The sequence below is a fragment of the Puntigrus tetrazona genome, chromosome 22 (genome assembly GCF_018831695.1).
Source record: "Puntigrus tetrazona isolate hp1 chromosome 22, ASM1883169v1, whole genome shotgun sequence".
Classification (NCBI taxonomy): domain Eukaryota; kingdom Metazoa; phylum Chordata; class Actinopteri; order Cypriniformes; family Cyprinidae; genus Puntigrus; species Puntigrus tetrazona.
This window is the reverse complement of record NC_056720.1, coordinates 143392-212796: the sequence shown is the minus strand read 5'-3', so window position 1 is coordinate 212796 and position 69405 is coordinate 143392. Positions and strand designations below refer to the sequence as shown.

Sequence of the window (69405 nt, the reverse complement as noted above, 5' to 3'; positions counted from 1 at the left end):
ACTGAGCATAGAACATTTAGCCCATTACACTTCTGTTAAAGAAATGTATTGCTGTGAAACTGTGCGCCGTACCCATTTCCTCTGGTGGGCTCTTGCAAGCTTTAATGGTACAAGCCAGGTTTGTTTATATTTCTTGATCTCGCGATACTTTCTTCATAAAATCACCAAAGGACTCATAGGATCCTGCGAAATCGGGTAATGTGACTACTCCCATCTTTTGATTAAAGTCAATATACCATGCCTCTACTCCATCCGAACCCAGTCATAGACTCTTTCTCCGTTTCAGGTATCCAATGTCAATCGTTATACTCTACTGAAATGGAAGAATCATCAAAATATAATTGAAATCCCAGACAAATAAACGTATAAAAGCTTATAATAAGCGAAGACTCGCTCAGTCAGAAAATAGCTTTAATAAATCAGCTTTTTTCTTCCCTTTAGAGTGGCGCATACATTTGTAAACCGAATCATTTCTTTTGCTTGATATTGCGGTTTTACCGTTTACTGGGCGTTGTTATTGTTCTCGTTACTTCCTCTATAGTGGCTACTGAACATGGAAGCACTTCTGCATCAAGGAGATAATAATGATTTTTGAAGATAATGCGACACTAAAATCTGGAGTAATGATGATGAAAATTCAGTATGCAATCTATTAGGAAATTTACAATATATTAAAATAGATTTTTATTAATCAAATAAATGCAAACTTTGATGAGTATAATGAGCTTGTTTAAAAAAAAATACAAAAATGTACTTATGCCAAATGTAGTGGTAATGCATATTGCCTGAAATTAGTTTACTTCATGAATCATACATCCATTAATGTGTAAATATTTGGACGTATGCAAATTATGAACTTACACTGAGCAAGAGCTGTAAAAAACAGTCAGAGGAAGCAATGGCCAGATACAATCATGTTTGATGGCAGCGGAAGAACTTGTGTCTGGGGCGAATGAGCAGGCAGACACTTAGTTTCAGTTCGATCGCGCCTCCTCCACTCAGAATTTAAGCATCCTGTGACACGGCTGTTATCCAGGGGAAGAGAAACAAAACAACTAGGAATACCGTATTGTTGGTACCGTTTTGTATATTAGGTGTCCTTAATAACTATGTGCTTACACTTGACACATCAAGGACTTGATGCACTTGCTCATAAATGTACTGATTCTTTAATTGTACTTACATTTAAACAGAAGATGAAGTAACTGATAATGACTGAAGATATAAAGAATATAACCATTCAGTGCTTAAAGATCCATAGCATGTTACCCAAACACATGCATTTACCTTTTGAGTTTAGAGAGCATTCACAGTTCAAACTATCAAAAAGACATCTCAAGGAAAACTTGTAACCTGTGCTGTTTCATTCATTCATTCATTCATTCATTCACATTTAAAGAAAATTGGGAAGTTTAGTTTTTATTCTACGTGGCGCATTAATTAAAGATTAACTATAGCGTGTGTAATTCTCAATACCAGTTATACTTTAATTGTTTATCATGAATAAATATTTCAATGAGTAAACCTGGCTGTATCCTGTCCCGGATCAGTAGGATACTCCTGTAATGAAGTTATGGTGGCTGGGACAGATCAATTCTGCTTGTGATCTAATCCTGTTTACATGAAATAAACCTGCTCCCAAGCGGTTTCAGCTAGACCTGTTGCTATGACAGCAAGTCAGGATGATCTTGAAAGAGACAAACAATAATACAAGATTAGGCGAAATCGTCAACGATTAAATCCTGCAGACAGAGTTAGAGGCGTAAGAAAGAAGGACCCCAACTTTCTGGTCCTGTCAATGTTTGAGAGATACATTTGTATCTCTGCTCCATGGGTGGTGCTGGGGAGCTCCACCAACCAGTAACCATCACTGCAGAACAACGATCCAGGGTTGTGGTTGGTTCCATCGAGGTGGAGGTGGGAGGTTTTAGGGAGGTGGAGGTGGGTGGGTTGGGTAATCCAGGGAGTGGGAGCAGGGGAGGGTTTAGGTATTTGATGGAAGGGTATCTCATACAAAAATCTTTAAAGGAGAAAGTAAAAGTCTTTCAATCCCACTGCATGTGACACATGAACTTTGGACTTTGATCTTAATTACTGCTTTTATGGTACCTTTCCTCAAAGCTTTTCTTATCTGGTTGTACTTTTAGACAGCAAATTACTTTTCGGAAGATATGTTTCTTCCATATAACACGTCTAAAGAAAAGGATTGAGTACCTGGAAAATAATTTTCAAAAGAGGAAAAATTGTCCTGTACATGTAGAGTGAATATGTGCCTTTTATAGCCATAATGTGAGTTTGATTTATGCTTACACTATTGTTTGTTGGAAGATAATGGTTAAGCAGCACTATAATGCAGTGACATAATACGGACTAAACAGCGTGCTGCTGCTTGTATTTGTTTTTTTTCCTATGTGACAGAAATGCTTTGGTAAGTGTGCACTATTATCAGACTAGATTAGTAATCCTGGCAGATGTGAATATGATGCGCGCAAACAATTACGAACCGTAGAGTTAAGCTGGAACCGAACGAGACCGCTTGTTCAGCTGGATTCCATTTAGGTTCAAACAAACTCTGGTACCAGTGTGAATATAATCCAACCTCGATCCATTGCAGAAAGCACCGCAACTTTTCAGTTAACGAGCTCCCCATAGTTAAAGTTGCCTTAAGGGAGCGTTTCGTGTTAGCTGCATTTGCTAGCCACAATGAGGCGCATGTAAAGCCTGCAATCGCGCCGTGCCTGCGCCCGTTTTGATAAGTTTAATTTGGCTTTCTTTTATGCTAGTCCATCTTCCATGCAGTGCCATTGTCAGTATACCATGTATGAGAGCATGTATAAGAATTTTTTGTAGTGCAATTATATAAATATCAATGTCAGTGTGGAAAGCAAAACCAAACCAAAAAAATAAAGATTATGTTGGTCGGACCAAAGCAAGTGGACAAACGTACTTTCTTGGTGTGAATACAAACTAAGATTTGTTTTTGTCAAGTAGTTGCATGAAAAGTATAATAAATGATAGTATATTCACTTGTGCTTAACCACAGCAACAATGGCATAGTCAATCCTCGCTGACGGCGGCAACTTGAATATACGCCCAATGTGTAAGAGAATTGGCCAGTATGGCCCAGATTAATTGGTTGTTTAAAGACAAATTGGATTATTCTATTATTGTAGTATAAATGTTAAAAACAACAGTACCATTCGCAAATCATTTTATATTTCAAATTGTGTGATATATAATAATCGATTCTTCATTTTTACATTCTCTTTAGATCTGATAGTGTTGTCTCTTAGTGAACTCTACGACAGACATTACCCTGAACTCCAGGAATCATACTGGCATTGCATAGTTTTGTTAAAATGTTTGAATATTTCAAAGGTCTACAGTCTCTGAAGAGGAGGAATTTTGGCAATAACCGGGGGACCATCGTCATCGCGGGATTAGTTTAGCTCACTTACTATGGTGGCTTCTGCTGCGCGCGGTAGGAGCAGGCATGGCGCCAGGTGGAATTGGCAGTGGTCGTAAGCTTATTCAAAATGTACCAGCAAGATAAACTGTTAAAAAACATTGCAAATGGACTTAAAGGATTTCAGAACAAAATCGACCTATGGCTGACGTTCTTAATGTCATCTCAAAAAAAACCTGAAATACTGAGAAAAGACCTTAATACGCCAGATGGTGATATCTGTTATATTATGAAATGTGGTGAAATATTGCATCATTGGATAGGTGACTTGCCGGTGAAGTGGCTGGACAGATGTCTAAAGCAGTGCGTTTGACTGCAGCGCCACGGGAGTTTTGCTGCGGTGTACCGTGCTTGACATTCTCGGTTCTTGAAGACACCAAGGCACTCGATGGCTGTATGGATAACTAACAGAAATCGCAAATAAGTGAAAGGGAGATGAAGTGAAGCTGGGACATTCATGCGTCAAATGAGAAAAGTAATTAATCAGTTACAGAACATCATGGATGAACTTAAGAAAAACAAAAAGGCAGCATCGCCGAGGACTGGATCAGCCATGAATGATGAAAACAATGAAGAACCGAGCGTTGGCCAATTACAATCCATTGTCACGGAACCACAGATTATTGCGGTGTATGTAAACATGCTATTGCTTTGGGTCATTCCATGAAAATGGTGACTGAGACATAATCATAGATTTACTATAACAATGAATATTTTTTTCATTGCTACTACTTGAGAACATAAATTAAAGATTTTAAAGCATTTGTACTGATAATGGTATGGTTTTTTTTTAGCCTTCCCTAACCACGATTTGGCAATTATATAAAAATCACTTAATAGACCAAGCATTACTATATCATGCGTCTTGTGAACTTGTTGTTTCTCCATTTCATGTTTGGTATCATTTATCATTTCACAGCAGTTACTTGTATTATGAGAAAAGATTAAAACTTTTGTAGAACTGTGCTCCATTGTGAAGAGGTTGTGAGAAATGCTCCTTTAGGAACTTTGAGGTGATCCATCTAGCCAAGTATGACCCTGGAGCACCTTAAGATACGCCAAGATTTCTTTGTCTGGTCTGAATATATGAAAGTGACAAAGAGCAGGGCTGATCGGTCACTGAAGTATTTTCAGAGGTTCTGAGGTATATGGCAGCTGCGACAGTCACGTCGCTGGGCCTGCTTCATATGAGACCGCTTCAGCAGCTGGCTCCTGCGTGAGTCCTGAGATGGACATGGCAATGCAGGACTCACTGGGTTCCCAAGGTGATTTTGGTGATGTCTTTTCTGTTATTATTTGCTGTTGTGTTTTCATTAGGTTTTCTTGATTGGTTGGCTGACCGTCTGTCAAGATCTGGACGTCCAATCAGAAGCAGCGGTGCAGCATTTAAGCAGGCAGTGGTCATGCTTCGGGGCGTTGGAGTTGTTGCTAGCTTCCCAGACCTCATTTGTGTTGTGGTCCTTCTGTCACAGTAATACTAGCCGAGTGGTTCGTTTTGTTAAAGCGTTAAAATTGTTAAGCGTGATCGCTAGGACTTAAGAGTATTATCTGAAAAGAATCAATTTTATACTTGTGTAGGTTGCTTTCATTTGAAAGTGTGTTCTGACTTTTGAGATTTTGGCCATGTGTGAATAACCTTTAACTTATAGCCTTAATGCCCATTTAAATAATGCGATTGAGCTCTAAATCGCAGAAAGCATATTCAAATTAACGATTTTAATTGAAATATATAGGCATGTAAATGCCTGTAAGTTCATTTAATTTACCACCCAAGTTAAAAATTGAGCATTTTTGCTCATTAAATAGAAGTTTTGTCATTTTGAACTGGGTCTACACATTTAATTGTGTGCCATTCTACAGTATTGGTTTATTTTTAGTTTATCATAATGTATCATCAATTTAGCATTTTTAGGAGTCGCCTGAAATATAGCGTGTAGATACAGTATACTAAAACACTTTAAGCATAACAATGTTTAAGCGTTAAACCCTGTAGCTATAATATATACATACATATCATTACATATTGAAGTAAATTACATGAATAAAACCCACTCATTTTGCACAATTCAAAGGAATCTGGTATTCAAAAAGTCAGGATAAATGTACTTTGGCTTTAAAAAGGGTGGAGGCCATGTCGGTCTTCATTCTGTTGAGGTATTTTTAAACACATAATTTATCTTAATGCATTAAGGCGTGCGTTTTCAAATACTATGCTCAAAACACGCCACCTTCCCCCGAGGTTCCCACTCCCAGCTTCAGCGACGTTCTCGCCTGGAGACGAGATGGAGCCCTTAAGAAAAAGGAGGTGACCTACTACACAAGCCTGTCGAAATATTGATGCAGAAGCAGTTACCAAATCGATCAGGATTGGTTTGCAGCTGATGGAAACCTGAAGAAATAAGTACTTATTCTCCTCGAAGCGCAGCATTGAGGGCCGAGCATGGCAATGCGAAAACTCACATACTCACGAGTCCACCTGCGGGCGCCAAGGTCTGTAATTTCCTGTAGGAGACGTTGAGAAAGTTACGACCTTTGTATGGCATTTATCTGACCTCTCGGTTGCTTGTCAACATTTGCGATGCCATTTGGTTTGCGGCGTTTCCATTGGACCCCAGTCTGCTGTCCGCAGCGTAACTGCGTAGTAGCGGACACTGAGAAGCATCTAAACACTAAGCTTTGTTCGAAGATGTCCTCTGCCGTTGTAAACATTTTGAAAGGTGCTATACCGATCACTGCTGTTTGTGAGTGATCTGAGAGTCAAATGTATTATATTTGTGCTATATAATGTCGTTTTCTTTAAATTAGTACTAGTTTCAGTATATATTACAATAAGGTTCATAAGCGCCAGACTAGAACCTGAGCACCAGCTAAACGAGCAGCACTGCCATGTATATGATGTGATGACCGCGTTTTACTGTTTTGTAAATGATTATCTTCTCAGTGTCTTCTCGGGTGAATCACTCCATTAATAATGAGAAAGTATACACCTTGTGTCTTAGAAAAGGTTATATGTTTATAAGCAGCAGAAAAAAGCATCCCAAAACCCCCTCCAGAGCCCAGAACCGTCTCAAGATGTAATAGTTGCCAGTTGTAAGGTATTGAAGACACATCCTCATGACTATGATGAAGTAATGATATTCAGAAGAGAGGATCTATGACCTTCAGGAGCTTTCACAGAACAGGGTCTTCAACGTGTGTTGTTGGTTTTGATGAATTATGAAGTAATTGTTTCTCTTCTAGTAGAGAATGAGTGGGATTGTTCCTCAAAGGAGTCTATAACGCACATCTGATGGCGGCTTTTATCTCTAATAGCATGAACCCTGACATCTACCCTCTTTTTCTCCATTACGTATCAGATCGAATCACTTTATTTCCATTTTTAAAAAACATTTCCTTCTTATAAAGAAATAAAGACAATGAAGAGCCTTGTATATTTAATAAATAATATTTATTGGGTGTCATAATCGACATCTACTATTAAACTTTTGCAAAAGAAATTGCAGCTATTTTACGTAGTATAAAAATAACCTATAGTTAATTTGTTATTGGAATGTACAGTTTTTATGTATTATTTTATTCCTTTATTTATTTATTTATTTACTACTTTACGTTTGCCTTATTTACTTTGTATTATTTTAACGTAATTACTTTTATTTATAACATTGTACTTTTTCTGTTTATTTTTTATACATTATTAATATAATTGTTTAATAGTGGTTTCATCTGTTAGTTATTTTTGTTTTCTATTGTTAATTTAATTTTCACTTTTGTTATATGATATCTTATTAATATTATTGTTATTATTAATGTAATATTTAATCCATCAGTCTTTCATGTGATACTGTTTGTATTTATGATTTATTGCATTTTTATGTATTACTTATATCTCTTCCTTCATTTATTTTTACTACTTTATATACCTTATATACTAATTACTTTCATTTATTACTTGTTTTTAATTTATGTATTACTTTTTAATTCATACCTTATTATTATTAATGTAATGTTTTGTTTAATACAGCTTCATCTATTAGTTATTTTGTTTTTTTTTATTGTTTATTTAATATTCATGTATTACCGATTTTATTACTTTAACGTTTTGATTTTTAATGTAATACTTTTTCCATTTCTTTTTAAAAAAATTATTATTGCGTATTTATTATTCATGTACTTCTTATTATTATTTTTCACTTTTATTCACCATTATATTGTATTATTAAATATTTCATTTATTATTACATTTAATACATATTTTAGTTTTTATTACATTTTTATGTATTACTTGTTTTTATTTCTTTATTTTGTTAGTACTTCTTTATTTATACCTAATTATATTATTATTAATGTAATATTGAATCCATCAGTCTTTCATGTATTATTTTCTTTATTTATTATTTATGATTTGTGCATTTTATGTATTATATCTATTCCTTTATTTATTTTTTTACCATATGTATTCATATACTAATTACTTTTATGTATTACTTTATTCTTATTATTATTAATGTAATGTTTAATTAATACTGTTTAATCTATTAGTTATTTTGTTTTTATTGTTTATTTAATTTTCATGTATTACCGATTTTTATTACTTTAACTTTTTAATCTTTAATGTAATACTTTTTCATTTATTTTCCATTTATTATTGTATTTATTAAATGTATGTACTTATTCTTATCACATTTATTTATACGCTATTTTATTATTATTATTAAATATTTTATTTATTTTGTTTATTCTGTTTCATTACTTATTTTTATTTTTTACTTATTTTATTTGTTAGATTTTTATTACATTTTTATGTAGTACTTATTTTTATTCCTTTATTTTGTTGTTCTTTATATTTTATTATTAATATTAATGTAATATTTCATTTCATTTATTACTTATGATTTTTGCATTTTATGTATTACTTATTTTTATTCCTTTATATGCCTTATTTACTGTTGGCCACTGTACTAGTAATGTGCACTATGTTATTTTAATGTAATCATTTTTATTCTTCTTTTTTTAATTATTAGTTTTATGTTGCTTACCTTATTATTATTAATGTAATGTTTTTTCTAATACAGTTTCATTATTTAGTTATTTTAGTTTTCATTATTTAATTTTCATGCACTGCTGATTTTTATTACTTTTAACTTTTTGATTTTTAATGTAATACATTTTCATTTATTATTTTGATTGCCTTTTCTATTTATTATTGTTTATTTGTACATATGTACTTATTTTTTTACTTTTATTTATACTTTATCTTATTATTAATATAAATATTTTATTTATTCCGTTTATTCTGTATCATTTATTACTTGTTTTTGTTTTTATTTTATTAGTTTTATTACTTTTATGTATTGCTTATTTTATTCCTTTATTTATTTTTTTCTACTTTAAAGAAATGTGTAGTAAATAAGGCATACACAATGTAATATCTACTTATTACTTGTTTTATCTATTATTTTTACTATTTATTTGTTTATTAGTTTATGTTTATACCTTATCATTATTATTATTAGTGTTTTTGTTTAATACTATTTCATCTATTACTTATTTTAGTTTTTAATAGTTTATTTAATTTTCATGCATTAAAGACTCCATAGTCATTATTTTTAATGCACAATATTCATTATAAAAATGTATTAACCTTTTTATTGTTTATTAATATAACATATTCTTATTTTACTATCTTATTATTAATATTAATGTAATATTTTATTGTTTCATTACTTATTTTATGATTACATTTTTATGTATTACATATTTTTATTCCTTCTTTTGTTTACTGTTATTTAGACTTAATTTTATTATTAATATTAATGTACTATTTCGTCCATCTTTTATTTATCAATTTTATGTATTTTTACTTATTACTTATATTTATTATTTTATATATTATATTTTGTTTATTTATATAAAAGCGTAAAAAAGATAGAACAGTGAAAAACACTGCTCCTCTTATTTGTGTTCCTTGTATGTTGAAAATGTGCCATCTGATTCGCTCAGAATGACAAGAACCATGCTAAAGTATCTGACGAAGAATCTGTCAAGATCTCCGCCCGAACCCACAGATGCGGACTGGCTCCAGAGCTGGAGGACCCTCGAGACCCTCTCTGGGGTGGGACCTTCCTCGCGAGATCCGCGGTCCTCATCTGTTGCTCTCTCTGCGTCTTCCAGATCGGTGTCGAGCATGGCAGCTGCTCAGCTGCGAGGTGAGTGAGTTCAAGCTTTTATCAGCAGCTGGCCGATCGCTGAGAGTGAACACTGGAAGTACCTCTGGGCGTGAAACAGCAGGTATCCGTTATCCCTGGCGTCCTCGGACACCTCGCTCCAGCTGCTCCTTCTGACGGCGTCATCTGCACCGCCAGCCATCCGTCCTCGCCGCACCGGCGGATCTGACTGATGTAGTGTCCTGATCACATGGTCAGTGGCGAAACAGTAAATATACCTCGTGCTGCGATTGTCATGGGCGCGATATGTAAGCCATTTTGTTTTTTCATTTCGACTTGGCGTCGTGCAATAGATCACTGAATGTTTAAGATGCTACAAGAACGACAAGTTCACGTTCCAAAAGATAGCGGCGGCGTCTCGTGCCTGGAAACGGCCTAATGGGCGATCTTTATACATCTATGGATGAAAGAAACGAGGCGAGTGAAGACTTACCAAAAGACATATGGCTTCCCGGATGAGACAGTAGCTGAGAGTGTGTACTGTGAACTCATGAAGACAGACTTCTTCCTGTTTAGAAGACACAGATTATATGATAATTCTGTCGTCTATAAATGTCCATCCATTCATCTAAACATCTAATATCCATATATATCCGTTTCATCCATTTATCTATCCATGCCTGCATCTGTCTATCTACCCCCTCTACCTATCTGTGTATTTGTCTGTCTATATCCATTCATCCATCTCTTTCTTTCCTCTCATCTGATTGCCTGTGGAGCAACTCTGTTCTTTCCTGAATATTCTCTGGAGAAGTGAACGTCTGCCTGCTCTGCTGTTTTCAGCTGGCTGCTCTGTTCTCTCTGTTGAAGATCACAGATCAAATCAGCAAAGAGAGACTGACATCAAGTTATATGAGTTCTGTAAGTGGCCACCAGAGAGGGGCAGATGTTTGATAAACAGCAGCGTGCAGCTGCGCCAGGACATGGCGTCAACTCCTCTGGGATCTCCAGTGAAGTCTTAGTCTTCATCGTGGAGGACACACAAAAAGTCAAAGCGCTTCACCAGAAGGACCAGGACCCTGCAGAGAGTGACCAGACGTTACAGATCAGCTCACGATTGGTTCTTCTCCCAGATCTCTACCTGATCAGAAGGCGTGCCATTACCCGAGGAAGAGTGAGGAACTTCCAGGGTCTTGGAGGCCTGGACTTCTCCGCACAGACTGCACATGCTGTCAATGAAGCGACGCCTGAAGACAACAAAGCGCCAGACATGGGCGGATCAGAGACAAGAGAGGCTCCCCGTTAGGTGCCAAGGATATCACTCGGCGCTGATACTCACGCTCATGTACAGCTGCAGACTGTCTGCGGGTCGAGTGAGGCTTGATGGTCAGCGAGAGGCAGTTTGATTCTCTGTGAAACTCTTCTTGAGGCCACAGTAATGGCTACAATTGAAGGATTAAGCTTCTTCTGAGCGAGAAGAATGCATTCATGTTTAAATTGGCATTAAGTTACCTTTTGCAGGTGTGCTCGTTTTTTTGAGCTTGAACTCCATATTGGACCACGGGGGCAGGTGTAAGAGGATGAGCGATCTCAAGCTCATGCTTTCCTCTTTCAGAAAGGACAGGCAAGCCATCAAGGCTTTATTAGTGCGTCCTGAGAGGAAGATGGAGAAGGTGAATCCAACTCATACACAAGCAACAATTACCAAGAGTGCATAACAATAGTTCACTGCTAAAGAGATCAGGGCTTTGTTTCCGAAGCATTACAGCCCAATCTGATATTAGCTCAATTGGTTTCTGTCATTGAGTTTTGGTTTAAAAAACAGGTGTGGAGACAAGCAAGTCCTAGTAATCTAGTTAAGGAGCCCCTGGATTTAAAGCGTACTCACATGCTGTCTGTTTCCTTGAAAACAAAATAGTGACTTTCAATGCAGCTTTGACTTTAGTAGTGTGTTTGCTTCGAGTCAGTCACTGCTGTCCATCCGGCTCATGTACAGGTCGAACAGCGCTCTGGCAAGAAAGCGCGATAAAGGGTTAGTTCGCCCAAAAACTCCAAAACATTAAGACCTTCATTCATCTTGGACACAAGTAAGATATTTTTGATGATATCAGAGATCTGACCCTCAATAAGCAGCAACAAAACTGCAGAAACGTACTAAAAACATCGGTAAAAAACAGTCCCATGTGACATCAAGTGGCTCAATTCCAGCTAAAGAGAATACTTTTTGCACAAAGAAGACAAAAATAATCCTTTACTCGACCATTCTTGGTTATCAAAAGGTGTCTACTTCTGAGATATGTTTGTTGCATGTTGTTGATGGGAAAACCTGTGCATAGGAAGCGTTAGCATTGGTTGAGCGTTACCTGATCAGCGTGGAGCTGTCGCGTGGCTCTCCTGCTGCGAGAGCAGATCTTCTCTGAAGGGGCGCTGAGAGCACTGAATAGCGGCGTTCATATAACACGTGTTTCCTAGATTTGGAAGACTGCAGGATGGCGTTAGTGGACAGACTTGATGAAACATTAAACAGGGTTTCTGCATAAATATGTGAGGCTAGTTTTGCAAAGAGTTTGTAATAATAGAGTCATTTTTTACCCGAGTGCAGCTAGTCAGCATCGACGTCCTCCTCCTTAGATGACACTCTTCTCAGACACTTCCTCTGGTTCTGACAAAGACACAGGCAGCAGCTCCATCAGAGGTCCTTGTACAGACCACGCCACTGGACTCTGAAATGTACATGAAGTCTCGAGGAGCTAGGAAAACATCATATGTGTTAACCAATACTGTTTTTCTTTGTTGTGGCACAAAATATACTTAGAATTATAAATCTTTTTAAAATTATATTCCTTATTTTCAATTTCAATATATTTACACATTTACGTGAATATAGTTTGAAATACATATAATTAATTAAAAAATAGTTTTCCAAATGCCCACCACTCAGCATCAATATGTCTATGGTTTCAAGGTCAGAGCAGCGTCTGCATCTGTAAAGAAATTAATAATCAGTCTTCGCTGATGTCTGTAGTCGATGCTGTAAGATGTTTGTTTTAAACTAGAACTTCAGACTGTATTCCGGATATTTCAGAGGAAATACAATCTGGTATCAAAGCAGGTAGAAAGACATATACATCCAGGGATTGGATGAATAAATGCAGATAATTATTTCTCTCACCTCTTGTCTGCCTGAACTCTTCGAGGCAAAGAATCTGTCTGCAGATGTAGAAGAACCATCAACACCGAAAAGAACCTTCAACTGCTGAGGAGAAAAATAACCTGAGGAATGCTCTGTTGTTTTATATACCTGTTTCTTAAACAATCACAGTACAGGAATTACACCTTTATTTTAGAGCCTTCAGAGGTCAGAAAGAAGCAAAGAGGAAGTAGAAAAGCTGGAGAACTTCTTCCTCTTTTCTCTGTGATGGGTCAAGTCTCTCAATCACGGTCTGCAGCTGAGACTGGTTTTGTTCTGAGGATCTGATGGAGGAACTGTCTACAACTACTGCTGTGAAGACAATGTTTTTCAAAGCGTTTTGTCAAAGCAAAAGCCTTTATTAGGGACATAAAGGCTATACTACAACTAGGCAAGCTTCACGAAGTAGATCCTGGACAATCGGACGTTTAACGATTGTTACATAGAGCTAAAAACCCTGATGTTGGAGGTGTAGAAAATCGTAATTGTAAGAGAAATCTCTAACCTTCAACTGCTGCTTTCTCCGAGCTGGCGCGCCAGTGATCTGCTTCTGGAGGCTCTTGTGAAGATCTGCCGACCGGCACTCGAGTGTCGCTGGTCTCCTGAGTCTGGATGGAAGACGCACGAACGACGACTTACGACTCAGAAGACGAGGACGCGCGTGGAAGAACGACATGTGAGCATTCTGCCAAAAAAAGCAGCGCAGACCTTGGAAATTCTGCGTTTTCCTGATGATGAAGTCGGTTCGTCATGGTCTTCGCCGGACGCAGTCCATCACATCCACTGGAGAACATTGCGCAATCTTGACCTCTTTTTCTTCACCTTTTTGGGTTTTTATTAATTTTTTCATAAGACTGGTGGATGCTGCAATACATTTTCTGGAAGGACAAACATAGCATTAACACTTAGCTTTATGATCTGTTCATAAAAAGTTCAGTTAGAGAATATGTTAATGTCTTACACCGGCTTTAAGAATAATCAGCCTATTTATATGTTTAAACGTAATTTAAGAATGAATACAGATTTGGCATAATATGCATAGACAGGTTATGTGATCCAGTTTTAGAAGCACAGGTTGAACATTTGATGGTATTTGTAAAATCAAACAAGTGCCTTTTCTATCGGGCGGTGGAATGGTGGAAAATTAAGTCATTAAAAATATATGTTTAGTAAGTAAACCGCCTCGCCTGCGTTAAAAACCTTTTTAAAAGCAGACTTACCTTTAACGGAGCCATTTGGATGAATGTGTAACGATTGACAGAACCGCAAGCGAGCACTTTCAGTCTAACGCGAATATTATTGTGACGTCACACAGCCCTCACCTTCAACGTTCCATGATCGCGCCTTTTTTTTTTTTTTTTTTTTTTTTTTTTTTTTTTTTTGTTGTCTGTTTAAATTACAGCCGATTTAATATTATTGCCTGTAAATGGTTAAATAACGTAAATAAAATCTGCATCCATTTTTTCATCATCAAAACGTATTTTTCAAGTGCGAAGCTGTTATTAATATTTCATAATATTATTTATTAACAATTTTTTTTTGTTATGATTGCTCAGCTTTTTACTGTAAAACAGAACATCCTATGCTTCCTCCCCTCGTAATCTTGGACATATATAGCATCATATTTTTACAGGAAAAAAATGGATATGTGGATATAATTGGAATTATGCTGGTTTTAACGGAAAGTATAATGGGGTGATATTGTATGTGATGGATTCTATTGGTGGATGTTAAATCCTATTGGAAAAATGCCCAAAACACACTACAAAAGGAATTTTTAGCTAAAGTTAATGGTGCATTGTGGTGTTTTAATGGAAACCATTAGAATAGTATTATTTATATTGCTTTATTTTGTTTGTTGTTGATTCTTTTAGCTAAATTCTATAAAGCAGTTGTGAAAGTGAAAGTTGTGAGGTAGTCTTAAATATTGCATTCTCACATATTTAAAATTGTACACATTTTATTATTGTTCAGTACATATACACATTGCTTGTCATACGCATACACAAAATATTTTCAGATTTTATATAGCATGTCACATATAAACAGTAATAGGACAAGTCTGCTATTAGGTTACTGATAATGTAACAGTCTTGTGAAGTAATTAAAATTAATTGCATTAAATGCATTACTTATTGTTTAGTTTTGGGTGAATTATGAAACTTTCTCACTAGTTCTCTGGGAAGAATAAAAAATTGTAGTTAATAGTAAACTACTAGTGTCATCTTTGTGCTATTACTTACTAATTTGTTAATCAGAGTTTCTTGTTAGTTAACAGTTAGGTTCCTGCATTGTTAATAATGCGTTATTGATTTGTTCCTGTGTAGTTACTGATTAAAAAAGGATCTGTATTCTGAAGCGTTAATTCTTCTTTCTTTTATTTATTAGCAAAACTGCTAAAAAAACAGTAAACTATTTTTCTCATAATATGACAAAACCTAAGACCAACAGAAATTGAAAAGTTGCAAATGTAACTTCACAGAAGAGTCAAGTTTTAAAAGGGAAAATATCAATATCTTTGATCATTTTGAACTGAAATGCTTCTGGTCTAATCAGATTCAATGGTCTATGCTAAGCTATGCTAAAGTGCTATTATCGCCAGATATGGAGAATGGCTGAATAGATTCCAAAAACGTCAAAGCCTTTTAACTCTGTAGGAGCTGGAGAATGGGTCTATTTCCAAAAGAGTGGAGTTTTTTCATTCAAGAATATACTACTGTTTATCTTTTTTATATATATCTGAACAAATAAAAAGAATGTTGAAAAGCACATAACATGACTTTTGTTTTTAACCACTGTTTTTATTGTTATTATTTAGAGTCCTGTTGAAAAACTGCATATGCTGATGGTTATGTTTTCAAGCAGGGATGCTGGTTTGCTGGTTCTTTGCTGGCTCGTGCTGGTCTTCCAGCTGGGCCACTTGCCCATGACCAGCTAAGGACCAGCATTAACCAGCAAAGAACCGCCATAAACCAGCTCAAACCAGCATCCCAGTTTCAAACATAACTTTACTACACAAACTTTACTACACTCTCTGAGAGAAGAGTGTCTTCATAAGTAATGCTCTACATGTTTTCAGATAAGATGGTGATGTAGGCCTCCACTTCACACAGAATATCTATTGTAGGAGCTCGCAGGGCATCTTCAGAACAGATAAGACGCTCTTCCACTAACTGCACAGCTTCATTCAAGCTCTTTCTCCTGATCTGCACAGAAGCTCAGTGATTCTTGCACTGCTCTGCACTAGATCTCCCAGAGCAAGCGACAGAACGGGCCTGAAACTCATGCTGTTCCACTGGAGGCATCACATTCGCAGATCACTGTTTGCCAGTCGAACAGCGACTACAGGACCGAAGACGCGTCAAGAGTCCCATGGTCTTCTGATGCAGATCCTTTATCATTACAGCCTTTTCTTTCAGCGACGCTCCAGAGAAGGTAATCTTCTCATAAAGATCATGTTTCTCCTTTTTTGGACATGTTTTTGTTCTCCTTCTCAGAAACATCTAGGATCAGGCACATAACATCTCTGACCCTGGCACAGTTTTTCAATGCTTTCACCTTCATTTGCTTCCACTGCAGGGCAAGGGCTTTGATTCAGGTGAGTGTTGAGGATCTCCAACAGTCTCTTGGGTGATGGTGAAGTATTTGTGCACATAGTGGTGAAGGCTCTGCGTGACCTTATCAGTTCTCCTTTCTTGAGCTCGCTCTTTCTTCTTCCCAAAGAGCACAGACAGCATTCCGGTGCCTTCTGCAGGTCAAGAGGAAAAGTACTTGCATTTAGTAGCACATAAACACTTCTAGATAAAGATGTTTGAAAGTGAACCTTTCGATTTTGCACTGAACATTTTTTTATTTCACATAAAAACAACAACTTGAGAAAACATTGGTTAATGTTTTAACTGTTTATTTAATTGAATACAGAGAATGTAGCAGACAGATTTAGATACAGCATTTAACAATCATTTAAAAGAAATGCATGTCTCTTATCTGAATACCAAAAATATAACACTCATCCACAATGGTAAAAAAACAATCAGAAAAAACTGTGATGTAATTGCCAACTCTTCGAGTGATCTCAAGTCTTACTTTGACATAGGTTATGTTGTCCTGATATTTTTCAGACGCTGGCCTGAATTCTTTCAGAGCCCTGTCATACTCTGCCAGAGCACTCTCTGAGCTGATCACGCTCAATGCTTCCTAGAATGGCACTTACAATCATATCGATCCTCATGAATAACACCCCCAACTACAACACTGGCCATAAACCCAAGCTGCAAGCAAACCACATGCCAGTGCAACGCTTGTCAGAATGTATCCATTTGTAATTAGCCAACCAACTAAAAATGTGGAGGCAAGGCCTGTAGCACCACAAACTGCACTGATAATGCTTGAGAATTGTTTATATTCATAATCAGGAAGATACATGTTTTTCAGTTTCTCATATAAGCGCCGGTTCCAGCTTCTCCTTCATTCGCTGGTCAATCTTCGCCACTTCTACCTGGATCTCACGGATGCGCCCAATGATTACGCCACAGTTCCCAAGCTTTGACAGTAGCATTCTCTGCTTCAAGATGACTGGCCTGAAGAATGTTTCCCTAGTGCTCCTTAAGAGCCTCGATAAGTTGGTTGGTGGCTCGAAGTTGTTTTTCATCAATAATCGAAGCTCTTGAGTTTTGCGTATAAGCCTTTCCTTCTTTCTGGATTTCCAGGGTAGAAGATATCACTCCAAGACATGTTTCTTTAAATTAGGTCTTGAAATAAAAAACGGAAACAGTTATTTCCAACATCACCAAGGTGTTATTGTGATAAAACACGAATTAATAAGTCTAACTTATTAACTCTGGGGGAGTTGGAGAATGAGTCTATTTCCAAAAGTTATGTTTGACCGCTTTTGAATCCATTCAGTCAATCTCGAGGTCTGGAGATAGATAATTGAATCCTATTAGACCAGTACCATCACGTTTAAAAATGACAGAGTTTTTATATATATATATTTTTTTTCTATTTAAAACTTAACTGTTCTATAGTTATATTGTGACCAGCAAAAATGAAAAAGCTGCAATTTTCAAGCTGTTCAATGTTTTATGCTAAGCTGTGCTAAAAAGTGCTATGGCCAGACCAAGAGATCGACTCAAATAGATTCCAAAACAGTAAAACTCAACTTATTAATTAAGTGGAGTGTTCTTTAATAAGACTCCATACATGGATAGGAGGCAAGTGTGCTAACACAAACAATGGGTCTCTGCTTACTAACCATGTGTATGCTCAAATTTGTATGGAATAATTTAAAAACAACTCACAATTCACCAACAATTTCATTTTAAAACGTATTCTAAATTCATAGGAAAAGTAGAGACAACTGAAACCACACATATTACAAAAAGCTCTTTTGTACAAATGTACAAATGCGGAACAATCCATGCCATTATTAGTGAATGAAACCCATTGTTTTCTACATGTAAGATAAGTGATATAAGTTGAAATAGAACATCTGCACACACTCCTTAAATCACAGGCTATTTATTAACCAACATTTTTGGCTAGTAGCCTTTGTTCAAGGTGTTATGGGGAGGAACAGGGGAAAGGTTTGCTTTCTTCATTGAAAGACGTGGTTGCAGAAAAACCTGATTCCTCACCGCTCTCGTGATCATTAAAACTCCACGAGCTGAGATCTTGAATGGAGCCCCAGGCCAAGAGAGAGAATGATAAAGTTATTTCTGTTTTTTCTGCGAATGAACTGTTGATATCTTCTCACCAAGCTGCTTGAGATGGTCTTATGACCCATTCCAGCCTTGTTTAGGTCTACAATCGTATCCATGACGCCCTTTGGACAGCTTTTTTGACTCTTGAGTCTTGTAGTTTGACTCAAGACTATTGATTTACTCTTATCTTATTGGTTCAATAAACACTTCAGATGTAAAAACACATTTTTATCTTCATTTGACTCATATGCACATACGTATAAAATACAATGCAATAATACAATATAATAAAATGCATGAATGTTTAAAGTCTGTGTAGGCTCCCATTAGCCAAATTTTGCATTTATCATCTGTAATGCTATGTAACTCTAGATGGCTGTATAAAACTATAATTTAAGTACAAACAAAAACAAAACACATAAGCTGTGTAGGTTATCATGTGTTCTACATACTGATTTTCTGATATGTAAGAGCAAAACTTATGCCATAGGACACATTAATACGCCAATTACAGTAAAGTTTACTTTGCTAGCTTATAGAAAATCATCACGCGAACATGTTTCTCGGAGGATTGACTACCAGATAAATTACACTTGTCAAGGTCCAGCAAAGTATGAAATACATTATCAAAATACTCCATCTGCCATAACTGGTTCAACTCTAATGTGATGAATCTATACTTTCCATATGGAAAGAAAACCGATCTCTCGACAGCGATGCTCTGCTTACATGAAAGTGTCATACAACCAAAGTGTTTTTTTACGAGCCATTGATGTTTCTTGTTTGACCAAATTTGTCATGATCAGTTTGACCATTATCGCTCAGACCTATACACTTTGAATTAGTTGTAGGGATTCATTTAATACTGTCTTTTAAAAATTTCCAAATATCTGTCCGTTTCTTCGGACATTCCCATTCCCAGCTTTAAAAATCAAAACACTTCAAATAAGCTTAAGATGAACAACTGTTGTTACTTTTACCCGATTCTGTTTTCAAGACTTAAAGATTGCCTGAGGGGTTCTGATGCCTCCTGGAGGAGTGACACAGATACTGAACACAAAGCATCCGCTCCAGAGCTTTATATCGCCACTTTCAGCTGATGTTTTCACTTTCAAGATGAGTCACAAAACTGATTTTTAGAAGAAAACTGACACAAGACTTTTTATGTAGTATATATATATTTATCCTTTGTTTTGCCAGCAAATCTTATTGAGACATCACAGTCTTTTTTCTTCCCAAGGAGACCTGGTCAAAACAACAGCACATTGTATTATACATAAAATCAGTTTCCAAAACAAAGCGAATCATAAAAGTAAGATCAAACGTGTACAAGTCTTCTTTTTAAAACAGACTGCAAAAAGACATTTAAAAGTAGCCAGGGATGGCAAAGACTCTAATTAAAAGTACATTTTACAAATTGCTCTGTAAGCCAATATAGAGCGCCAAAGGAGAAGGCACATTTTCCTAATTTCTGAGAAGACCATGCCACTGATTCATAAAGTTTACAGTGATGAGCACCTAAATCTGCAGCACAAACTAAACATAGACAAATTTCCTTAATAAGGATGCATATATAATGTCACCCCAATCCAACGGTTTCTCAATCCCAGTCCTCGGCGCCCCACTAGTTCAGCATATTTTTCTATGTCTCTCCTTGTTAACACGCTGATTCAAGTCAAGTCAAGTGGCTTTTTATTGTCATATCAACTACATATAGCTGTGCAGTACATAGTGAAATGAGACAGCGTTTCTCCAGGACCTGGTGCTACATGAAGTCACAATCATAATCAGCTGATAATCAGCTCTTAAAAGAGAACGCGCTCCAATCGACGTGGTCCCTACATTTGTGTTCATTGCCGCCCACTCCTGAGCAGGGGGAAAGTTTACTTCACTTCGAACATCTCATTCACAAATTTACGCTGAATATGATTTAAGTTAAGCCTCGCACACGTCCGCAGCACTTTGAATGAATCAGATAAGTTTGTTCCAAACGGGAATCAAGGCGGAATATCCAGTGATGTCCAATTCACATACATTCGAATAAGCAGTTTCTTAAAACAATACAAGAACTCCAATTTGGTTTTCGTTTCTTCAGCAATTTGTCAATGTGTTTTATTAAAAGCTAATTATTTTTTACCCGTATCCCCTAAACACTTACATGACTCAACTCTTAATTGTTTTACCGCCTAAAGTTGAGAGTACCTTATCCGGCTGTTTTAGAGGAAGTACTGTTTTAAATTTAAAACCAACTGTAACAATCAACGTTGTATGCTATTAAATGCTTTTTGTAAATTTAGTAGATGCTTAGGCTCAGAAGATAAATTTTGTCTCCTGACAGTTTAGACTTAATATTGGCTCGCTGATAAAACCGTATGTCTGGGGACGTGTAAGGTTTAAGATTAGCTAACACCGTTTACAGGAATATACTGTTTTTCTGAGGAAGTGAAAGAACTGCTCTTTCAGGGTGGGGTGGAAATGCGTTGACTTTCTGACCGGGTATGCTGTGTGCAAAGTTCAAGATCCTTGTTTTGTAATCAAAACGTTAATTCGAAAGCATGCTATTATCAGTGTGTATTAAAAGAGTTGCGGCCTCGGACAAGTTTTTTGTTCACGTCATCCATGAGGTGCCAAATCACACCAAGAGCGTAAGCAGTAGATTCACGAGACTATAAGCAAGCTTGATTTGTGACTGTCTGCGCATCAGCTCCAGTGGCCATGAAGTTGATCTGGACTTCAGTGCAGGCGTCTAAGATCCTAAACATCTTAAACACATCTAACTGGTATCTAAAAGGAAACTGTAGGAGCACACAAAGATGAAGAGTACAAATAATAAGTCTTCAGTAATACACAAAGGGGCATATACATGCACTTTCAAAAGCGTTAACGCAGCAAATGTAAATGCATTGAATTTGATCGCCTCAACTCCACATACTCAATTATTTCGGACGATTGGTTGATATTAGCTCAATAAGAGCAGATGTCAGTTCAACATTGAGATGTTGTTCTGTCTCACATGGGGAGTTGGATTTGAGACTGAACGCCAAGAAGAGTGTATTGCGCTCCCGCTCAGAGGACCACATACCTACACGTGGTGTGGGATTCACCACGATGTGGGCACAATTGTCTCCTGCTCGTGTGCAGTCGATCCTCACATCAGTCGAGAGAGCTCAAGGAAGGCCAGTCATTCACTGTCAAGCAGTATCAGAGACTGCTGGGTTGATGGCAGCCAAGCCCAACGTGATACCTTTTGGCCTGCTGTACATGAGACCCCTACAGTGGTGGCTCAGGACCAAGGGGGTCTCGAGAGGAAACCCACCATAGCAAGATCAAAGTGTCACGCCGTGCAGTTTGTGCCTTAGACTTGTGGAGGAAACCTTGGTTCCTGAATCAGGGCCCAATGTTAGGGAGCTCTTTTGTCGCCGCATCTCTCGCTTGCGACGGATGCATCCTCAACCGGTTGGAGCGCAGTGCTGAACGGGCGCCTGCCCACGGTTCTGTGGAGTGATCACCACCAGGGTGGCATATCAATCTGCTAGAGATGTTAGCTGTATTTCGTGCCTGAAGCACTTCCTCCCACACCTGAGAGGTCACCATGTGTTGGTGCACACCGACAACACAGCGGTGGTCTCTTACATCAACCACCAGGGAGGTCTCGCGCGCGCGCTTCTTGAACAAGCTGGCGCACCAGATCCTTGTGTGGTCCCAGGACAAAATCCACTCGCTGAGAGCGACCCACATTCCTGGGCATCTCAATATGGAGCGACACCGTGGAGGAATCATGTAAATTAGTTACACGATTCCTCCACGGTGTGCTGAGGATGAGAGACCTCCAGTGCGGACCAGAGTTCCTCCCTGGGATTTGGTTGTGGTGTTAGAGCAGGGATGTCAAACTCAGTTGTACAAGGGCCAAAATTCAATACACACTTTAGGTCATGGGCGAACAGGATAAACATTTATTTAACACACTAAAACTAAATGTTTTTGGAACATAAGTATGAATAAAAACAGACAGGAATATTATTCTGAAACAAACTTAAACCTTAAATTACTTCTATTTAATTTTTGCTCTTCATAAAAATATCTTGTTAAATATAATATTCAAATTCCTTTGCTCCTATGTCAATGTATATAAAAAAATAAACTTAAATATCCCAAAAGATTTTGCTCTCCTTAAAAATATCTCCTGTCGAAATTATACAAGTTAGAAATATGAACATGCTACAAAACCTGGAAATATACATAAAATGTGTGCTTTTCAGCAATAACAATTAAAATCATTCAGTTTTCTTTGCTCTTATGACTCTGGTGTGATTATTTGCTCTGACCGCAGCCGGATACCTGGCATCTTTTTTGGCAACGAGTTCGCTTACGCTTGTGTAAAGTCCTGTGTTGTGGAGATTCTCAGGATGGACAGCAGGTGCTCATCAGTGAGACGACTTCTGTGTGCTGTTTTGTTAATCTTCATCACTGAGAAGAGCTTCTCACACAGATATGTGCTCACAAACATGCACAAGGTTCGAGCCGCATAAAGACGGAGCTGAGGCATTGATGTAGGGATGGAGTGAATGAACAGTGTCGTACTTTGCCTTCAGTGTCCCATTACACTGCAGCTCAATCAGTTCCATCTGAATCTGCGCAGGTGCAGTTTCAACATCGACGCAAAATGGGTTGCAAAGCAACTCAAAACTCTTTTGTGCTTCTTCAAAGTCACTAAAACGCCGCGTGCGAACCTGCTCAGTAGTGTGCTCAGTTTGTCGGCAAAGTCCGTTTTGGGGGAACACATTTGTGCTGACTTGGTTCAACATTACTTGGCAACAGGAAAGTGAGGCAAGTTGCACTGTTGCATTTGTGTCTCCCATAAAAGCAGCTTCACTTGAAATGCCTTCACTGCGTCATACATGTCAGTAATCATGCGGTCACGTCCCTGGAGCTGCAGATTTAAGGCGTTAAGATGAGCTGTCAGCCAGCAACGACAACTCACACTTCCATTTTTCTCCCTCAAAATGGTGAGTCTTTTCCTTTACTGTCCATGAACTGACAGATTTCGTTGCTGAGCTCAAAAATTCTGTTCAGAACTTTCCCCGACTTAGCCAACGCACCTCTGTATGATAGGAATGTCAGCAAACTCTGAATCTATCTCCCGCATAAAGGACCGAAACTGCCAGTGATTTAACCTTTAGCTTGGATAAAGTTTACGGTTTGCGTTACAGTGCTCATTACATGGTCCATCTTCAGGACTTTGCCACATAGTGCTTCCTGGTGTATGATGCAGTGATATGCTGTTAACTCACCAGTACAGTTCTCCTCCTGCATCTTCACTCGCATCCTTCCCACTAGTTCACTTTTTGCACATAGCCGGCGCTTCATCAGTTGTAAGTCCAATAAGTTTGTCCCAGGGCAGTTTCATGTCGGTTACACTTTGACATACGTTTTCAAAATGTCTTTTCCAGTCGTTGTCCGTGCATCGATTTAATGTCCATTACTTCCTCTGTTACGCAAATTGGAGTCCACTCCACGGATGAAGATAACCAGTTCAGTATCAGTCATATCAGTACTTTCATCCACAGCAAGAGAGTAGACAATAAAGTCTTTGCTTCTTTCACTCAACTGTGCTCTTAGATCAGTGGCCATCTCACAAATTCGATCAGTAACTGTATTTCTACTCAGACTTATATTTGCCAGCATCTGCTTTTTGTCTGGACATAACACGTCGAACACCTTGATCATGCAGCTCTTCAAAATTCTCCCCTCCGTAAATGGCCGAGCTGATTTGGTGATCTCCTCTGCCACGATAAAACTTGCTTTCACAGCAGCTTCACTTTGTGATTTTGCACGGTAAAAACGTCTGCTGGAATGATAGATTCTTCTTTAACTCTTCTGCTTTCGGTTTCTTCTGCTCTGAATCCAGGTCTTTCAGGTTATCCTTGTTTTGTCTCAAAGTGCCGTCTTTATATTGAATTCTTTAATTACAGCCACATTAGCTCCACAAATGAGACATACGGGTTTACCGGCAATGTCACTAAACATATACTCAGCCTCCCATCGATTATTAAAGGCTCTGTTTTCAGAATCAACTTTTCTTTTGGCATCGTGACTGGTATCTTCAGCTAACGGCTATCTTCATTATATCTTGTAATAGCTAGACTTAATTGACGCGAGAAGTACGCGGCAAGGCAGCTGAAGCGTTGCATTATGCCATAATGATTATGGGATCTGTAGTTCTGTGCAGTATTGTGTTATCAGCGCTTTATATCGATGGACCATGAATAACAATAATGTAAAATGATCTTGCGGGCCATGATTACAAGGTGGGCGGATGTGGCCCGCGGGCCGTGGAGTTTGACACATGTGTGTTAGAGGCTCTGTGTAAGGCACCCTTCGAGCCCCTCGAAGAGGTTCCCTTACCTGTCTTATCTTATAAGACAGCATTTCTCCTCGCCATCACCTCTCTTCGGAGGGTGGGAGATCTACAGGCCCTCTCAGTGGCAGGCATGGCCAAGGCTTTTGTATACCCACGAGTGGGTTATACACCTAAAGTGCCCTCTGTTAGACCGCAACCAATCATACTGCAGGCCTTCTGTCCTCCCCTTCCAGGACCTAGATCAGCAAAAGTCCAACTGCATGTGTCCAGTGCGAGCACTGGACACTTATATGCGCAGAGAACTGCGTCCCTCTGCGGAGGTCGGACCACTTACTCATTTGTTTTGGTCCGACAAACAGGGGTGTAGTGCTGCTGCTAAGCGGACTATTAGCAGGTGGATAGTTGAGGCTATCCAACTGGCCTATGAGGCCTCTGCACTCCCATGCCCTCTCGGCTCAGAGCGTACTCAACTAGGGGTGCTGGCGGCCTCCAAGGCCTATCTTAGCGGTGTGCCCCTTGGGGGGACATCTGCAACGCTGCTGGGTGGTCCACGCCCACTTTTGCCCGCTTTTACAATCTAGACATGAGGGCCACCCCCTGCTCCCTCTGTCTTATCCTGATGGGTGGTCTGAGGACCCCTTTTCAGGCAGGCCTTGGAACTATGGCGGCGTGGGCATCTCGTTCCCAAAGCGTTTATGACGCAGCTCGAGTTCCTGAAGAGGAACGTCCCAGGTTACAAATGTAACCATGGTTCCTCTAGGGAACGAGACGCTGTGTCCCGATGCCATACTTCCCGCACTTCCTGCCAGCGCTTACTTCACTACAGAGGCGCGCCGGCCGCAGAGCGTGACTTTATACTTCCTGGTCGGTGATGTCATCTCGTCCATGACATGGCTCCTCCATTGGACAGATTTCACACGTGGTTCAGAGCGGCTCACGCTGGGCGCTCCCAAAGCATTTGTGAAGGGAGCGTCTGTTCCCTAGAGAAACCATGGTTACATTTGTAACCTGAGATGTTATGGAATACACTGGCTCGCAGTGAGTTCACAGTTTTATCAGTCACATTTAATTTACTAAAACATGTTAAATCTGAGCTAAACGGTCCGTTGTTGCTTTCAGTATGTCTAAAAGATCATATAAGATGAACTCAAATTTCACTAACGCACATAATCACCTGAGATGGTCAACCGTCATATACAGTTAATATTGTTTCAGCGAAAATAGATATAAAATATTTGTCTAATTAAAGATTCTGCATGTTGCCGTCACTGCTAGTTAAGATAAACTCAGATTAAGAGTAAGGCCTACAAATAGCTTCCCGATGGAAATTTTTACGAAAATTATTGTTTTAAATAAATTATTGTACATACTTCCTGATTTCAAATGACAAGTGATCAACTTATAACTTATATTAATTATACATACACAAAACTGCTCATTCCCATGGCTATGTACAGCAGTCAAAAAACAAAATGCAGAATAAATATAATGAAAATCATCTCTAATGTTAAAACTGATGACATCACTTTACTTCCTCCTTCCTATTTTCTAAAGATCTGTGATACAACACCCACGCACTTCTTCGACGTTTCAATGTTTGAAAACTAATCTCCTTATTTCCTACATTTTCATTATTTTCATGTATTTCATCATTATTTTTGTAACTCTTACTACATATCCCCTCTCGCATTAATAGTTTGCTCTATATGTATAATTTATAACTTCAATGACACTTTTAGAAGTTAAGTTTTCATATTGCATTTGCAGACACACTGTGATCTTGAATTAGATCAATAGTAAAACCCATGTCTAATTTTGAAGAATTATAAAAACAAAGTTTACAGTGTAGTCTTCATTTACACAAGTGTAAAAACCTTATTTACTGTACTATACACGGTTCAATAAAGGTTGGATTTGCCAGTTCACCTAAAATGTTTATAAAAATGTATAAAAGCACCTGTTGTGTCAAATCTCGACTCACCAAGCAGCTATATTCTATAGCTTTTAATTGACTAGCAGTAAATATTTTTGGTAATGTGATTTTAACAAAATACTATGTATTACCGCTATTAAAGTTATAAAAATTAATACAGAAATATTGCTGTTGCAATAAGATAATTGTTCTGTAAAATAGTTAAAATTTTTACAATAATAATATTTGGTATAATTTCTTAATTTTCACATTTAACTTTGTTGTTGAATTAATTGTGCAGTCCTGTTTAACTAATAACATTTTTATTTGATTAAAAACGTCTGTTTTGAAAAGCCTGGTTGGAAAGACCTAGAGAGGCAGACAGGATTTACACAAAACTCAAAGGTTTGGAGGTAAAAACCTGAGAGGGAACCAGACTCAGCATGGTGGGACCCATCCCCTTCTCAGAGAACAGTGCACACATTAAAATTACATTCATTTTACCTACTTAATATGGAAAATTAATATATTTAGAAAATAAACCAATTATGTAATATGGCCAACATAAGATTAATTGGTCATCCAATTATTAGATGAAGGAAGTTGACCACTGAAACATCTTCCACCATCTAGTCTTGGACTCATCAGACAGACTGGATATCCTGTAGAAGAAGCAAAACAGAGGTGATACTGTTAGTCAAATGAACCATCTTACACTAAGAGATCTTATGTGATGTGAAACTGTAGCTGACGGCTGCATAGTTACAATTTGATCTCTGATGGTATCAATCTTAGAAGTAAAGAAATTCATGAAGTCATTACTGCTATACTCTTTGGGAATGTTAGCACCTGTTGACATTTTATTTTTCGTTAATTTAGTTACTGTTTTGACTAAATACCGGTGGTTGTTTGTTTGTTTTCTAAAAGAGAGAAAATAATCAGATCTTGCAATTTTAATGCTTTTCTGTATGACAGGATACTCTCCCACCAGTCAATACGAAATACTTCTAATTGAGTTTTTAGCTCCATTTTCCGGGCTGCTCTCTTTTGAGGTGCGAGTGTTGTCATTATACCATTGAGTCAGAATGTTTTCTTTCATCTTTTTTAAGTGCAAAGGAGCAACTGTATCTAAAGCTAGAAAAAAGAGAGTGCATAGTTTCTGTTATATCATCAAGTTTTTGCGTCGTATTGGATGTGCTAAGGAATTGGGAAAAGTCAGGAAGATTACTTAGAACAAAACAGAGGGTTTCCATCAGTATTCCACATAACAGTACATTGTCATAATAAAGATAATAAAGTCAGCGCGATACTCTGTGCCATGATGTTTGATCCACCTTACCAGTTTTGATATTCCACTCCAAGTTTGGAAGCTATGTCCATGCCACCTCTAAGTCCACCGAGTTCCACCATTTTCCCTGGACCAAGAATCAATCTGTACTGGCTAAAACACTCCCAATGCATTGCCATAAAACTCTGGTGCTTTTTTGCTAGCATTTTAGTAATGTTCTTAAAGCTCTTTAATTGTTTTAAAGAACTTATGTTTTAGATTCGTATCTCATACACCATATGTGCAGAACTGGTCCAGTTTTTCTTATACACCGTTGGTAATGTATCATTATGTGATGTTTTGGTATTAGGTTTATTTCAGGAAAATTTTTTTTGCAAAGCTGATGTTCAATTATTAAACGTTTAAGATAAATGGTCATGCCTTCTGTAAGGACTGGTGAAAATACAATGTCTGAAGAAGTAAGAGCAAAAGACACCAGTGTCTATCATCTCTTTGCACTAAATCACCAAATAACAGGCATGTTGCGCAACAAGCACCAAGATTATATGACATTCAAACCCAAATTGTTGCTTCTGAACAACAATTTGACCATCGGTGGACGGTTCTTTTTTAAGTTGACTTTTACTGTTTCTAAAATGGGAATATAGGCAAATTTATCTGTTACAACAACTTGATCGAATGTACTAGTAGTTTTATTTCTCCTGCAAGCACTATTTCAGTTGGTTCAACAGTGGCCCATTTCTCTGTAAAAAAATAATTTTTGTTTGGCTTCTGAATTGAACAAAGTAAATGGATTTCCCAAACGCTGAATTGAACTTTCTATTTTCCTTTTAGTAGCAATGTCATTTGGAGACAGACAGAGCAAAGCTGCATCCTGGGCTTGACTGTGAATCTCAAACTATTTCCTCCATAGTTGAAACAAAACCATTTATAGCAGACTGACTTAACCCAGCAACTTTTAATTGTGCAGTTGTACACATTTAAATATGCACAGCAGATGCACACATATCCAAAGTAATCTTATTTGATAAAACTGATGTTGTGGCCACCTCTCCAGCAATAACAATCTGATCAAATGTTTGAGTACTTCTGCCTCAGCAGTCTCAGGGTTGTAAATGGTGTCAATACTGGATCACTTTCCTGGTCTTTTCCGGCCTTGGGCAGAAGGTGGGATCAAATGCAACAGAAGTATTATAGAAGAGAGGTTGCCGTCTCAACCTGTTTAAACGCACGTTATGTTAGCAAAATTTTAACTTACAAAAACTAACACCCTCTTCTGAGATACCAGTAGGAGATTCAGCTGCGAGCAGTAGTTCTTCCAAATCACTGGTGCTTGGAAGCTTTTTGCACTGCTGAATCACTTTTTTCTTGAATACAGTGGTCCACTTTTCCAGTAGCTTGCCTGACACTCCTCCTCCAAACATCAGAACAAAGTTTTGCTCAATCTAAGAAGAGGCAGAAATGTATGACAAAAAATTATGGATATAAAACCATATGGGCATTGAATAAACATATTTAGAAATGAGTATACATTTCACTGCATTGTAAAATTGTTGGAAAGTATGATTATAAACACTTAAAACCATGTGTTTGAATCGTGGAAAGACTGTCAATATATCACTTGACTGCATAGGTCAAGAACCATGTTGCGGCGATAGTCAAATGTCAATTTCATTTTCTTTTTGATGGCATCCTCATCAGAAGAATGGTTCATGAATGCAATTGTTTCTTTGCATTCATCCTCATTCAAGATGGTCTTTGGATAAAACTCTGACTGCCGTCTTACAGTTGGTCCACCAGACCCCGCTTCAGAAGATGCTCCTTGTCCCGATGAACAAAACATTTTAAAAGCCTCAACACTACTTAAAGAATGGTAAGTTAACTTAAAGACAACTAAACATCAGAACTCCTGTGAAAGATGGCAGAATGAGCTAGTGAATAGTGAAAATAGTGAAATTCTGAAATGTCCTAATTATTATTTTGTACCTTCAAATGATGCATGTCGTTCGTTAGCTAAACTTCTCTGTATCGTTATGATTCTCCATGCCAAGTATTAAAAAGTCTTAAATACAACTCTTAGAAACCTGCGAATACCCTGGAGAAGCTGGGGGAGTGGCTTTATTGCATCAGAGATGTGTCACTTCACTTGAACAGTTCAAGCTCTCTAAACCAGAACATAACCTGTCCTGAAGGCTAGCTGTGGAGCGTAAGTTACTATGGCGATGACCCCTGCTAAAAACCAAACCAATTTCATGGTACCTAAAATTAACTGAACTTATCATTAAAAGAACTTTACGATTAGAAATAATAATAAATTAGCAATTCAAAGTGGGTTTCTTTTGCAGAGCATAAAATGTTGAAAACTACTCATTTGTCCAGCCTCATCGATGTACTTGTGTGTTTGTTACCCCTCAGTCTAGAATTGCCCTACTGTGGATTTATTCATTTTTATCTGACATCTTTGTGTGCTCCTTTCCGCACCACGCCATAACACTAATTGGATATCTAAATGTATTCATTTTTTTTTCTCTCTAAGTGTTTTTATAGTTTGTGTGTGTATATATGATATCGATATCAAAGTTTAAATTTCCTATTATCTACAAATCATTTCTCGCTGGTGTGAAAGGCAAAGTTCAATCAAAGTGAGCTACTCTCAGGAGACTCAAGTGCAGAGGTGTAAAAGTCTTCTCAGAGTTTATTTCAAGAACTTAGAATCCACAGAAGATCAAAAAGAATTCAAAAAATAGAAATGATTAAGTCCAATAAACAGCACAGGGCAGAACTGAGAAAATCATGAAAACTTAACTTAAAATCCACAGTGGAAATCCAAAATGCAAGGCAACAAACAAAACTTAAAGGATAATCACAAAAACTTAACTTTCTGGCTAAGGACAGAGATGAAGACTAGAAAACAGGTCACTCTCCAGCATGACTTAAAGCGAAGACTCAGTGACATTTCACCCCCGAGGCCCAATATAAATAGGCAGGTAAATTAGATCAACACGTCTGACAATAATCAGGCAATCAAAATGGCGGAAAATGCAGTGTAGGGCAAGGACAAAAAAAAAAACAGAGACATCACAGAAAAAGCACAATAGCGGCCACTAGGGACCCAAAACAGAATAAACTCCTAACACCCAATTACTACTTTGTTATAATATGCTCTTATCCTCCTGATCGATAATCCATAATGTAGCTTAATAAACAAACTTTCTCAAACCTGGTTTATTTGAATGGATGGAGTCTGTAATGGATCATAAAAATGCATATTTCAGTTGCAATCCTCTAGGTTCTCGTAATTCTTTGTTTTCTGCATATGTGTGCTATGTGAAAGTGTGGATTCGTCAGACATACACAACACTTTGGTAAAGACAAAGACTTAATGAAACCTCAAAGACTTTATGGTAGCTTTAATATATTGAAAGCATAATCCAAATTAGGTGTGAAAATATGTAGAAAATTACATGTACAGCATGTGCAAATTAATATAAAATGCTGTGCTTACTGACTTTTAATCAACCACTTCAACAACTAAAGCAATATTTTTTTTTGTTGTAGTATTTAATTGTATTAACCATTAAAAATTAAAGTGATATTTATTCACTTTATTCACCCTAATCTCTGCTACATTTTAAGCAATGCTTCCACACATCTAAGCTACTACAGGCATTTAACTGAAGCACTTGGTTATCCTCAGAGTAAACCCGGGCTGATATTTCTTATGATTATGCAGGTGGCAGAGGGACTTCAGTTGGAGGGTTAGGCTCATCGTCAATCTTCAAATCACGACAGAACAACACAGGTTCTTGCCCAAAACCCATTTTGTATTGCCACAGATAAAAACTCTGATTTGGCTGCAGCTCGAGTGAGAGTTGTTCTTCCACTTCAGTGAGTTCGGTCCAGGTTTCCTTCTCAGTGCTGACACGTGAACCTCCATATTCTGCAGAGAAAGAGAACTGCCACTTCGCAATTAACCCTTCAAGGGTTCCAGATTCAGTCGAGACTGACGTGGCTATCTTCCAGTTGTGAGTGATCTGGGACATCTTCTCTTTATTGTATCCAACCTTTTTATTAATTTTATTTTGCCACTTCACTGGCGTGTTGCTGTCATTATTTATAGTTTTAATATTCTCCCACCTCCCAAATGCTGGGCCTTTAGTAATTGACAGCCCACCAGGCAGGAAGTTAAGAACATCAGGATGAACAGAGTAGACATTGACACACTGCGTCTTGTTGAAGTTGGTACCTTTGTAGTATTCAACTCCCCACTTTGAACTCTCGGCTTGAGGAAGTAGTAGTGGAATCGCAAGCCCCAGTAATACAGACCGCTCTCTGCAGTTGGGATGCAGCTTGTATTCTACAGCATCCCAGTCATGATTCATGTTAGTTGTTCTTCGGTAAGTGCCCTTTCCTTGGAAGATGATGTAAAATTGCCAAAACCCGAGAGGTAGTGGTCTCCACCTCGGCAGTTGGGATGAAGACTGTAAACTACAGCACTACTGTCTGTCGACAGATCGGTGACTCTGCGGTAAGAATTGCCCTTGATGATGTAGAAGTAGCCATCCTGATGACCAAGGTAATGGTCTCCATTTTGGCATGCAGGGTGCAGACTGAAAATGTTGAGGTCTGACCCTTTATTGAAATTGCTTGACTGCATATATAAGCCGAGATCAGAGCGGATTATATAATAGCAATGGTCCACTCCACAGAAGTCAGTACCTTTGGTTTTGCTCTTGGGAATAATGCTTTGCATCGTGCCTGAACCTGCAACACACAAAAAAACAAAACAAAAACATTTAATCTGTAAAGGTAATGGATTGCTGTTATTTAAATGTTTCTATAGATTGATAAAACTTGATGTGATTTGTGATGATGAATCTTTTAATAGGCATCATCGGACTAACAGTCAAAATGGAAAATCAAAATGGAGGATAGGATCTTCAGCCGCTTATTGTATCAATGTTCTTGCATGACCCAAGGACTCTATCCAATCTCGTGATTTAAACAAAAAAAAAAAAGCGTTCTTACCTTTTTTTTTGAATGTTTCATATAATTTTTGGACACAAGGTGATGCTTCTCTAAAACCTTTTGAGTACGTTCAGGTGCAGCATTTAAGGGGGCCATGTTTGATTAACTCCCAACTCTACGAGGGTTCTCTCCTACTCTACAGTACGGTAGGTCTACATAAGCTAAGACATTTATCGATACAGCTTACAATCTCATGCTTTTTTGCCAAATTGTTCAGATTTTATTAACAAAAAAGTCCAGTAGTCAAAACTACTCATGTGCCCTCGGATCACCCTTGAAATAACGCATAACATGTTTGATCCGCATCAGTGGTGGTTCACAACCCATTTGTGAGTCGCACAAAGTCATTTATTTTTATGAGAAGAAACTTGCTCACTCTATTCACTTTGCTTTATTCTGCATGAGACTGCATGCACCGGAAAATTCTAATGTCATGAAAACTGTTTCAGTTATGTTCACTTATTTCTATTGTCCAGCATTCAAATCGAATTTATCACAAATAGGCTAAATACTAGAAGTACATAAAATGAAACAGACTCACAAGAAAACATTTTTTATCCATCCCACAGTCTTGCTAGGTGTGTGTGTCCATTAACCATTTTTCGTTTTTCATGAATTTCCTAGACATATCAACGCTATATAGGGAAAAGAATGTGCCAAAAATCTTTAAGATATTGCTTAATATTTATTTAACCATAGCAAAAGTAAATTATTGGCTGAAGTAAGTTTTTTCATATCAGCTTTTAGTTTTCATTGAAAGTTATACAAATCTACTACTTAGTTCTGTTTGACTGCTAATGCTTTGCTGTTTAAACTGCTAAGTCAGCTTTGGGTTGTGCTCCGCTCTTCCCTGCGCACAAAAGAGCATGAGAGAGTTTACCAACGCTCACAGTTTATATCCGCTGTTTATGATCTCAAATATCATGGTGGGTCTTGAAATACATTAATCTTGCTTTAGGCGGGTTGTGGAATGAAAACGCTTGGGAATCCCTGAGCTAAAACATCGTGGAGATACTCTGCATGTCAACTTTTGCATTAATTGAATCACATTTTGGAGCAAATCCGACAAACTTTTTTTGGATTATTCAAAACAATTTTCATGTGTCCATAATTTTTATATGCGAGCATGAACCACCAAAGGTAATAATTTTGTTTCTAGTCCTTATGCTTAGAGTATCCTGACTTGAACCACGAGCCTCATAGATTTGAGCAGAAGAAAACTAATCATAATACCAATAATTAATTGAAATATTATTCTCATAATACACACTATGTACTTCATATCAGTATTTTCTTTTCACAGAAATGTTAGGAATCCAACCTCTACCCTAGTTCTCATTTCTATTTAATTTTATTATCGTCTAATTAGCATTATACTTTAGGTAAAGTAATCTTAACTACAGAATACATACTTACTTGGACTGAACTGTAGACTGCATGTGCTAAGTCTGAGAGAAGCTCTTCTTCTGTAAAGCCTGAGAGATGTCTGTCTTACAGCTTGCTCTCTTAAATAAAGCACCAAAGAGGGCTGGCTGTATGATGTTAAACCCACCTTTTGTCAGGACTGGGACTAGAACCCGGGTCTCTGGCAGGAGAGTCTTATGTTCTACCTCTGAGCCACAGAAGACAGTTGAACCCAATAGTGAGACGCGTTCTTGGATTAACTCAGCCAAGTTTAATGAGAAAAGGCAATGGGAACAAAAATCCCTTTTCTTAGAGAAGGTCAAAAATAATAATCATCAGTCCAAAAAAGCAAAAACATCTCCAAAATTCAGGGAGAATAAACAAGCTTAATTTAACATAGAAACAAGAGATTTGTCAAGATACGTTCTAGAGCAGACTTACAACAGGACTGGCTAAGGAACATCAATATCCAAGCAAAGAACCCAAAGAAAGTCCTCTGTTTAAATACATAGGCTAAAACAAGGCACATGTGAAAGCAGTTGCACTGATTAGAAACGAAATGCAGACATGAGGCTCTATAGGGACCTCTAGTGGCCAAAATAAAGCATCTCAAGCAAAAGCTCTGACAGGACCCCTCCTCTAGGAACGACTCCCATGGCGTTCCATCCAGGATGACTGGGCTTATGAGCATGAAATTCTCGAATTAGATTTGGGTCCAAGATGTCTTTTGGCTGAACCCAGGAGCGCCCTCAGGACCATAGCCTTCCCAGTCCACAAGATACTGCCGGACCCACGTGCTCGACGGACGTCCAGTATTCTGTGGACTGTGTAAGCTGGCTGACCACCAATGATACGAGGAGAGGGAGGTTTACCTGTGGCAAGAAAAGGAGATGACAAAACAGGCTTTAACAGAGAGACATGAAAGGTCGGATTAATCTTTAAAGATTTAGGCAGATATAAACGATAAGTCACTGGATTAACTTTCCTGGCAATCTTGAAGGGCCAATGAACCTCTGGGAAAGTTTACGGACTCTAGCCGTAAGGGAATGTTCTTTGTGGAGAGCCAAACTCTTTTGACCCGGCGCAGATTGGGGCAGGTCTGCGCCTGCGATTAGCCTGGTGCTGGTACTGTTGACAAACCTTAAGGAGCTTAGCTCGGGCCTTTTCCATGTCTGGCGGCAGCGTTTAGCAAATTGTTGGGCAGAAGGAACTGCAACCTCCACCTCCTGCTCAGGGAATAGTGAAGGGTGTACCCAAACTGGCACTCAAAAGGGGACATGCCTGTAGCAGAGGAGCGGAGGGTATTGTGTGCATATTCAGCCCACATAATGAAGGAAGACCAGGAGGATGGGTTGTTAGCTGCCATACACCTCAGTGTAGTCTCAAGATCTTGGTTAATTCTCTCAGTTTGCCCATTGACTCTGGATGAAACCCAGAGGAAAGACTCACTGTAGCCCCCAGAGACTGACAAAATGCCCGCCAGAATCTGGAAGAAAATTGGGGTCCCCGGTCAGAGACAATGTCTTGTGGAATGCCAAAGACCAAAGACATGGTTTATAATTAGTTCGGCAGTCTCTTTTGCAGTAGGTAGTTTAGGCAGAGGGACAAATCGGGCCGCTTTGGAGAACCTATCAACTATGACCATAATAGTGGTGTTGCCTTTTGATAGAGGAAGTCCGGTGATGAAGTCTATGGAAAGATGAGACCAAGGTCTATGAGGTATGGTGAGGGGGTGCAATAGCCCCTGAGGAGACTGGTGAGACACCTTACTTTGGTTGCATGTGGGACAGGCATTTACAAATGCAGTCACATCCTCCTTGATAGTTGGCCACCAAAACCGTCTCAGGAGAAATTGAGAGTACGGGGAAGTGCCAGGATGGCACGTGAGACGGGAGGAGTGTCCCCACTGGAGGACCTGGGAGCGGGCAGCTTTGGGGACAAACATACAGCGAGTTGGCCCACCACCTGGGTCAGGTTCTTGGGCTTGGGCTTGTTTTACTTCTTCTTCTTCTTCTTCTTCTTTTTCTTCCGCTTATCCGGGGCCGGTCGCGGGGCAACAGTCTAAGCAGGGATGCCCAGACTTCCTCTCCCAGACACTTCCTCCAGCTCTTCCGGGGGGACACCGAGGCGCTCCCAGGCCAGCCGAGAGACATAGTCTCTCCAGCGTGTCCTAGGTCTTCCCCGGGCCTCTTCCCGTGGGACATGCCCGAACACCTCCCTTGGGAGGCGCCCGGGAGGCATCCGAAACAGATGCCCGAGCCACCTCAGCTGGCCTCTCTCGATGTGGAGGAGCAGCGGGTCTACTCCGAGCTCCTCCCGAGTGACTGAACTCCTCACCCTATCTCTAAGGGAGCGCCCAGCCACCCTACGAAGGAAACTCATTTCGACCGCTTGTATCCGGGATCTCATTCTTTCGGTCATGACCCAAAGCTCATGACCATAGGTGAGAGTAGGAACGTAAGATCGACCGTAAATCGAGAGCTTCGCTTGCGACTTTCAGCTCTTTTTTCACCATGACAGACCAGTACAGCGACTGCATTACTGCAGAAGCTGCACCGATCCGCCTGTCAATCTCTCGCTCCATCCTTCCTCACTCGTGAACGAGACCCCAAGATACTTAAACTCCTCCACCTGGGGCAGGAGCTCCCCACCAACCTGAAGGGGGCAAGCCACCCTTGTCCGACTGAGGACCAAGGCCTCAGACTTGGAGGTGCTGATTTTCATCCCTGCCGCCTTCACACTCAGCTGCAAACCGCCCCAGCACACACTGTAGGTCTTGGCCAGATGCAGCCAACAGAACAACATCATCAGCAAAAAGCAGAGAAGCTATCCTGTGGTCACCAAACCAGACCCCTCCGGCCCCTGACTGCGCCTAGAAATCCTGTCCATAAAAATAATGAACAGGACCGGTGACAAAGGGCAGCCCTGTCGGAGTCCAACATGCACTGGAAACAAGTCTGACTTAATGCCGGCAATGCGAACCAAGCTCCTGCTCTGATCATACAGGGATCGGACAGCCCTTAGCAAAGGGCCCCTTACCCCATATTCCCAGAGCACCCCCCACAGGACACCACGAGGAACCCGGTCGAATGCCTTCTCCAAATCCACAAAACACATGTAGACTGGTTGGGCAAACTCCCAGGAACCTCCAGCATCCTGGAGAGGGTATAGAGCTGGTCCAGTGTTCCACGCCCAGGCGCGAAACCTGCATTGTTCCTCTTGAAGCCGAGGTTCAACTATCGGGCGGATTCTCCTCTCCAGTACCCTGGCATAGACTTTCCCAGGAGGCTGAGAAGTGTGATCCCCTATAGTTGAGCACACCCTCCGGTCCCCTTCTTGAAAAGAGGAACCACCACCCCGTCTGCCAGTCCAGAGGCACTTTCCCCCGCGTCCACGCGATGCTGCAGAGGCGTGTCAGCCAAGACAGCCCCACAACATCCAGAGACCTGAGGTATTCCGGGCGGATCTCGTCCACCCCTGGTGCCTTGCCACAGAGGAGCTTCTCAACCACCTCAGTGACCTCAGCTAGGGTAATGGTCGAGTCCCCCCCCGGATCCCCGGCCTCTGCTCCCTCAGTGGAAGACGTGTTTGTTTTACCGTATTTTCCAAATCCCACCTGATAGGAGCAATTATCCTGGAACTAGGGATTATTGACGCAATAGAATCCTCCTGAGGGGATTTTACATATACTCGGGACAGCGCATCAGGTTTAAGGTTCTTAGAACCTGGACGGTAGGATAAGATGAATTGGAATCTGTTGAAAAATAAGGACCAGCGTGCCTGGCGGGGATTGAGTCGTTTTGCCTGCTGAATATACTCCAGATTTTTGTGGTCGGTGAGTACTTGGAATGGGTGTTTAGCCCCCTCAAGCCAATGCCTCCACTCTTCCAGCGCTAGCTTAACAGCCAGTAACTCCCGATCCCCTACATGATAGTTCCTTTCAGTCGACGTAAGGCGGTGGGAAAGGAATGCACAAGGATGCAGCTTGTTGTCCTCTCCTTTGGGACAACACTGCTCCAACTCCTACATCTGAAGCATCGACTTCCACAATAAAGGGTTTATCTGGGTTAGGGAGAATGAGAATAGGTGCAGAGGTAAAATGGCTCTTTAATTTCCCAAACGCCAACTCGCTTCAGATCCCCAGCGAAAAACCGGTTGTGTTCCTCTGGTTAGGGCAGACAAAGGAGCCGCTTACAGTACTGAAGTTCTGAATGAACTTATATAAAAATTGGCAAAGCCAAGAAACGCTGTACCTCTTTTTTTACTGATGAGGGGGAGGGCCAGTCCACGACAGCTTGAACCTTTTGAGGGTCCATTTGTACCTCTCCAGGCTTGATGATGAACCCCAGGAAGTGCGCTTCGGTCACGTGGAATGCGCACTTCTCCGGTTTAACATAAAGATTGTTATCAAGAAGCCGCCTGAGGACCTTACTCACATGTCTTACATGCTCTTGGGAACTCGAGAAGATGAGGATATCATCTAAATAGACAAACACAAACTGGTTGGAGCATGTCGCGAGAGAACATCATTGATAAGGGCTTGAAACACTGCAGGGGCATTAGTGAGACCAAAGGGCATAACTAAATACTCATAGTGCCCCGTGGGCGTGTTGAATGCGGTCTTCCATTCATCTCCTTGTCTGATGCGCACAAGATGATAGGCATTGCGCAAGTCAAGCTTAGTGAAGATGGAAGCTTCTTGCAGTATTTCGAAGGCAGTAACCATTAGTGGCAAGGGGTAGCGGTTTCGAATAGTTATCTTGTTAAGACCCCTGTAATCAATACATGGCCGAAGTCCACCATCCTTCTTCCCAACGAAGAAAAACCCAGCTCCGGCAGGGGAAGTGGATGGCCGGATGATACCAGCTGCAAGGGCTTCGTTAATATATTGATCCATAGCAGTTCGTTCGGGGGGAGATAAAGAGAATATGCGACCTCTGGGAGCACAGGTTCCTGGGAGTAGCTCAATGGCGCAGTCATAGGGGCGATGAGGTGGTAAGGAGGTGGCCTTCCTCTTGCTGAATACTGCTTTGAGGTGATGGTACTGGGCAGGTACTTGAGACAGATCTAGGGACTCTTGAGACTCGAGAATAGGGTCAAGGGAGTTCTGGGCTAAGCAGGTAGTCTGACAGGTGGGACCCCAACTGAGGACTGCGCCAGTGGACCAGTCAAAGTGTGGATTGTGCTGGAGGAGCCAGGGGTGACCGAGGATAACAGGAAACTCTGGAGACTGTATGAGGTGAAAGCACACTCTCTCTTGGTGCTGGTAAACGATAAGACCAAGCAGTGAGGTGAGGTGAGTTACTTTCCCTGGAGCTAACGGTCTTCCATCCAGGGCTGTGACGGTTAGAGGGGCAGGAAGGGAATAATTAGGGATCTTGAGACTCTTGGCAAGGGAAATATCTATGAAATTCCCAGCAGCTCCTGAATCAATCAAAGCTTGGAGTTGGTGTTTCTGGTCTCCAAATGTGAGAGTGATGGGAAGGAGCAATCCAGAGTTGGAAGGTGAAGTCGTGTGGGTAACTCCCGTTACAGTCCTTCCTTGCCTGTACGGGACGGGGAGTTTCCCGAAAGCTCAGGGCAGGTGGAGCGAAAATGACCTTGTAAACCACAATAGAGGCAACAACGATCTCTCATACGACGATCTCTGTTCTGTTGGGGAAAGCTCTAGTCCTACCCAATTGCATGGGTTCCGAGGAATCTTGGGGTAACATTTGAGGCAAAGACGGACTAGCAGAGAATGTGTAACCAGGTGGGCGGTTCAGGCTCCTTTCCCTCAGACGATTATCCAACCTAACTGCTTGATCCATAAGAGTCTCAAGATCGTGAGCAGGTTCTCTGGTAGCCAGATCATCCTTGATTGCCTCTGACAAACCATTCAGGAAACACACCATTAGGGCCTCATCATTCCAGCCGCCTCCCTGCAGCAACTGTCCAAACTGAATGGCATAATCAGCTGCACTGCCATTACCTTGTCGAAGAGTGAGAAGTTTCTTAGAGGCTTGCCGCCACTGAGGGGTGGTCAAAGACCCGCTTGAACTCCTTTTCAAATGCCGAATAACTAGAACAGAAAGGTGTCTGGGCCTTCCAGACTGCTGTTGCCCACGAAAAGAGCCTTGCCCGAAAGGAGGGTGATAACATATGCGATCTTGGCCCGATCTGAGGGGAAGGAAGATGGTTGCAATTCAAATGAGAGAGAGCACTGAGTCAGGAAACCATCACATGCACTGGGATCACCTGAGAAACGTTGTGGTGGGAGGTAGGCGAGGTTCAGTAAGGGAGTGGGCACTCGGAAATCCAGAGGGGGTACAGGGGCAGCTGGGGCGAGACGCCTGCCGCTGAGGTAGAAGGCAAGCGGTCAAAGATCTGGCGAACAGAGGTCATGAGATCAGATAGCACTTGTGAGTGTTTAACCATCAAGGTCTCCTGCTGCAGCAACACTGATTCATGCCGTTGGACTGAGGCCTCATGCTGAGCCACTGTGGCAAGGAGTTCTTCAGGTTTAGGCGTCTCTGGGTTCATAGTTGGCTTGGATATTCTGTCAGGACTGGGACTAGAACCCGGTCTCTGGCAGGAGAGTCTTATGTTCTACCTCTGAGCCACAGAAGACAGTTGAACCCAATAGTGAGACGCGCTTCTTGGATTAACTCAGCCAAGTTTAATGAGAAAAGGCAATGGGAACAAAAATCCCTTTTCTTAGAGAAGGTCAAAAATAATAATCATCAGTCCAAAAAAGCAAAAACATCTCCAAAATTCAGGGAGAATAAACAAGCTTAATTTAACATAGAAACAAGAGATTTGTCAAGATACGTTCTAGAGCAGACTTACAACAGGACTGGCTAAGGAACATCAATATCCAAGCAAAGAACCCAAAGAAAGTCCTCTGTTTAAATACATAGGCTAAAACAAGGCACATGTGAAAGCAGTTGCACTGATTAGAAACGAAATGCAGACATGAGGCTCTATAGGGACCTCTAGTGGCCAAAATAAAGCATCTCAAGCAAAAGCTCTGACACCTTTACCCTATGTTTATTCAGGCTTGTGGGTGAAGGGTAAGACACACAGAATAAAAACTAGAAATCATGCCAGAATGTTTAATTTAGTTTTCCACTTAAATTGTGAATAAGGCTGAAAAAGGACAGTTTAGCAGCCATTACAAATTTATATGACACTGAGTGAACCTTTGAGTTTGTTTAATTTGTGTTGGAGCTGAACCCTCACACTTCTGTTTCTGTGGATTCCTGCAGGAAATTTTGTCATTGATGTTATTGTACGTTTGGAGAGCTCTACACACCTCTGAAAGAATACAGCCACCACATCGGTGTTACACAAGGACACAAGAAAAAATATCAGATTGCTCCAAAATCTCTAAATTACAGCCCTAGAATAGTTGAAATATTTCAAAATGACTGCATTGTTTTGCTTTTGTGATTTTAAAAGACAAATATAAAAATATAATTAAGATATTATAGCGTTCTAGTTAACCAAAAAGCTTTATTGTGTCTTTTGCCTTACAAAAGTGCCAGACGGGTTGAATGAAAATGCAAATTCAATCTCTTACAGCACGTCACATACTTACTGCTGTTTTTGACTTTTCTGTTCATGATTCAGTTTTCAACATTTTATGTTCTACAAATAGAGATAATAAAATTTGCAATTCAAAGTGAGTTTCTTTTTGCAAAGAAATTCTTTTATGATATTATTCAAGTGTCCACACTGCTTCCTTCTGTTCAAGCAAGGCTCCAAAGCACATATCAGACTATATTTTACATGCTGACACTGATGCTTTCTGTACAGCTGCATATCGCTGAACTGAATCAACACTGAACTGCATTTAGCTGAATGACACTATTGACTTGCGTGGAGCTTCTGAGGTTAGATTAGTCTTATATTTGAAGCTTCGCTTGTAACGCTTTAAGTGCTATGGAAATGAAAACCTTCAGCACTTCAGTCAATTTCAAAGGAAGTTTTTTATAGCTCTATTTCACGATACATATTGCTTCAGATAGCTTCACGTGCATGTATTATTCATTTATTGTATCGGATGAAAGCTAGAGAAGAGCAGAAGCGAGACGTAAAGTGGTGATGATGATAAAAAGGAGAAGAGCTTTCTGAATAATCTTGTTTTCAATGCTTTATTATATATTTATTTATATTGTGGGCTCTTTCTGCCACCCTCACGCTCAAGAAAGTTTCAAGAAAGGCTTAAAATGGAATAAAAAGGCACTTCACAATGTTGTTTTCTCATTTACATCTCTCCAGTTGACCGCTTTAAGTCATTTATGATTGCCTGCCTTGTGAAGACCACAGCGGGTATATTACATCCACTTCACCCAGAAATTTGAATATCTGAAATATATATTTAAGCTATTAATCTAGAACACTAGGATTGATCTCGCACACTACTTACTTATAAGAGTAATTACAACCAGACCAATAATAGTAGAAGACTATGCATAACTGAGACTGTCACCTACCACTTTTTATCTTGTGTCCAGACAGGACTGAAGATTGCTTTCCAGGGAAGTTAACAACCTTTAATCTTTGACTGGAACCCATTTGGTCTTTGGTTGATTTGTGATCCTGCACCGTAATTATAACTATAACTTAAACAATTAAAAATAAAGAACTACAAATAAAGAACCAAAAGCCACATTCAAGCCTCTCCGTTCAGAATTGTTCATTACCTCAACAACCGTCTGCATATCCATGTTAAACATACTGCTTGTGTTTTCTCAGAGCAAATGAAAAACACCTTGCGCCTGAAAGCAGTAATTAAATATTGAGCAACAGTGTGTGTTATATACGCCTATAATTTTAGATGCAACTTTTAGATGCAAATTTTTAATAGAAATGTCAATTCGTATAATTATATAAAAACTTAATGCGTGTTAAATACAATAGATCTAATGTTGAAATATAAATGATCTTAGATGTTAAAATCGTACAGTGTGTTTTGGGGCTTTAGAGACTTGCAGTGAAGAGAAGATTTGTTATACAGGTACATACATTCTCCTAGCTAAAAATAAAAAAAATGCTTTGCTGATCTGATCTTAATGCATGTAAGCTGCATTTTTTTTTTCTTTGCTCCTTTGTTGTCATCTACGTTTGAAAACCTGGTATTGGGGTTCCTTGCAGAATTATATTTCATGCGTGGGTTGTACTGCAGTGAATTTCCCGGGAAAACCGTAGCACTCAAATTAGAAAACCATTATTATAAGATAATTGTATAAGATCTCTACAATGTGAGGACAATCTCACATCACATTTTGTTGCTATATTTCTTGTTAGAACATCAAATCTATTTATAATACATAATGCATTAAGAATACCCTAATTATAATGAACACAATGCATTACAAAAAAAAAATGTGTGTGTGTGTGTGTGTGTGTATATGTGTGTCCAGTGATGTCCAATTCGTGTGGCACATACCTTCAAATAAGCAGTTTCTTAAACAATACAAGAACTCCAATTTTGGTTTTCGTTTCTTCAGCAATTTGTCAATGTGTTTAGTAAAAGCTAATTCTTTTTTTACCCGTACCCCTAAACACTTACATGACTCAACCTTACAATTGTTTTACTGTCTAAAGTTGAGAGTACCTTATCCGGCTGTTTTAGAGGAAGTACTGTTTTTAGATTTAAAACCAACTGTAACAATGAACGTTGAATGCTATTAAATGCTTTTTGTAAATTTAGTAGATGCTTAGGCTCAGAAGATAAATTTTGATTTTGCCCATTCCTCTCCTGACAGTTTAGACGAATATTGGCTCGCTGATAAAACCGTATGTCTAGGGACGTGTGAAGGTTTAAGATTAGCTAACACCGTTTACAGGAATATACTGTTTTTCTGAGGAAGTGCAAGAACTGCTCTTTCAGGGTGGGGTGGAAATGCGTTGACTTTCTGACCGGGTATGCTGTGTGCAAAGTTCAAGATCCTTGTTTTGTAATTAAAACGTTAATTCAAAAGCATGCTATTATCAGTGTATTAAAAGAGTTGCGGCTCCGACAAGTTTTTGTTCCGTCATCCATGAGGTGCCAAATCACACCAAGAGCGATGTTTTAGTAGATTCACTTAGACTATAAGCAAGCTTGATTTGTGACTGTCTGCGATCAGCTCCAGTGGCCATGAAGTTGATCTGGACTTCAGTGCAGGCAATCTAAGATCCTAAACATCTTAAACACATCTAATTGGTATCTAAAAGGAAACTGTAGGAGCACACAAAGATGAAGAGTACAAATAATAAGTCTTCAGTAATACACAAAGGGCATATACATGCACCTTCAAAAGCGTTAACGCAGCAAATGTAAATGCATTGAATTTGATCGCCTCAACTCCACATACTCAATTATTTCGACGATTGGTTGATATTAGCTCAATAAGAGCAGATGTCAGTTCAACATCGAGATGTTGTTCTGTCTCACATGGGGAGTTGGATTTGAGACTGAACGCCAAGAAGAGTGTATTGCGCCCCGCTCAGAGGACCACATACCTACACGTGGTGTGGGATTCACCACGATGTGGGCACAATTGTCTCCTGCTCGTGTGCAGTCGATCCTCACATCAGTCGAGAGAGAGTCAAGGGCGAAGGCCAGTCATTCACTGTCAAGCAGTATCAGAGACTGCTGGGGTTGATGGCAGCTGCGCCCAACGTGATACCTTTTGGCCTGCTGTACATGAGAGACCCTACAGTGGTGGCTCAGGACCAAGGGGTTCTCCCGAGGGGGAAACCCACCGCAAGATCAAAGTGTCACGCCGGTGCAGTTCGTGGCCTTAGACTTGTGGAGGAAACCTTGGTTCCTGAATCAGCCCAATGTTAGGGAGCTTTTGTCGCCGCATCTCGCTTATACACAGATGCATCCCTAACTGCGGTTGGAGCGCAGTGCTGAATGGGCGCCCGGCCCACGGTCTGTGGAGTGATCACCACCAGGGGTGGCATATCAATCTGCTAGAGATGTTAGCTGTATTTCGTGCTCTGAAGCACTTCCTCCCACACCTGAGAGGTCACCATGTGTTGGTGCACACCGACAACACAGCGGTGGTCTCTTACATCAACCACCAGGGAGGTCTGCGTGCTGCGCCTCTTGAACAAGCTGGCGCACCAGATCCTTGTGTGGTCCCAGGACAAAAAATCCACTCGCTGAGAGCGACCTACATTCCTGGGCATCTCAATATGGGAGCTGACACCGTGGAGGAATCATGTAAATTAGTTACACGATTCTCCACGGTGTGCTGAGGATGAGACCTCCAGTGCGGACCAGAGTTCCCCTGGGATTTGGTTGTGGTGTTAGAGCAGGGATGTCAAACTCAGTTGTACAAGGCCCAAAATCAATACACACTTTAGGTCGCGTGGTTTAACAGGATAAACATTTATTTAACACACTAAAACTAAATGTTTTTGGAACATAAGTATGAATAAAAACAGACAGGAATATTATTCTGAAACAAACTTAAACCTTAAATTACTTCTATTTAATTTTTTGCTCTTCATAAAAATATCTTGTTAAATATAATATTCAAATTCCTTTGCTCCTATGTCAATGTATATAAAAAAAATAAACTTAAATATCCCAAAAGATAAATATCTCCTGTCAAAATTATACAAGTTAGAAATATGAACATGCTACAAAACCTGGAAATATACATAAAATGTGTGCTTTTCAGCAATAACAATTAAAATCATTCAGTTTTCTTTGCTCTTATGACTCTGATCTGATTATATGCTCTGACCGCAGCCGGATACCTGGCATCTTTTTTTGGCAACGAGTTTGTTTACGTTTAGTGTAAAGTCCTGTGTTGTAGAGACTCTCAGGATGGACAGCAGGTGCTCATCAGTGAGACGACTTCTGTGTGCTGTTTTGTTAATCTTCATCACTGAGAAGAGCTTCTCACACAGATATGTGCTCACAAACATGCACAAGGTTCGAGCCGCATGAAGACGGAGCTGAGGCATTGATGTAGGGATGGAGTGAATGAACTGTGCGGGTCCTGCAGTGTCGTACTTTGCCTTCAGTGTCCCATTACACTGCAGCTCAATCAGTTCCATCTGAATCTGCGCAGGTGCAGTTTCAACATCGACGGCAAATGGGTTGCGTAAGCAACTCAAAACTCTTTTTTTGTGCTTCAAAGTCACTAAAACGCCATGCGAACTCAGTGCGTAGTGTGCTCAGTTTGTCGGCAAAGTGCGTTTTGGGGAACACATTTGTGCTGACTTGAAAGTGAGGCAAGTTGCACTGTTGCATTTGTGTTTCCCATAAAAGCAGCTTCACTTGAAATGCCTTCACTGCGTCATACATGTCAGTAATCATGCGGTCACGCCCCTGGAGCTGCAGATTTAAGGCGCAATATGAGCTGTTATGTCAGCCAGAAACGCTAACTCACACTTCCATTTTTCCTCCTCAAAATGGTGGAGTCTTTTCCTTTACTGTCCATGAACTGACAGATTTCGTTGCTGAGCTCAAAAATTCTGTTGAGAACTTTCCCCCGACTTAGCCAACGCACCTCTGTATGATAGGGAATGTCAGCAAACTCTGAATCTATCTCCCGCATAAAGGACCTAAAACTGCCGTGATTTAACCCTTTAGCTCAGATAAAGTTTACGGTTTATGCGTTACAGTGCTCATTACATGGTCCATCTTCAGGACTTTGCCACATAGTGCTTCCTGGTGTATGATGCAGTGTGATATGCTGTTAACTCTCCAGTACAGTTCTCTCCCTGCATCTTCACTCGCATCCTTCCCACTAGTTCACTTTTTGCACATAGCCGGCGCGCCATCAGTTGTAAGTCCAATAAGTTTGTCCCAGGGCAGTTTCATGTCGGTTACACTTTGACATACGCTTTTCAAAACTGTCTTTTCCAGTCGTTGTCCCGCATCGATTTAATGTCCATTACTTCCTCTGTTACGCACAAATTGGAGTCCACGCCACGGATGAAGATAACCAGTTGTGCAGTATCAGTCATATCAGTACTTTCATCCACAGCAAGAGAGTAGGCACAAAGTCTTTGCTTCTTTCACTCAACTGTGTTCTTAGATCAGTGGCCATCTCACAAATTCGATCAGCAACTGTATTTCTACTCAGACTTATATTTGCCAGCATCTGCTTTTGTCTGACATAACACGCCGAACACCTTGATCATGCAGCTCTTCAAAAATTAAAAATGGCCGAAATGGCCGAGCTGATTTGGCGATCTCCTCTGCCACGATAAAACTTGCTTTCACAGCAGCTTCACTTTGTGATTTTGCACGGTTAAAAAACGTCTGCTGGAATGCTAGATTCTTCTTTAACTCTTCTGCTTTCTGGTTTCTTCTGCTCTGAATCCAGGTCTTTCAGGTTATCCTTGTTTTGTCTCAAAGTGCCGCCTTATATTGAATTCTTTAATTACAGCCACATTAGCTCCACAAATGAGACATACGGGTTTACCGCAATGTCACTAAACATATACTCAGCCTCCCATCGGTTATTAAAGGCTCTGTTTTCAGAATCAACTTTTCTTTTTGGCATCGTGACTGGAATCTTCGGCTAACGGCTATCTTCATAATATCTTGTAATAGCTAGACTTAATTGACGCGAGAAGTATGCGGCAAGGCAGCTGAAGCGTTGCATTATGCCATATTGATTATGGGATCTGTAGTTCTGTGCAGTATTGTGTTATCAGCGCTTTATATCGATGGACCATGAATAACAATAATGTAAAATGATCTTATGGGCCAGATATGATTACAAGGCAGGTCGGATGTGGCCCGCGGGGGCGTGAGTTTGACACATGTGTGTTAGAGGCTCTGTGTAAGGCACCCTCGAGCCCCTCGAAGACGTTCCCTTACCTGTCTTATCTTATAAGACAGCATTTCTCCTCGCCATCACCTCTCTTCGGAGGGTGGGAGATCTACAGGCCCTCTCAGTGGCCCCTACTTACTTGGACTTTGCCCCAGGCAAGGCCAAGGCTTTTGTATACCCAGGAGTGGCTTATACACCTAAAGTGCCCTCTGTTACACCGCAACCGATCATACTGCAGGCCTTCTGTCCTCCCCCTTCCAGGACCTAGACCAGCAAAAGTCCAACTGCATGTGTCCAGTGCGAGCACTGACACTTATGTGCACAGAACTGCGCCTCATGGAGGTCGGACCACTTACTCATTTGTTTTGGTCCGACAAACAGGGGTGCTGCTGCTGCTAAGCGGACTATTAGCAGGTGGATAGTTGAGGCTATCCACCTGGCCTATGAGGCCTCTGCACTCCCATGCCCTCTCGGGGTCAGAGCGCACTCAACTAGGGGCAATGGCGGCCTCCAAGGCCTATCTTAGCGGTGTGCTGGGGGTGCTGGGTGGTCCACGCCCTCCACTTTTGCCCGTTTTTACAATCTAGACATGAGGGCCGCCCCTGGCTCCTCTGTCTTATCCTGATGGGTGGTCTGAGGACCCCTTTTCAGGCAGGGCCTTGGAACTATGGCGGCGTGGGCATCTCGTTCCCAAAGCGTTTATGACGCAGCTCGAGTTCCTGAAGAGGAACGTCTCAGGTTACAAATTCTTCTAGGGAACGAGACGCTGTGTCCCGATGCCATACTTCCCACACCCCTGCCGGCGCTTACTTCACTACAGAGGCGCAGGCCTCGCAGAGCGTGACTTTATACTTCCTGGTCGGTGACGTCATCTCGTCCATGACATGGCTCCCCCCCATTGGACAGATTTCACACGTGGGTTCAGAGCGGCTCACGCTGAAGACGTTCCCAAAGCATTTGTGATGGAGCGTCTCATTCCCTAGAGAAACCATGGTTACATTTGTAACCTGAGATGTTATGGAATACACTGGCTCGCAGTGAGTTCACAGTTTTATCAGTCACATTTCATTTAATAAAACATGTTAAATCTGAGCTAAACGGTCCGTTGTTGCTTTCAGTATGTCTAAAAGATCATATAAGATGAACTCAAATTTCACTAACGCACATAATCACCTGAGATGGTCAACCGTCATATACAGTTAATATTGTTTCAGCGAAAATAGATACAAAATATTTGTCTAATTAAAGATTCTGCATGTTGCCGTCACTGCTAGTTAAGATAAACTCAGATTAAGAGTAAGGCCTACAAATAGCTTCCTGATGGAAATTTTTTACGAAAATTATTGTTTTAAATAAATTATTGTACATACTTAGTCCCGTATTTCAAATGACAAGTGACAAATGACAACTTATAACTTATATTAATTATAAATACACAAAACTGCTCATTCCCATGGCTATGTACAGCAGTCAAAAACAAAATGCAGAATAAATATAATGAAAATCATCTCTAATGTTGAAATAAAAATTAAACTGATGACATCACTTTACTTCCTCCTTCCTATTTTCTAAAGATCTGTGATACAACACCCACGTTACTTCTTCGACGTTTCAATGTTTGAAAACTAATCTCCTTATTTCCTACATTTTCATTATTTTCATGTATTTCATCATTATTTTTGTAACTCTTACTAACAATCATTATATATTAAATTCAAGGAAATGCCAACTGAGCTATTGAGTGATCCAGCAGAGCCATCTACTGGATATAATGATAACTTCATGTAATTGTCACCTCAAAAGTCTTTGTTTCCACAAGTTTTTTTGGCACAATTTTTTCTCTATCTTCATAGGCGAAAATTGAACTCTTACTGCATAACTATTAAGTTAAAACATTATCCCACAATCACACGTGCAGACAAAGAGTTTCTCAGCACGCTGAAGTCCTGGTGCGAGTCAACAGGTTCAATATTGTAGAAATGTTTTTATTAAAATTTTTTTTTTTTTGTGGTAGGACGCGAGTATGTTTTACTCACCTTTGAATCATCCTAGATGTATGTGACTTCTTCTTTCAGATGAATCCAATCTGAGTTATATTAAAAATTGTCCGGACCCCTCCAAGCCTTTCTATGAGACTAAGACTAAGTAGGTGTTCAATGAATAAAGTATGTTCGTCTGTAATAAACATCCCTCACAAGACTTCATATGACGGCAGCTGTAATTAGCCCTCGATGGAATCAATTCCAGTGCCTCGGAATCGACTCTTTTTTGAATCGATTCCCAGCCCGAAAGATACTGCTTGAGCTGAACCAAGCTGGACGTGACATCAAGAGTGATCAACAGCAAACTAGCTTTAAATGAAAAATTGATCATTTCTTTCAATACCAACACACATTTGTCATATTCAAAGGAACGCTCTAGGCTTATCCTCCAATTCCACCAGAGTTAATAAGTTGAGTTTTACCTTTTTCGAATCTATTCACCTGATCTCTGGGTCTGGCAATAGCGATTGTAGCATAGCTTAGCATAGATAATGGAATACAGTACAGTAGCATCACATTCAAAACATTCTGTAGTTTATTGTGTAAAATACAATTTATTATCACAATTCGTTATTTTATTGTACCATCAAACTCGAAGCGTTGCATCAACTGCGCTCATGCTCATTTAAACTTGTTATAAACTTGAGAATGACTTGTCCAGAAATCACGCTGGTTGACAGAACAAGTCAATATTTAGAATACATTGCAATCACTCCAAAATAGATGACGATAACTCACACCTGCATTAGGAACTGTACTTCTTTGCGTGCCTGTTAGCCTTTTGCTTTGCATGGTTCGCAGAAGCTGAAAGATGCGGTAATTATGGCAAACATTCAGAAGGCGGGAGCCGCTTTGAAAGGGCAACATTAACTGATTTCATTGCAAGTGAGCGACAACTCAACTTCAATCTAAATATTTACCATAAAGAGCTCAAGTAATTAATTTTTCTTTTGACGAATTAGGCAAAGGCCAGCGCATGCACATTAAACAATCAATCAATCAATCAATCAATCAATCATTTTTATTTATATAGCGCTTTTAACAACACAGGTTGCATCAAAGCACTGAACAGTATAAAGTAGAAGAATATAATGACAGGGATGTATAAACACAAAGCTCGTCCAGTGTCATCGTTAGAAAGTCTACAGTGTGGATTTCTTTACTGTAAATTACAAACAAATTATTATTCGTTGACTCAAGTTAAAAAATATAGATGTGTCCAGATATGTCTCTTTAAAAAGCGTTAAGGCCTATTCTTACAAGGTACTCTTTCCCTTATAAATGGTCTTTTCCGCTGTAATGCTATGAATGAATTATCTGGGGCCTCAATGATCTTGTGATCATTTTGAGAATATGCGTACGAGTGATTTATAGACTGAAGAGAAAACGTGGGTGTGAAACCTATTAATCGTAAATGATCATGAACTGCGTAAATGAATGGTGTCAGCTCTCTACTCTGGTTCTCCTAATTAACGTCATGTAAAACAGCACAGATCGTCATCATTTAGAACAGCGAGAAAAGCTTACATGTTCAAAAACTTGCCTCTGATAGCACACGTACATCTCAGGAACGTCTATAAGATGTCTACGAGATATCGAGGTAAGAGGCTTGTGCGAATTTATAGTAGGCTTCTCTTGCTCTGGTTGGATAATTGCGTGATTAGGAAACGAGATGCCAGCCGCGTTAATTATCAGTGCGTGCTCCTCCCGAAATTTGTTTATAGCTGTAACCCCTGTAAGGGTTGTTAAAATTTAGTTAACAGAACCCTATTTTTGTCTATATGCATATTTTTAAATGTGTATTATGAAGCCTGTAAAAAGTTTTTATATAAGTACATGTCCCTTTAAGGTCTAGGGCAAAGCGCTAAGGATCGGTTGAGGTGTACTTGAGCAAAACGTGGTTTTCAACAGCACGTTTGGTTGATTGCTGTTGATTGGAGGTTAATTGGTTAATGCCCGCCTTCTTTATAGGTTAGGCATACTTGATTGGTTTGGGGAGGGGGATATAAAAACGAAATCCGAGAACGAGAAGGAACAGAACAGAGGAGCGAGTGAGAGAAGCAGGTAGATTCGAATCGACATCTACTGATTTATTATTTAATCATCTAGTTAACGTTAAAACTCTCGTAGAAGCGTTTGAGTTTGATTTATTTATTTTTCCATTATTCGTTTGCTCGTGGACAGCGAGTGAGAGTTAGCGGTTTTTCAGTCTGAATACGCTGTGTGCGAAGTTCGGACGGATTGACTGATTAGTAGTAGTAAAATAGTAGTGTGGTCAGTATCCCGCGTGGGAAGGAAGAGGAGATCAGATAGACCTGTTGAGCCACCGGAAGCGCTCACACGTCCTCTGACGCTAAACATCATTTATATGTAGTTGCTATAAGATAAAAACGATGAAATGACTAAATACATTTACATGTGTTTGAGAATCTGAATATCAGATATATTTCAGCAAAAAGTGTTCAAAAGCGCATATAAATTTATCAAATCATTTGTAGATTTTTCTAAAGTGACTGCTTTATATCATTGTACAGTGGTATGCAAAAGTTTGGGCACCCTTTGCAGAATCTGTGAAAAATCTTAACAAAATAAGACAATATTATTTAGTACTGTCCCGAATAAGATTGTGACGGCCTGAGGCGTCGGCGCAAACAAACACAACATCAGCACAGTGCTCACACACATATATATATTCATTCTCGTTTTAGGCACTTTTTACACTGGTTTAGTTGTAGTAATCACACACACACTGCATTTAAATTTCGAATTTCTTTATTTAGTTTATTTTGCATGTGCCACTGATTTATAGGGCCCATAAATTAGTTACAGTGCACACCTTTTCCCAATTTTATCTTTTGTTAACAAACGTTTCTTTGTATTGAGTTTACCAGGAGATGAGACTGCTGGGGGAGCGCCAGGAAGATCGTGGAAGACCTCAGCCATCCCAACAATGGACTCTTTTCTCTGCTGCGTTCAGGAAAGCGCTGCTCCTGAAGGCAAACACAGAGAGAATGATGAGGAGCTTCTTCCCGCAGGCCATTCGGAGTCTGAACCAGAGAACACCCAGCACCTAATCACCGGGATTCCCATGTTCACCCTCTCTTTCCCCAGATACTCGCCACTTACATTTGGACATTTGCACAGCCACTTTACACTTTATATCTTATACTTTATATTCATATTCTATACTTTTTTTATTTTATTTTTTTATATTCTACTTTGCACACTTTTTTTATACATATTTTTTATGTTTATATATACATTTAAATTTTGTTTTCTATTTTGATGCTGGACGGTTGTAAAGAACATTTCCCTGCATGTCGTACCATGTATGTGACAAATAAAATTTTAATTCTTGGGTATGACTGGGTTTTATAACCTGACCAAACCAACTACGGAGCGGACCTGGGGAGATCTGAAATGGACTATTTTTCTGTTTGATTTAATTTGTTTGTTTCGTAAGGATAATTTTGTTGTTTGAGTTTATTTGTGGTTTGTTTATAAATGTTTATTTGTTAAACCACTTATTTATATTATAATATGGGTTTGGTTAAGTTTAATTGTTTGTTTCCTCCCCTGTGTAATTAGCAATGGTTTTACCTGCTTCTTTATAAGCCGAATTCACTTGAGTGAAAGCAGTCTCTGCCATGCCACTGATGATGAATGTGCTCCTGGTCTGTTAAGTTTTATATATTTGATTTAATTATGGGTTGTTTTTCTCTGGATATCAATAAAGTCCTCAATTGTGTAAGGGACCGAGAGGTCAAGGCAAATAGTAGTTCACAAGTCCAACATTCCACAATGTCAGTGTGAAAGCGAACCGCACCATACCAAAAAAATAAAGATTGTATTTGGTCCGGACCAAAGCAAGTGGACAAGCGTACTTTCTTGGTGTGAATACAAACTAAGATTTGTTTTTTGTCAAGTAGTTGCATGAAAGTATAATAAATGATAGTATATTCACTTGTGTTTTCTTAACCACAGCAACAATGGCATCGCCCAATCTCGGCGACGGGCAATAGCTTGAATATACCTCCCAATATGTAAGAGAATTGGCCAGTATGGCCCAGATTAATTGGTTGTTTAAAGACAAATTGGATTATTCTATTGTGTAGTATAAATGAACTAAAGAAACAACAATTACCATTCATAAATCATTTATATTTCAAATTGTGTGATATATAATAATCGATTCTTCATTTTTACATTCTCTTTAGATCTGATAGTGTTCGTCTCTTCAATGAACTCTACGACAGACATTACCCTGAACTCCAGGAGATCATACTGGCATTGCATAGTTTTCTCAAAAAAACCTGAAATACTGAAAGACCTTAATACGCCAGATGGTGATATCTGTTATATTATGAAATGTGGTGAAATATTACGCATCATTCGGATAGGTGACATCGGTGAAGTGGCTGGACAGATGTCTAAAACAGTGCGCTTTGACTGCAGCTCTTACGGGAGTTTTGCTGCGATTGGCCTCGTGCTTGACATTCTCTCGGTTCTTGAAGACACCAAGGCACTCGATGACATGGACAAACTAGCAAGAAATCACCAAATAAGTGAAAGGGAGATGAAGTCGAAAGCTGGGACATTCATCGTCAAAATGAGAAAAGTAATTAATCAGTTACAGAACATCATGGATGAACTTAAGAAAACAAAAGACAGCATCGCAAGAGGACTGGATCTAATGTGACGAAATGAAACAATGAGAACCCGGCGCACCAATTACAAATCATTTGTGTGATGATGGCCGCTTGATCATAGCAGTGAATGGGCAGTAAATCACGCACAGAACTCTGAGGTTTCAAGAGAAAAAAAAATGGATTTAATTCACAGCTCCAAAAGTGCATTCAGCATAGAAATGATTTTCAAGAAGAAAATAGAAACCAGAAAACAAAGTACAAAAATAAATCAAAACAACAAAATTCATATCAAGGCTTGCACTTAACAAGGGAATCAGAGAAAGGTTGGCTACTACTCCAACTAAACATCCCATCTGTCTTCCCCTCTTGGAACAATAGTTAGCCTTTTATAGGTGATGCACCTCCCTAAATTCAAATAGCCCAATCCCACAGTTTCTTCTAAAACTGCTACTGAAAAGACACACATTGATGATACAAACAACCCCATTGACATCTTAAACTGTTTTCACTTTTCCCCTATACAAACATTTGTCCAAAAAGACATACAAAAGAAAAACAATATCCACATGGGTGTGGAACAGACTCCTCCCTTTCCATTGATGGAATAAATAGGGCTTCCTGTTGCGGGCCGGCCCCTCCTACTAGGAAGCACCAAAGGGAAAGGTAAGACAAAGAAAACCATAACTTAATTACTCAAATGTCATTTGTTAATACAATTTTCTTTGTTTTACAGACTAAGAAACCACCACTAAAAACATAAGTCACACTGGAATGTGCACCTTCCGTGTGACTGGAAAAATAAAAAGAAACAAATAAAGTTATTTCAAACAAAACCTTGTGCTATGGTTAGTCATGTTTATGTATCTAACATCCTTACTTCATCACATTTCTCCCTTTTTCCCCCTCTGGACTGAATTAGTTAGGTAAACGTGATAAGTAATCTGCTATAAGATTCTTTTTACCTGGACAATGCTCAATTGCGAACTTATAGGGTTGCAAAGCCAGACACCAGCGCAGTATTCTAGTGTTACTGTTTTGCATGGATTGCATCCACTTTAATGCTCGATGGTCTGTTTGCAATGTGATTCTCTTCCAAGCAGATAGTACTGTAGTGAGTCCACAGCCCATTTAATCGCCAATCCTTCTTTCTCCACAGTGGAATACTTCCGCTCTCTCAAAGAGCTTTCTGCTCAGGAATAACACTGGTCGCTCACTTCCAGTCTCTCCTTGGGCCAAAACTGCTCCTCGCCAACATCTGAAGCATCCACCTGTACAAGAAACCTTTTTGAAAAGTCAGGACTCTGCAGAATGGGGTCTTGACATATTAAGTCTTTGAGTGCTACAAAGCTTCTTCACACTCCTGGTCCAGTGGAACTTGGAAGGACTCCTTTTCGTCAGATCTGTTAATGGGGTAGCCAAAGATGAAAAATGGGGATAAATCTGCGATACCACCCAATTAAACCCAAAAATGATCTTACTTGCTTTTTTGTTTGTGGTCTAGGGATATTTTGGATGGCTCTAAGCTTTTCCCACTTGTGGCTTAATTCGACTATGACCAAGGAGGTATCCCAGATACTTTACTCCGATTGAGCCCATGAGCATTTAGCCGAATTAATAGTAAGTCCAGCTTTTGAAGTCTTTGTAAGACATCACTAAGATGATCTAGGTGTTCTGGCCATGTTTGACTATAGATCACTACATCATCCAAGTATGCTGTCGCATACTGGTCACATCCAGCAAGTATTCCATCCATAAGCCTCTGGAAGGTGGCTGAGCTCCATGTAACCCAAAATGGCATTACCGTGATACTGATATAACCCTGTAGGGCGACGGAAAGCAGTATATGGCCTGCAAGAAGGTTTGAGTGGCACTTGCCAATACCCCTTACACAAATCGAGGGTGGTCATATAATGTGCTTTACCCAATCGTTCTATGAGTTCATCTATGCGGGCATTGGGTATGAGTCGAAGCAGGACACACTATTGAGCTTTCTAAAGTCTGTACAAAATCTTACTTCCACCGTCCTTCTTGGGGACCAGAAGGATTGGACTTGACCATTCACTCTGTGAGGGTTCGATGATTCCCATCTCTAGCATCATCTTGACTTCAGTCTTCAGTTTCTCGACCATCTTTCAGGAACTCTATAGGGTTTCTGACGAACTGGGGTAGGATCTTTTAAGATGATATTATGGGTGATAGCCGCTGTCAACCCTGGTCTTTCTTGAAACAACGTTGGAAAAGACTGACATACCTTCATGAGCTGTTGTTGTTCCAGATTACTCAGATGTGCATAGAGGGCTGGATTTTCCCTCTGAGGGTCGAATTGGTTCCATCTCCACCTCATCTACTTCTGTCATCCACCGCCTCCGCACCAACATAGTCACTTGTTTCTCAGATTCCGGTAACCTTTCCTTGAACTTTCTAAGCAAATTGGCATGTAGGATCTGCTTAGGATGTTTCCTTTCAGGACACAAAATCTCATATGTTACAGGGCCCAAACGCCGATTTACCACATAGGGTCCTTGCCACTTGGCTAGTAACTTGCAAGTACCAGAAGGTAACAATACTAGAACTTTTTCCCCAGGGGACAAGTCTTTTCTCTGGCATGTTTGTCATACCATACCTTCTGTTTCTTTTGGGCCATTTGCAGGTTCTCTTGAGCCTCTTGTCGGAACTTCTCAGTTTGTCCCTCATCTGCAAAATATAGGATGCTACACTCCACTGGGCTGGCTCCGCTGCGGTCCATCCCTCCTTGAGCATGTCCAGGGGCCCTCGAACTTGCCTGCCATACAACAATTCAAAAGGGGAGAATCCAGTGGAACATTGAGGAACTTCTCTATATGCAAACAAAAGGAAAGGGATCCATTTATCCCAATCTCTACCAGTTTCATCCACAAACTTTTTTAACATGTTTTTCAAAGTACTGTTAAAACGTTCTACTAAGCCATCCGTTTGGGGGTGAAATGGTGTTGTTCTAATACCCTTTATCCCCAGTTGTTTGTACATTAATGCCATCACTTTGGACATAAAATTGGTTCCCTGATCTGTGATAATTTCGGAAGGTACTCCCACCCTTGAAATTAAGTCAACCAAGCACTTCACAATGTGTTTAGCCTGTATAGATCGCAGAGAGATACACTTCAGGGTACCTAGTGGCGAATCACAGATTACTGTGCCAAATTGGTTCCCAGAGCTACTTTTACCAAGGGCCCAATAATGTCCATACCTATGCGATCAAAAGGGGTACCTATAATGGGTAAAGGCTGAAGGTAGCTTTTGTCTGTTTTGCATACAGGAGCTACTTTCTGACATTCAGCACAGGTCTCACAATACTCTTGTACATCCTGGTACAATTTAGGCCAATAGAATCGTTGGCAATACGCTCATAGGTTTTGTAGCCGCCTAAGTGCCCTGACCAAGGTATAGTATGGCCCAAATGCAAAATCATTTTCAAGGTTACTGGGAATAACTAGTCTGGGGTTTTCTGTGTCTGTATAATACAAAAGATTGTCTTTAAGATATATCGATCTCCACCTAATTTTGGTACTCCACCTCTTACCATCAATCTCACAGATTTTCTTAAACAGTGATTGTAAAGTGTCATCTGATTTTTGCAATTCTCTAAAATTGTCAGGGACCTGCCATTGAGGTTCAATCAAATCTGGACCAGGACCAGGAAATCTGGTATGTTTTCCAGGCTCTTACTTTTACCCCTATGTTTTTCCTGTCTCCAGACTCTCTTACTCTTCTTAACCTTACCCCAGAACCAAACAAATCTGGATGAGCCTCAGGGAGTGGCTGTAAACCCTTGCTCTGTGATCGTGTGACTACAGCACAAGGTTTGGAGGATACATTGATTAGGTCAAGTAAAAGGGGAAAATCTTCACCTAGCACCACATCATAGGCTAGTTTTTCAACCACACCCACCCTCAGCAAATATGCTTGATCATCTACAACTATAGTTGCATCAGCAGTTGGGTAAACTTTTTCTTCCCGTGAACACATCCCAGACAAATTGTTTCCAAAATTCATCATTATGCCCTCAATAAATGAGGCTTCACCAATGTTTGGGTACTTCCTGTGTCTACTAGTGCCTGAGCTGACTGGCCGCTTACTGTTACAGGTATCACATGTCTATGCTTTTCAGGTTGGGTCAATAATTCACCTGACAGGTCATTTCTGGGTACATAACACAAACTGGTTACCTTAGATTTTCTTAGGGGACAGAAAGAGGCCTTTTATGACCAGGTTGTTGACAATAAAAACAAATCAAAGACCCCCGCAGCAACAGGAGGCTTCCTTCCCCGAGCACTGCAGTGCTATCACTGGTCTCCTCAGTTTACCCCTACCCACAGTAACTTTATTAGTCCTGGGCGGTGGTTCCCGGTGTGCTGCAATATACCTCTCCGCCAATCTCGCTGCTTCCTCACCAGTCTGAGGTTCTTTCACCCAAACCCTTACATCTGGACGAAGCATCCGAAGGTATTGTTCTAGAATGATGGTCTCTGCAATTTGATCTTTGGTCTTTGTCTCCGGTCGCATCCATCTTTTATACAGGCCTTTATTCGAGTGTATGTCTCTCTCACCGATTCCCCAGATGGTATGGTTAGGCCTCTGAAACGCAGCCGATAAGTCTCCTCCGTCACATTATACTTGGCTAGTACCGCTGCCTTGATGTCCTCGTAGTTACCAGCTCTCTGCTCATCCATTCCCCGCATACGCCCAAAGCCTTGTCTGTCAACAGAGTAACCACTCGAGCCGCCCACTCATCTGTTGGCCACCCCCAAGTTCTTGCTATACGCTCAAATCGAACAAAGAAACTCTCCACATCTTCACCCTCTACGAATTCGGGAATTCGAGGCTCATGATATCGACGAAAAGGGGGATGTGGTACCTGGCTCGTTGCTTGTAGACCTGGCATGGGTTGGGCTGGAGCTGCAGACAATGCGGGTGACGCAACTGCACCCAACGATGGTAAGAAGGTCCTTGGCGATGGCAGGGAATGATGATGGGTTTGTTGACTGTTCTGTTCATCAAATCCCCATTCACCCCTGGGCTTTGTGAGTATTGTGGTCTTTAAGTGATGCAACTCATCAAACAAAATTCTCTCTATTTCTTTGTTGTTGTTGCATAAATTGTCTCATTTCAGTCAAAAAGTCTTCTTCAATCAGCATGAGGTCTGCTTTATCTCGAGGGGTACTAACCTTCACCATTTTGGATCGTACTCACCGGTTCAGTGTCCACTTCTTGAACATTCGCCGCTTAGCAGACTGGTCTAATTCAGCCTCTTCATGTGCACCAACACCCAAATCCATTTCCACAGCGTTAACAGCTTCCACCGTGATCCTCCTCCTCTGAGAACAGTACTGATGGGCTCTTGTAACTCGCTGAGGCACAGCAGGGCCTTTGGCAGCCATCTTGAAACTTCCAGTTAACATTGTCTACTGCCCACTGTTAGCCATTAGAGACGCCGCATCCCACTTCTGACACCATTTGTGATGATGGCCGTTGATCATAGCAGTGAATGGGCAGTAAATCACGCACAGAACTCTGAGGTTTCAAGAGAAAAAAAATGGATTTAATTCACAGCTCCAAAAGTGCATTCAGCATAGAAATGATTTTCCAAGAAGAAAATAGAAACCAGAAAAACAAAGTACAAAATAAATCAAAACAACAAAATTCATATCAAGGCTTGCACTTAACAAGGGAATCAGGAGAAAGGTTGGCTACTACTCCAACTAAACATCCCATCTGTCTCCTCTCTTGGAACAATAGTGCCAGGCCTTGCAGGTGAGGCACCTCTCAAATTCAACAGGCTCCAATCCTACAGTTTCTTCTAAAATCATACTGAAAAAGACATACACATTGATGTTACAAACAACCCCATTGACATCTTAAACTGTTTTCTACTTTTCCTATACAAAACATTTGTCCAAAGACATACAAAAGAAAAACAATATCCACATGGGTGTGAGTCAGACTCCTCCTTCCATTGATGGAATAAATAGGGCTTCCTGTTGCGGTCGTGGCTCCTCCTACTAGGAAGCACCAAAGGGAAAGGTAAGACAAAGAAAACTATAACTTAATTACTCAAATGTCATTTGTTAATACACCTTCTTGTTTTACAGACTAAGAAACTCCACCTTCCGTGACTGGAAAAATAAAAAAGAAAACAACAAAGTTATTTTCAAACAAAACCTTGTGCCATGGTTAGTCAAGTGTTTATGTATCTAACATCCTCATTTTTGAACATACCTGCCCACTGCCAGGCAAGCTCCTCCACACTACCGCTGACGCCACCTTCGCAGCGTGGCGCCGCGTGGAGTGAGTTTAAATCGCGACATGCCTCTCAGGAGTGAAGAGCACGTGCCCGAAACCAGCAAAGACTACCGCTAATTCATACAGACAGAGATAGACAGAAAAGAAAAAAAAAAGAAAAGAGTTTCACTCACAACACTCCACACCTACTCCACCCGGGCAGACTCACAGCACTACCACACCATACACCGGAAGAGTAGAGAGAGAGAGAGAGACAGAGACAGAGAGAGAGAGACAGAGAGAGAGAGTGGGACGGGGGTAGCGGGGATGGGGAATGCAAAGGAGGGATCCTTCACCTCGCGGCGATGGAGACTGGCAGACCATGGCGAGCCCAGGTGGAGGCAGAGGATGAGTGCAGGGGCTGCTGGGATCCTTTGACAACGCAGCTAGGTGGAGGGTGGGTTAACTGGAGGCGGCACGAGGCGCGGGCACTGGAGGCTGCACGCAGGGGCGCTGGCACTGATGCTTTGTACGAGGCGGCATTGAGGCTTTGTACGAGGCGCGGGCACTGAGGCGACGCAGGCGCTGGCACTGGAGGCTTTGCAGTGGGCAGGCGCAGCCATCTTGGAAGCGGCTCGCAGGCGGTCATCTTGGGAAGCGGCTCTGGGCAGGCGGCGACTATCTTGGGAAGGTACCTGGGCAGGCGCTACTATCTGGGGCGGCCTGGGCAGGCGCGCCATCTTGGGAAGCGTTCTGGGCAGGCGCGTACTCATCTTGGGGAAGCGGCTCTGGGCAGGCGTGCCATCATCTTGGGAAGCGGCCTGGGCAGGCGCCACCATCTTGAAGGGCTCGGGCAGGCGCACTATCTGGGAAGCGGCTCTGGGCAGGCGCGCACCATCTTGGGAAGTTGCTCTGCAGGCGCGACCATCTACTGCTCTGGGCAGGCACTCATCTTGGGAAGCGGCTCTGGCAGGCGCACTCATCTTGGAAGTTGCCTAGTGTGCCAAGCACCATCTGGGAAGGGCTCTGGGCAGGCGTGCACCATCTTGGGAAGCGGCTCAGGAAGGCGACTCATCTTGGAAGCACGTGGCAGGCGTGGTGCCATCTTGGGAAGCGGCCTGCAGCGGCGACCATCTTGAAGGGTTCTGGGCAGGTGGCATCCATTTTGGGAAGGTTTGGGCAGGCGCATCCATCTTGGAAAGCTGCTCTGGGGCAGGCGTGCAAGTGGCTATCTTGGGAAGCGCCTGGGCAGGCGGCGACTATCTGGGACTGGCTCTGGCAGGCGGCCATCTGAATGTTTGGCAGGCGTGGTTATCTGTAGCAGGCGGTCATCTTGGGGAAACTGCCTGGGCAGGCGGTCATCTGTAGGCTCTGGCAGGCGCTATTTAGGAGTGGTTTCGGCAGGCGCGATTTATTCCAGCGGCTTGGGCAGGCGGCGCACATTCAGAGCGCTCTGGGCAGTCGCCATCTTGGGAAACGGCTCAAGCAGGTGCGGTCATCTGGGGGAACGGCCTGGGCAGGCGGCCATCTAGAACGGTTTCAAGAGGCATCATCTAGCGTTTCAGCAGGCGGCGATCATCTAGAGTTGCCTGGTCGGGCGGGCGACCATCTGGGGAAACGGTCACAGGCGGTCCAGAACGGCTCGCAGGCGGCACATCTAGAAGTTGGTTCAGCAGGCGCTGAACATCTCGGGAAGCTAAGTTCCGCTAATATCTGGGGAAGCGTTTCGCAGGCTACACTATCTAGGAAGCTGTCATAGGCGCCAATTAATTCAGTTGCCTGGCGAGATGGCGACCATCTGGGGAAACGGTTTCAGCAGGCGTGTCATCTTGGGGAAACGTTTGGCAGTATGGCTACCATCTAGCCGCCTGGGCAGGCGCGATCATCTGTAGCCGTTCTGGTCAGCTAAGCATCTGTAGCTGCCTGGGCAGGCGGCATCATCCAGAGCAGCTTCTACAGGCGGCCATCATCTGGGGGGAAGCGTTTGCGCTTTCATCATCTGTAGCCGCCTACAGGCGGCATCCATCCAAAAGCCGCTCTGGGCATGGCATCCATCTGGTTGCCTGGGCAGGCTGCGCTTGGGAAGCTGCCTGGGGGCATGGCTAATATTCGGCCGCTCATACGCGGCGCATTCAGAAAGCGCCCGGGCAGGCGCATCCATTCAGATCGCCGTTTCGGCAGTATGCAAGTATTCATTTCAGCTGGCCCGCGCGTCAGAAATGCTTCGGGCAGGTGTCATCTCAGAACGCCGGGCGTTGTAAACGTTTGGCACTGTGCCGCTCCGGGCAGTGGCATCCATCTGGAGCGCCCGTTGGCGGCATCCGTCTGAGCGCCCGGGCAGGCGCAGTTGTTTGGGAAAGCGTCGGCATGGCGCCCAGGCCGCCCAAGACGCGCAACATTTTAGCGCGCCGGCAGCGCATCAGATCGCCGTTACAGGCGCATTCATCTCGGGCGTCAGCATGCCACTAGAAAACGGCCTGGGCAGGCGTTGAAACGCCTGGGCAGACGCCATCTGGGAACAACGGGCAGGCGTGGCACCACAGCGCCTGGGCAAGCGTGACTATCTGGGGAAGCTGCTTTGCAGTATGGCACCATCTGCAGCGCCGGCAGTGGCCAAGCATCATCTGGGAAAGCGTCGGGCAGCGGCATCCATCTGGGAGCTGCCTGGGCAGGCGCAGAGCAGCCAAGCAGGCGGCCACCATTTGGGAGCTGCTCCAAGACGCGGCTATCATCTGGGGAAGCTGCCTCTGGGGGCATGGCATCCATCTGGGGGATCGCGGCCCGGGCAGGCGGCACCATCTGGGCGCCCAAGTGGTACGGCTGGCCCAGTGAGCCCGCCTGGGCAGCTGTCATCTAGGAAACGGTTTCAGCAGGCGCGACTCATCTGGGTGCCGGCCCGGGCAGGGTCCATTCAGATCAGCCTGGGGCAGGTTGTCTATCTGCCTGGGCATGTCATCTGTTCATGCCTGGCAGGCGGCCATCTTTAGAAACGGCTTGCTATATGCTACTATGAGATGCATCCATCTAGACGCTGGTTTCTTCCAAGAGAGGCGCACCATCGTCTGGGAGTTTGCTCCAAGCAGTATGCCATCTAGAAAACGTTTCAGCAGGTGGTTATCTAAGCTCCGGGCAGATAAGCATCATCTAGAGTGGAAAAGCCCGGGCAGCATATCGTTTCGTAGTTGCTCAAGAGTGCGGCGCCATCTGTAGCCGTCATATGGCACTTTCATCTTAGCGCCCGTTAGTGGCATCCATTTGGGAGCTTAAGGCGCAATCCATCTGAAATGGTCGCAGGCGGCCAGTCCAGAGCTGCTCAAGGCTGGCTACCAATCTTGGGGATCGTTTCGGGCAGGTGTTATTCAGAAACGGTTTCGGGCAGGCTGTCATCTGTAGGGTCCGCCTGGGCAGGCGTCATCTCTGGGAAACGGCTCAGGCGGTTGTATATCATCTGTAGCTGCTCTGGGCATGGCACCATCTGGGAAGCAGCCTGCAGGCTGGCATCATTTCAGAGCGTTTACGCAAACACAAAGCCGTCGTCAAGTTGCCCAAAATGCCTGGGCAGGCGGTCATCTGGGAATGGCTGGCAGGCGGTTAGAGGCGGCTCTGGGCATGGCCACCACCTGGAGCAGCTCGGCATGGCGTCATCTGGGAAGTGTTTCTGTCAGGCACTATCTAGGCAGCTGCTCTACAGGCGTGCGACCAGCTGGGCGTGCTGTCGCCCAGAGTAAGCTTCGCGTACATGTCTAGTTGGTTCAGTTAGTACGCTGTCATTAGAAAGCTGGGCAGGCGCTTATCATCTGTAGCAAGCTCACATGGCATCATCTGGGGAAGCTGCCTAGCAGGCGGCGCACATCTAGCAAACAGCAGGTGGCATCCATCTGAGTGGTTCACATTTGGAAAGCGGTTCACAGGCGGCAGTCATCTGTGAAGCTGCCTGGGCATGCACATCATCTGTAGCGCTCACACGCGCCATCATCTGGGAGCAGCCTACAGGCTGGCCATCATTCAGAGCGGCTCAGTAGGCGGCCATCACCCAGAAGCGGCCTGGGCAAGTGGCTCACTGTAGTCTGTTTACAGGCTGTTATCCAGGCTCAGATATGGCTATCATCTGGGGGAAGTAAATACAGCAAAGTGCTTATCATCTTCGTGAGTTGCTCATGTACGCTATCATCTAGAAAGGCTCAGCAGGCGGCTGATCATCTGGGGAGCAGCTCAGCAGGCGCCATCATCTGGGAGTGCCTGCAGCAGGCATCCATCTGGAACAGTAAGAGCGGCATCCATTTTGGAAAGGCCGCATGTCTGGGGAAATGTTTGCAGGCGTGGTCATCTAGAGCGTGTCACATGCGGCCATCATTTGCTGTTCTGGGCATGCATAGAAAGGCCTCACAGGCAAAACACTCAGAGGTCTGGCGCTTAGCAGGCGCTACATCTAGCAGCTCTGGTGCAGGGCGAAGATGGAAGTTTGCAGGCGGCTATCATCTGTAGCAGCCTCAGCAGGCACCATCTGGGGAGCGTTTCAGGCGGCATCCATTCTTTGCAGCTGGTATATGGTACAGAAGATGCTTCTGCATGGCTGGTCATCTAGAGTGCTTCATACGCGAAGTAATATCTAGAGCAGCCAGGCTATTCATCTAGTTGTCTCTGGCAGGCGGTTATCTGTAGCTTTCGCATATCATCTAGAGTGCTCGCAGGCACTATCTGAAAGGCCAAAGAGCGGCACATCTTGAAAGGGCTCAGATGCGGGGCGATTATCTGGGAAAGCGTTTCGGGCAGGCGGCACCATTCAGAAAAGCGGCTCGCAAGGGCCATTGTAGGTCTGCTCTGGGCAGGCTTATCATCTGGGGAAAAGGCTTGCAGGCGGCTGGTCATCTAGAGTGTTTGCAGGCGGCGCCCAGATGCCAGGCTGACATCCAGACAGGCGAAACAATGCGGGCCCGGAAAGCTTGCCGCAGTCTTTATAGTTCCAGAACAGAAGCATCCAGAGGAGTGATGCTCCCCAGGTCAAGCCTCCAGTTTCAGACAAGAAGCTTCTTCTCATCATTTGGGACTCCAAAATTATATAAAATCAAAAGTGTATATATATATATATATATATATATAAAATATTATACATATATTACTTATATATATGTTAATACACACAAGTGGGCCATTCATATAATATGATTATTTGGGATAGTTTTGTCTCACAATAAAGAATTATCATGAATTATCAACAAATTAAGAAATAAAAAAAGAATATAAATCATACTTAAATGCACATTATTCTTTGTATTATTAGCTAAACATTAATTGTTGTTTTTTGTGTTTTATTTAATACATAGTTTATTGAAATTAATTTAACATAAAAGCAGAAGATAACATATTATTACACACACAGAGTTTGTCAGTCGGTACAAAGAACAGCTAGCAGTTGACTGGTGACTTCTTCAATATTGTATAACTGTAAATGTGCTGGCGTGGTTTTAGCGGCAGCGGCAGTTTGCTCTGAACGCGAAGCGCATTCCGCCGGCACGACGACAAACGTGTTATCGATGGTCTTCAAGCGAACGTGTCGTTCGCCTGTTGACACTTCACTATCCGCGCGATCACGATTTGGTCTCCAGTCGCATCAACAGCGGAGCCAAAGCAGCCTCTGCGTCTAAATCGTGACCAGCGGTTAGGCGTTCGTCTGCTTTTTGTTGTTTTCATGCGCCTTCAGCGGAACGCTCACTTAAGCCTTCTGGTCCTCGCGATCGCATCTGCACATACCTCGTCTTAGAATGCGCATTCGCTGCATATGGTCTTCTCGTTGGTCATAAAAGCAACACAATTGCCTGCACTGCACGTCCAACGAGCCATACTCCCGCATTCGGTCACGCATCACACTTGCTGGCTGGCCACTGAGGCTAGTTATCCACAACAGGTCCTTTTCAACACACGGTCGATTAACAAAACTCTTCTCTGCGTCAGCATTGAAACCGCAGATACCGACGCTCGCTTGCGCTTTATTGTTAGAGGCGCACAAGTAACAGCACATTCTGGTCATTGAATAAAAGGAGCGTAACGCTATATATACAGCATATAATGGCTGCAGTGCGACCATTAATTGTAGTACTCTGCTTCATGCAATATTTAAAAATAGCGTTACCTAATAAATAAAATAAATTATTTAAAATTGCCTTATTTATAGAATTTCTATTATTTGACATATTATATTTCACCTAATTATTATATTTAATTTATCTGGTGAAAAGCTGTCAATACCGTAACAAAGCTGCTTTCTTATAACACAAACAAACAAACAAAGTGCCTACTTCAAATGTGTTAATATGAAATAAATGTCAATTAAAATGTCAAAATATAATACTTTATATACAATTACTTATACAGAAGAGTTCATCTGTTGTTTTGTGCCTACCTACTTCATATTGCTTTATTTGGAGGAAAGATATCATCAAAATTCATTTAAATCCATGAGCACTGTCCAAAAACATTCAGACCAAGACTCCATGCAAGGCAGTCTGCGCAGCTACGCTGTTTGGTCATTGCCGGTTGTTTCCATTGCTTTCATTATCGCGCCATTTACAGAAATCAATGACTTTCCTTTCATTCGAAACAAAGGAAATGTCCCAAATATGTGACTTTGCGAACGCCTGTGCGAATGCAAGATTAAAGCTGCAACTAAAGAAAATGAGTTGCGCCGTTAGTAAAATGCGTATTAACACAAGTCTTCAACGTTACCGGCGCCAGAAATGATCAGCAATGATATCCAGGTAAAATCCGCTCGTTATAGCAGAATAAAAGAAAGATAAGAACACTCCAAAGCTTCAGGCTATATCTTCATTCATAAGCTCTTCTTCACAGCTCATTTCCTCCACAGAGTACATCCAGTTCAAATTATTAAAAGTGTTCATTGTTGGTTCTTACTTCAAAGATTTCTCTTATTATTAAATGTTCAACGTACCTGATATAAAATGTCTTTAAAATTCTTGCTTGTACTGTATTGAGGCTTTTTATATTTTCTTTGAATAATATACAGTATATATATATATATAAAATATTCATCTTAAAATAAATGTTTTATGTATCAAGGTAAATACAAGATAATTATTATGTTTATAGTCAATGAATATATATTTTCAACACAAAATGTAAAATATTTACATGCACATGCATTTCCAGAGCAGCTCTTATACTATATTATATAGAAATATTAAATATTTCTTAAATATATATACGTATTTGTTTGTGTTTATATAAATAAATATATTATTACATGCACACATAGCAGTTATATAATTAAAAGTTTGTTTTTGATGTATTCATCATGATTAAGTCGTTTGACAGTACCATTATATATATTTCTAGAAAATATATTATATATTTATATAAGCTCATATATATATATATTTATTAGTATTTACAATAATGAATTATTATTCAAAATAAAGTTTTTTGTCTACTATTATATATGTGTGTACTGTGTTTATTTATTATATATATAGCATATGTATAGACACATACATAGTGTGTATATTTAAAATATTTATAAATAGACATTTATAAATGTAGCAGCACATATAAATATTTTCTAAATATGTACTCGTATGTGTGAATGTGTATATATATATAAGTGTGAAATATTAATAACGTTTATGCAAGATTATAGAAAGAATGACAATTAGCTGTTCATTTGTTGTCTGAGTGCCAAAATCTCTGCAGCATTTATATGCTTGTTGCTTCGTAGGGAGACTAAAACTTGTAGTGACGTTATACTTTCAGTACGACACAAAGTTGCGAGGTAGCTTTCGTGTTACTTATCAAGATATAACGCTGAGTATTCTAAGCTGCTTTATTAGAACAAATTAGTATTTTATAATAATAATAATAATACGGTAAGCTTCAATAAGTCATCAAAGACAAATTTATATTTTTATTTTACATTTTATTAAATGACATATTTTTGCTATTTTTAATTACACATTGTTATAAACACATTACACATTACAGATTATTATATTATATTATACACATTAGCCAGCTGTTGAACAGCTATTGGTTACACATTGAGCTGAAAGTTGTATCTTTTTATATTCTTTTCTTTTATATCTATTTTTTAGACAAATTGTTAATTTCAGCTTCTATAGAAAAGTTGAGCGCAGTATTAATACCTGAAGAGACTAT

At 41.0% G+C, this 69405-nt stretch overlaps 2 pseudogenes; both read right to left on the bottom strand.

The window, feature by feature from the left end:
* Window positions 1–22888: 22888 nt before the first annotated feature.
* Window positions 22889–29797, bottom strand: LOC122328107 (annotated as a pseudogene).
* Window positions 29798–46230: 16433 nt separating this feature from the next.
* Window positions 46231–48017, bottom strand: LOC122328106 (annotated as a pseudogene).
* Window positions 48018–69405: the final 21388 nt, after the last annotated feature.